Source organism: Ornithodoros turicata, chromosome 10, assembly GCF_037126465.1.
Source record: "Ornithodoros turicata isolate Travis chromosome 10, ASM3712646v1, whole genome shotgun sequence".
NCBI lineage: Eukaryota > Metazoa > Arthropoda > Arachnida > Ixodida > Argasidae > Ornithodoros > Ornithodoros turicata.
In genome coordinates, this window is record NC_088210.1 from 4,519,551 (window position 1) to 4,580,498 (window position 60,948).

Sequence of the window (60,948 nt, forward strand, 5' to 3'; positions counted from 1 at the left end):
GTCATTTCAAGACACCTGGAGGCATCTCAAGATGTCGGCAGTCATTTGAAGTCACCTGAAGACGTCTGTAATTATTTGAAGTCGACTGAAAACGCCTCAGGTTACCTGAAGGCACTTTAAATTACCTGAAGGCATCTACTGCCACACGAAGTCGCCTAAAATCGCCGAAAGTCACCTGAAGATATCAGGGGCCCCCTAAAGTGACTTGAAGTCACAGCTGGAGTCGTTTGAACGTGTCTGGAGTCACCTGAAACAGCCTGAAAACTTCTGGAGCTACCTGTGGTCACCTGAGGACGTCTTTGTTGACCTGAAGTCAATTAAAGTCACCTGGAAATATGAAGAGTCACCTAAAGAGATAGAACTCACCGGAAGAGGTCAGGTGCCACTTCCAGTCGCTTGTAGACGTCTCAGATCACCTGAAGTCACCCAAAGACATTTGGAGCCATCTGAAACCGTCAGCAGTCACCTGGAGTCACCTGAAGTTGTCTCGAGTCATCTGCAGCCACATGAAGACGTCTGAAGGGCGGAGCGTGACCGGAGGGCTGCGTGCGCGCTTACCCTTCACCCTGGGCTGACTTCTTTCACCATTTTCCTACTTGGGCCGACTTCCTTCCCACGACAGGTTGGCGGCGCTCGGGTGGAGGGCTGCTGTGGTGGGCGGAGCGTGGCCGGAGGGCTGCGTGCGCGTGTACCCTTCATCCTGGGTCGCCGACTTTCGTCATTTTTCAGCCTGAGTCGACTTGAATCGTAATTTTTCCAGCTACAACAGGTGTGCAGTAGGCTGTTTACATGCAAAGGATAGCCATACACAGAAGTACAAGTGAAAATATATTTATTAAAGTCGGGTGTCCGAGGTTTTCCCTCGGTTCTCAGCCACACTTTCCAACGGATATCGTCACTCTTCCTCTTGAAGTCGGCTCAGAACACATATACAAACCCCTCAATCTCCCGTCCCCTCTTGTCTTCTCTCCATCAGCCCATTTCTTCTCCAAGCTACAGTAGACATGCAGATATGTATCAGGGTGCTTAGTAAACAGAAAATGTTTGTTTCGGGTAAACAACTTTGATGTTTGACCGTCTATTTGCTCATTTACTTGAACAGTGTGATAACGGTGTTCCTGACCTTTGCTACGGTCTAGTGTAGGATAGTCGATAGAGTAAATTACAGTGTCTTACGGGCTTTGTAGTACTCGAAATAACTACTGACTACCCGAAATAACGCTACGGGGCATAAAACTAATTAAAGAAGCATGCACAGCTTCGGAACTATCACTTATTGCGCCCAAGCTAAGAGACGGCTGCAACCACGCGGCCACAAATTTGTATTCTCAGGTGTTGCAACTTTCAGTCCCCTGTGGCCGTAGTTCTGCCTTCCTAATATTAACTCGCACGACAGCCTCATAGCCTGAGTATGTGCATTGGCTTAAGCACATGTGCGGGAGAATAGTGAGTATGCGCACGTGCGTACGCACACGTCGTGCGTGCGACTCCCATGAAAGTGCGTAATAGCAAGTTCAAGGCTGCTGATGTTTTGCTTGTTTGTCTGCAGCAAGACTGCGTCAACCAGCAGCTCTGGGGCTTTTTGGAGAAAATCTCATATATGCCATCAGGGTGCGCCAAGGCGGATCTGCATCACGGCAGCCGTGTTATACTAACAGTAACAACATATTGTTGAATGCATCAATAAACAACACAAGGAAGACACGAAGTTGACGCTGTTCATTGTAGATGCCATTGTTTTCCTTGTCCGTCCTGAAATAAATATTCTGTCAGTTGTGAGTAAGCAGCCGTGGCGTCCACTTCGTGTCTTCCTTGTGTTGTTTATTGCTGCATTCAACAATATGTCAAGATACCAACTACCCCAACTTCGTACACTACCCCAACAGTAACAAATCTGATAATCATTCTAGCGATTCTTGCCTCTTAATGTGGTCCAGGCAAATATACTTACCAGTGATTGCTACTCTTTGTGTCCTGATCAACAATTCCTTGGCATTTTTTTTCTCTAAATTCCTCCATTCGTTTTCCACCTGGGTGGCTGATTTTTCTCGAAGCGCAACACAGGTGCTATGCGTACAGAACTCGGATTTCAGTAAATGTAATGGACCGTGATATGCAAACACAAGTGAGCACAACAGACCGCAGCCGAAAAGTGCGTTGCACTCTTATTGCACTCATTGCACTCTTATTCGGTAGCTCCTTGCACAGGTCTGTCAGGTGTTCCATTGCAGTTTGCGGCTAGTGGTATGTTATAGATCCTGACTGCTGTGAAGTAGACGGTCCTGCCACAAAAGTATACATTCCTGCGGTTTCTGCAATGCCACCTATTTAGCTGATCCACGCGCAGGCGGTGCAGCTACCTACAACTTTAACGAGCTCAGAATAGTAGAAGACGCAGATCATGTTGGAATTGGAAACGAAAGAAAAATATGGAGATGTTAGTCCCGACCCAGTCAGGACTGGCTACTCCAAAACGCGTTTGTTAGTGGAAAAATAGAGCCAGAAAAAATAGAAAATCGAACGAATGGGAAAGAGGTAGAGTTGATCATGCAGGAGAAAGCATAAAGGAAAGACAGTGGGAAAGGAAAGGGATTTGAGCCCCACGCGCTTTGACAGGGGTATTTTTTCACAGTGTGTGGCCATAGCAACCAATCACGGCGCCGCAAGTCAAACACGCTGTGCACGCAGCAGCGGGATTTGCGCCCCACGCGCTTTGACAGGGGTATTTTTTCACAGTGTGTGGCCATAGCAACCAATCACGGCGCAGCAAGTCAAACACGCTGTGCACGCAGCAGCGGGTTTGCGCCCCATGCGCTTTGACAGGCGTATTTTTCACAGTGCGTGGCCATAGCAACCAATCACGGCGCAGGAAGTCAAACCCGCTGTGCACGCAGCAGCGGGATTTGCGCCCCACGCGCTTTGACAGGGGCATTTTTTCACAGTGTGTGGCCATAGCAACCAATCACGGCGCAGCAAGTCAAACACGCTGAGCACGCAGCAGCGGGTTTGCGCCCGACACGCTTTGACAGGGGTATTTTTTCACAGTGTGTGGCCATAGCAACCACTCACGACGCAGCAAGTCAAACACGCTGTGCACGCAGCAGCGGGATTTGCGCCCGACACGCTTTGACAGGGGTATTTTTTTACAGCGTGTGGCCATAGCAACCAATCACGGCGCAGCAAGTCAAACACGCTGTGCACACAGCAGCGCGATTTGCTCCCCACGCGCTTTGACAGGTGTATTTTTTCACAGTGTGTGGCCATGGCAACCAATCACGGCGCGGCAAGTCAAACACGCTGTGCACGCAGCAGCGCGATTTGCTCCCCACGCGCTTTGACAGGGGTATTTTTTTACAGCGTGTGGCCATAGCAACCAATCACGGCGCAGCAAGTCAAACACGCTGTGCACACAGCAGCGCGATTTGCTCCCCACGCGCTTTGACAGGGGTATTTTTTCACAGTGTGTGGCCATGGCAACCAATCACGGCGCGGCAAGTCAAACACGCTGTGCACGCAGCAGCGGGATTTGCGCCCCATGCGCTTTGACAGGCGTATTTTTCACAGTGCGTGTCTGTAGCAACCAGTCACGGCGCAGCAAGTCAAACACGCTGTGCACGCAGCAGCGGGATTTGCGGCCCACCTGTTTTGACAGGGGTATTTTTTCACAGTGTGTGGCCATAGCAACCAATCACGGCGCAGGAAGTCTAACACGCTGTGCACGCGGTACGGAAAAGGAATGCGATACTCTGTACCTATTTAGTGACTCTAGCGCACCGTAGAGCGAAAATATTTTGGATGTTGACTCCTGGTGGACAGCTTGACAGACCAGACAGGGTTTCGAGCGAAGTTCAATGTCGCCTCATTACTCATTTAAGGTGTGTGTTTGACGGTGTGAAGGTGAAGCGTTCAAATGTTCTCAGGAACTCGCAAATTATAGGTGATTCTTTCTACGCATGATAATGATGATGTTTTGTGGTGGAAAAATAATTATGCCTATCATGATGTACCAAGCATTGGAAGAACAACTGGACATTTTCAAAATGTTGATGATGAAACTGGAATATTGAATGAACTGCGAATTGTTAAAAGTAACATGTCAGTGTAAAATCACAGATGCAATGCAATGACATGAGGATACTTTGTACTTCCTTTCTTAAATGGGCTTATTCGGGACCACGACCATCTTTATAATACACAATCATAACACTCGCCCGTTAGTCTATGGGACTTCCGTCCGTGGCTCGAGGAGCAGAAGTGACGTATTTACGTGCGGAGCGCCCGCCAGGGGCGCCACTTGCCGTACCCAGAACAGCGCCTGTTGTAGCTCAGCTGTGTGCAATATGAGTGGTCCTTGTGGTTAATTCTTCGTGCGTACATGTTTGCGTATTGTTCGCAGGTTCTCTGTGCATGTAGAGCTAAGAGTTGTGAAACTAAATATACTCAGAAATGGGCTGTGCTCGAAGCGTAAGGTGGCACGTAAAACTGTAAAGCTCACGCTATGTGCTGTACATCGTACATATAAACTTGGCAGCAGCACCTTCTGTGTTGGGCCAGTTACAATGCGTTTACGATTGTTAGATGCAAGAGCGTTCACAGCTTACGTTTCGCATGAGAGGCGTTCCGTGTTAACATACAGGGCAGCTACAGAGAATGGGTGAATGAGACCGTAAGAAGAAACTGTGTGTTCCTGGCAGAGAAATGACTGACGCCAGTTACGACGTCCAAAAGAATTTATTGTCGCAGCAAGCACTTCAGTTTCTAATCAGCACTTGCTTGTTTTGTTCTCCTACTTATTGGTCCCTTTTTATTTTTACTTTTTTTTTTTGCGGTCTGCCATTACAATGCTCTGCTAACCTTCATTATGCTGTTCGGATAGAAGCCACTTTGAGGACTTGTCTTGATGATGGCTTTTCTGCAACGCTATACCTTGTGGTGCCTGTTTCTTTGTGTTCCCTTTGCAATCGTAGAAGATGCAAGGTCGCGTCAGCTTCGTGATCACTAATGTTGTCAGTATACCGTCACCTCCTGGAGGCGATGTTGACTGGGAAATGTCAGGAGAAGATGGGACATCTTGCTTACAGGCTGAAGAAGGCAACCTCCTGTTACTCAGCTATAGATAAAACTACGCAGCTATTTGATAGCTATGGTACACACTGCCATCCGTAAACTACACCGCAATGAAATGAAACCATCGCAATGCAGTCACCTGTAGTGACTGCATTGTTTATTTCCATTTACAATTGGTTACGTGTAATGCGGTGAACTCCATCTTTGCCTATAGAGGTAATTCGCCATTGGCGTCACTGAATAGGGTACCTTATTTGGTGACACTATTCGACATGAAGGCATTTTGAGGCCATTTCCCACAGGTCTGCTTGGAAAACGACCAGCCCGTAGGGTTTTTATTTTTCTGTGAATCGTGCTTTCCACTCAAATTAGACAAGGAAACAGAAATGACACACAAATTGCCCTCATGAAAGGGTAACTTGATGTTGCGACACTGACAGCATGATCGGACGCAAACGAAAGCTGCCTCACGATTATGCCCAGGTGTTTTTGTTGGCCAGGTGCTTTGATGTCGTTGTCCGCGAGTTCCGCAGCGTGCCAGTGAACGTTTTGGAGACGCTGCATCTCATCGTTTTTGTGAATATGTCGTTTCACGGCTGTAGCTTTTTCTCCGTCTCATATTACTAACCTCTGTGAAGTGGGGTAGGGTCCTGTGGCTACCACGGGAAACATCCCATGTCATCATCACTTCTCCATCATTTATTGTTGTTGTTGTTTTCTCCGAACTTTGGATATTAACGGCGATATGATAAATAAATTACGAAAAACTCCGAATCCTCGGAACACAATAAACTCCAAAAAACATATTTGCAATGTGCAAAAAAGTAAATTCTGAAAACGCGGAACCCTAGATATATATTGCATGAGAGTGCGCGAAGTCAATGCATAGGTTCATCGACGCCGAATCTCTCCGCGAGAAGCAGTGTAGTATAGCGATGCGGTAAGTATCTTACCAACAAGCCCAAATGGATGTTTTAGTGATAAGAGAAGATAACAGCGGCTAGAGAGACTGCCGGTACCAATGCTTCAACTTTAAGACCAGAAGGTTGGAATCTGAAAGACCCGTGTCCAGTGTATCGCAGTAAATAAGCGCATTTAATGAGAAGAATTCAGTCCCCCTCCTTCTCATCGGTTGTATTTGAAAACATGCGTGTATCCCCGATAGAGAACAACTGAAGAAGCGCATGTAATGACAAGGATTCAGTCCCCTTCCTTCTCATGGTTTCTGTTCGAAAGCATGCGTGTATCTCCGATAGAGAACAACCGAAGAAGCGCATTTAATGACAAGAATTCAGTCCCCTTCCTTCTCATCGTTTCTGTTCAAAAACATGCGTGTATCCCCGATAAAGAACAACCGAAGAAGCGCATTTAACGACAAGAATTCAGTCCCCTTCCTTCTCATCGTTTCTGTTCGAAAACATGCGTGTATCCCCGATAAAGAACAACCGAAGAAGCGCATTTAATGACAAGAATTCAGTCCCCTTCCTTCTCATCGTTTCTGTTCGAAAACATGCTTGTATCCCCGATAGAGAACAACCGAAGAAGCGCATTTAATGACAAGAATTCAGACCCCTTCCTTCTCATCGTTTCTGTTCGAAAACATGCGTGTATCCCCGATAGAGAACAACCGAAGAAGCGCATTTAATGACAAGAATTCAGTCGCCTTCCTTCTCAGCGTTTCTGTTCGAAAACATGCGTGTATGGGTTCTTTGTTCGGTACATTGTGAATGCTTGATATAGTCATGGGAGAATGAATGTTGTAGCACTGTGTGTGCTCGATGCGGACGAAAGAGTGACGGGAGACAGGGCAATTTCGCAATGACCTAGATACCAGCTGACTAAGGACCCCCTAATCGCAGCCTTCTCAAGTCATTTGGGCTCAAAAGGAAAACAAATGCAACAGGTTATTACCCAGTTGCGATACCTTTTGTTAACTCCTTCCTGGTGATCCAGGGTCGACGCACCTCGGTATCGCAAATTTAAACTTCAGCGAATAATTGCCTGATCCTGGCTCCTCACAAATTCACAAATTATTGAGCTTGCAAATTTGACCGAAAACGTGTGAGATCACGAAAACAGTGCTAAATAGCGTTTTTAGAGTGTTTGGCGACGTTTAAAGTGGGAATAATCAAAATGTGCCGGAAATCGAAAAATCAAGCTGAAAACGTGTGAGATCACGAAAACAGTGCTAAATAGCGTTTTTAGAGTGTTTGGCGACGTTTAAAGTGGGAATAATCAAAATGTGCCGGAAATCGAAAAATCAAGCTGAAAACGTCTGAGATCACGAAAACAGTGCTAAATAGCGTTTTTAGAGTGTTTGGCGACGTTTAAAGTGGGAATAATCAAAATGTGCCGGAAATCGAAAAATCAAGCTGAAAACGTCTGAGATCACGAAAACAGTGCTAAATAGCGTTTTTAGAGTGTTTGGCGACGTTTAAAGTGGGAATAATCAAAATGTGCCGGAAATCGAAAAATCAAGCTGAAAACGTGTGAGATCACGAAAACAGTGCTAAATAGCGTTTTTAGAGTGTTTGGCGACGTTTAAAGTGGGAATAATCAAAATGTGCCGGAAATCGAAAAATCAAGCTGAAAACGTGTGAGATCACGAAAACAGTGCTAAATAGCGTTTTTAGAGTGTTTGGCGACGTTTAAAGTGGGAATAATCAAAATGTGCCGGAAATCGAAAAATCACGCTGAAAACGTGTGAGATCACGAAAACAGTGCTAAATAGCGTTTTTAGAGTGTTTGGCGACGTTTAAAGTGGGAATAATCAAAATGTGCCGGAAATCGAAAAATCACGCTGAAAACGTGTGAGATCACGAAAACAGTGCTAAATAGCGTTTTTAGAGTGTTTGGCGACGTTTAAAGTGGGAATAATCAAAATGTGCCGGAAATCGAAAAATCACGCTGAAAACGTGTGAGATCACGAAAACAGTGCTAAATGGCGTTTTTAGAGTGTTTGGCGACGTTTAAAGTGGGAATAATCAAAATGTGCCGGAAATCGAAAAATCAAGCTGTGTGTGTCAGACTAAATTCCCGGGTACCAGAACGTTCTAACAAATTAGGCCGCTGTTGCCTAATATATTTCTTCAACTGCCGGGGCACTTATGAAGTGACTTGTAAGCGAGGAAGCGGAGGATTTTTGTGTGTTTCTTCAAGTTTTTATGAAGTTCCGTCGAAAGTGGGATATTTCCACATAGAATGTTCAGACAGATTTCCGAAAGGATTCGAATGTCGTCGCAGCTGAGCTCTTTAAGTAACTCTGCGCTGTGCGTCGGTTTGCTGGTGGCCAATACTTTGAGGAGCGTGATATGTCTTCTAAGATCGGCCGTCATTTCGCGGGCGTAAACAGGAACTGCCGGTCGTGCGGTAAAATACCCGTTCGCAGGCTACGAGAAGGAGGTGTTTGCGAGTGAAGATCCACAACTAAATAACCGTGCGCCTTCTCCGTTGCCTGGTTATATGCGTTGAGAAAATAGGGGAGCCCCTGCTTCCCGAATACTTGACGTCCGAAGGTTTCGATCTGTTGTATGGACCGAGCGTTCCGGAACAATATGATATAACTGGCATTCAGCGATATTGTTCGAAAAGCGGCGTTGTGATAGAACAAGGCTTGTGTGATCAGGATCACGGACGCATTCTTATGGTGGCTACCAAGCACAAACAGCGACTCTACCTCCGATAGAACCCCTTTTCCATGATTTGATCGTCAATAACTATGAGAGTGGGATATCACTCATCCCAATCTGCGACTATCCTGTCCGTAACTCTACGCTGTCGAAATCCTTTTCCCAGCCGGCTGCATACTTTCGTACGTAGACTATCTTCTGCAGTGGAATGCTAAATAGCTTGGGGTGTCTCATTATATTCTGCGTGAGCACCGTCTTCCCACACATGGACGCGCCGGAGATGAGAATTCGAGCAGGGTGCTGGAACTGCATGCGCATCGTGGAATAACGTGTGATGCATCTTTATTTTCATCCATAGCTCCTAGCGTGACTGATGATCCTCTCCAGGACTCTTATTTCTTCCTGACATAGTTCCTGAAGCTCGCGCAGTGATTGCTCCCTGTAAGTCGACAGGTACTCATCCAAAATTTCGCGTACGATGTCTCGCAACTTGTTTGCAGTGAAACGGGAGTGTAATATGTGGCAGCACATCTCCACGAAGTTCTCTCGCTCATGTGATGCCTCAAAGTGGAACAGCGCGGAGTTGATGCGCCTGAGTCCCGCCATCTGGTGGCACGAGGTAAGTTTGGACCGACTTAGGAGCGACCAAATTCAGGTTAGCCAATCACTCTTCGGTAGCCTTAGTGTGGACCAATCACGGCCAGCCATCGGTAGGCTTAGAATGGACGGTGTGAGGTGGGTGAAGCCAGTAGATAGGTAAGTTTGAACATCTGAGATAAAGCCGCAGCGGGGCTGCCGTCGCGCTGGTGAAGGCGAGCCAATCGGAGCGCCTGAAGAGTAGGACCAATCAGCGGAGCCGGTTAATTAGCATAGCGGGGTCGGCGTGCACCAATCAGCGTGAAGTGGGCGGAGTCAAGTAATTAACATAAAAGGGACAGAGCTATGGTGAACCAATCAACGATCAGCGGGCTTAGCATGGTCCAATGAACGTGAAGTGAGCGGAGCCAACTAATTAGCATAAAGGGGTGGAGCTACGATCAACCAATCAACGATCAGTAGGCTCGATGTGCGCCAATCAACGTGAAGTGGGCGGAGCCAAGTCAACTAATTATCATAAAGGAGCAGAGCTACGATTGACCAATCAATGATCAGTGGGGCTTGGCGTGGACCAATCAACGTGAAGATGGCTTTGGATTTGGCTTGTGTTGGATTACAAGTGGATTGTGTTGATTTAGAACTGGATTCTGTTGGCTTAGAACTGGATTTTGGCTTAGAATTGGATTACAAAAAGTGGTCGTTACGTAACGGTTATTATGCCGTCTTAAACTATACTACTACCGTTTTACATTATATATCGTTTTTATATTAAACTGTACGACTGTGTACTGTGGACCCAGACCCAGGCTTGGCAGTGGAGTTTCGTTGTCCAAGCGGCGAGTAATTGGGGACGAGATAGGAGGAAAACTAATGTGTAACCTAGCGTTTGGGGAAGGGGTGGTTGGTGGAGGGCCGCCACTGATCAGAGTGCATGTCACGGAGGCTGTTTTGTCAAACGCTACCCCTCAAGGTGCAACATGGGAAACACGTTTGCCTGGGCACCATGATTAAAAGGGTTTCGCACGTTTCAAAGGGCTTTGCTGCCACCTTTTCCCAACTTTGCGGTCGGCTCTCTTACAATCCCAGTAGAAGGGCATAGTCATAGCATAGCCGTTGATATCTCTTTGGCACCATGATACAAATCGTTTCGGTCGCTTTGGACATATTTGATTTTATTTTTCGCATCATATTTATATTTCGCATCATATCAAGCGCAAAAGTTTATGAAATTTGCTATCTTACCCTGACGAGTACCGTTTTGGAAGCGATTTTGCCAAGTGCGACCTCTCCGGGTGCAACAGGGGAAACAGGTACGGGGCTCAAACTCCGCGATCTTAATTTCACATATCCATATTACAAAATCACCTTAAGACATCTTTGATATCATTTTTATATCAGATGATATTAAGCGCCGAAGTTGATGAAATTTGCTTTTGGCCTTCGCGAGTGCCAGCTTCTTGCAGATTTTACACTCGAAGGACGGCGGTAGATCTGCGTCCTCGCAGCTCTCAAATCCTGTCTCGTCCATGTAAACCCATCGACTACACTGGTCACACTGAATCATATCTTCCAATTCGGGTTCTTTCGCAATGGTTTCGGTGAGCAAATGGGATTCACTCACCTTAGAAGCTTTCGGGGAGCGCGCCTTCTTTTGCGTCCGTCAAGTGTGTGTCAAGTGTGCGTCAGTAATGTGTCAATTCTAGGCTAGGTGGCGCAAGCTACCGCCCGCTCCGAAGGGAAAAGCCACAGTATCCATCCAAAAATCGGGGAGACCGTTTCCGGCACCGATTCCAGGTACAGAGAGGAGGAGTATGCGAGGGCAGCAGAGAGGGAAGTGTGAGAGAGAACATGTACGCTGTCTTTTTTTTTTGTTGTTGGCATGACAACGAGAAACGAGAGTTGCGGTTTGCGCACGTGTACTCTCGGTTGCGTTTCGCTGCTTTGGCATGTCGGGGATTGATGAAGAGATATTGCTTAAGCGGCATTTAAAGGGCCTTAAGAAGGAGGGGTCACGCTGGTGTGGATACCTGCTGAGTGACGACTGCCTCAGCAAGCTGGAAAATGATCTCTGCAGCATAGGAGTATCTTTTCAAACTGAGAAAGCGCGGTACGCGCGTCCCGACAGGAGCACTGATTATGGTGAGCTTTATACCATTATTACAATATACAATCATTATTACAGTACATTGATTGTTATGTCTTCGTATATTACTCCTGACATTAGTCCAAATAGCAGATTCTTACAAAGAGGGGGGAGATGCTGGGCGAAAATATGTGTTTGTGTGCAGCTGTATGTTGTGCTGTATGTAGATGTACAGGGTGGGTGCAGATAAAGTAGAGCCAGATTGTTCTGGGGCTACTTTTTCTGCCCCCACCCTGTATATATTACAGCGAACAAGTGTAAGCTTTTTTTTTCTCTCACGCGTCCTTGCGAAAATTAACTTTCATTTGTACTATGCGGCATCCTAGGCAGACTTCTGTTCTAACATTGCCTCCTATCTGCTTAGTGCACACCCATCAGCAATCGCTATTTCTTTCAGGCGTTGGACGACCGTGTCAGAAAGCTGACTTTTCTTCTCGACACCGGCTAAGCATAGTTCGCCACGGATTTTAGCATAGATCCAGGGAGGTTTCTTGCGAGGCATTGCAGGGGGTGTGGGCACCACCTCTGTGAAGGTGCGGATGGTGGACGCGCGGATGGATGGTGTGATGGTGCGACGCTGCACTCTGGCGATGAGGGATTTACCAGTGACGGTCTTGTGGAGTCCTGTGGGCTGCTTGAGGAGTTGTTGAGTGACCAGCGGGAGAAGGGGCAGGGCTGGGGCCTCCACGTACACAGCCTCGTTTCGTGCAACGACTGGGATGCCGAGTGCATTCCTTAATCACTTTCTGTGGAGCTGCTGCAAGCCTTGTAGTGCGGAGGCGCTGGGGCGAGCGAGTGGGAGTCTGAAAAGTGTCTTGGCGACGGTCGTGGCCTGGTGAATGGCTAGCACTGTGCGTTGTGGGCATGCAGATGTAGGGCCTCCTAGTTGTCGAACAAGGTTCTGTGACGACATACATTTAGTTTTTTATGTCTTTTGTGAGTGGCGCCCACGACAGGCGGCTGTCGATCCCAAGGCCAAGGTATCGCTGCGTCTTCACCCTGGACAAGGGTATTCCATCTAGGGAAAGTGGGGAGAAATGAAACCAAACTTTCCCAGGCCCCAGAAGCATAAAGTATGTTTTGTCTTGAGAAAGTCGCAGCCCGCGGGCGCTGGCATGGTTTTGTTTCCGATGGCCACAAACATAAGTCGTCTGTGTAAACAGAAATGTTCAACTCCGGCATTGACCTCGGTAAGGATCTACACTCTTAAAACTGAATTTCGCCGCATAGCACGCTCTTAGCCAACCATCATCTCGAATGATATCGTTATCTGCCCTGATTTGTTGAAAATGGGAGGAGTACGCCTTTTCTGTGACAATTATGAACAGCATAAGTGTCACAAACAACCCGTTTTGAACAAATCAGGGCAGATAACGATATCATTCGAGATGATGGTTGGCTAAAAGCGTGCTATGCGGTGAAGTTCATTTTTAAGAGTGTAGGGAGACCAGAGAGGACAAGGTTAAGAAGAAGGGGCTGAGAACGACATCGAATGTTGGGCGTGAAACACGTTATGGGCAACACGTTAAACTGTATGGGTTCATATCAACGCCGCGGAGCGGCGACGGGTGGCTTCTGAGTTCCGGCTTTACTCTCGTTTCTTTGCGCGCGCGTTTATCTGTATAAAGGCAGCGCGCACCGCGCTCGCGTCATCACTACGTGAAGATGTTCAGCTACCACTCTTTACAAAATTGTTCCCGCACCCACGCTTCTTGGGAAGAAGTGGAGAAGGAATGTTTCAACGGCGAAAGTCCCCGCAACGAGCTCGTCATCACTGCTTTTCGCTACGTGATAGACATGGTAGGCTTTGGCAATATAGGAGAGATCTCGCCGGGGCCGCTGCAGGAGATGGTGCGTCGAATTTACGCCCGTTACAAGAACGTCTGCATAACGGTTCCGGACGGACCCCTGGGACTAATGAGCGAATTTGTGAGCTTGTCCAACGCAGAATTCAACTACATCGCTGCAGACATCGTGGACCTTCTCGCTCGTGCCATCGCTCATATTAAGCACGCTCTACGGAAGCAGCGACATTTGCAAGCAGTCTACATCGCCAACTTTGTCACTGATTTATTGAAATACCGCTTGGTTATTGACATGCAACGCATTAAACAGTCCGAATAACTTTGACGAGACTCTGTGTGCTCTTTCACTGAAACATCTTTATTGAATACATACAAAGGACTTGGTCGATAGATGCCTGCACCCTCCCTGACTTGCCTCAAGAGAAAGGATATGGGGTATCTTCATCGCAGCGTCGTCATTGCGCGGGTCACTGCACCAGCACGATGACGGAATGGTAATTCTTTTCGTACACCCATTCCGCTACCACACTGCCACGATGACCCGTACTTCTCCTGTCTGCGAGAGAGAGAGAGAGAGAGAGAGAGAAGCATGTCTCGACTAGAACTTTTATTCTCGATTACATGCGCGTGCAGCTCTTTGTTCCGCGGTTACTCGATGCCTGACGACGACGCTCTCGGGCTCTCTTCCGGGTTTTCCGTTGCTGCACAAAGAGAGAGCACTATCGTAATCCTATACGCGTCAAAACATAACAAAGCTTACCGTATTCGCAGCTCCCATAAGGGAAGGAGTGTACGGCATCCACGAGATAGCGCTTGTCGTCGTAGGGGACCAAGCTCTTCTTGAGTCTCGAAATGGTGTACATCGTTTGCTTTATACTCTGGATGGTGCACTGCTTCTGAGAGACCGCCTTTTCATTGAACAGAGAATCTCGGTACACTTCGTGCAATAAATGTTTCCTCACCACGCCCTTCTTAACTCCTTTCGCTCTCGCGATCTGTTTGTGTGACCCAGCCAAGAGAATGCTGTACATTTTCGCTCGGATGGCTACGACTTCCTGAATAACTCCACCCCCCGTCTCGTCTTTGAAGAACCCCATCTGGTTCGCGTGCTCGTCGTTGAAAAGTGGGTGGTCCGGCGGATAGGAAGATAGATCTAACTCACTCTCAATCTTCATCAGCTGCTCTTCCAGGCTTTCACACGTGAGAGAAAAAATTATGCTGTCCGTGTCGCTATAGATCAATTGCACTGGACATGTCAAGCGAGAAAAGAGCGACTCGTAGATGAAGCTGTACATTCGGACTTTGGATATTTCAAGAATGGCAAAGCCCACGTAAAGGGGGTGCGTGCATTTGATGCGGCGTTGCTTCATCTCGTATAAGATGCACTTATCACTCAGAATGTGAAAATGCTGACTGTCGACGGAGCTAGCTTTTCGGAGCGCGCTTTCTTTGTCGTAGGCTATAGCGTACCTTTTCATGCGTCTCACATTTTGTATCGACTTACCGAACGTGCTGTTCGACATGGTTTTGTACAGAAGTCGCTCAAATTTCGTGGTCGCGGCATTCCTCAACGCGACGTTTCTCTGCACGAAGGTTCGCAAAAAGTTGTCTTGGTGGAACGAGAGGATGTTGTGAACACGTTTTATTTTCATGCCCAACCTCACGTACAGAGCGAGCAATGCATAATGAACGACATAGCGTTCTTTGTCGTGGCACGTCAGCAAGAGTTTCTTGGTGGGAGGGGCGTTCAGCGACAACGCATCTTTCAGGTGGTGTTGGTAGGGGGACAGTTCGTTCTCGTCCACGTACCTGTGTTCGGGTGCCAGGGGAAAATCCCTGGTGAGCGCGTGCAGTTCTTCGGGATACGACAAGTCTACTACGTAGACGTAACCCACTTCCGAATCGTGAGGAATGTTGAGAAAATCGATCTCGCTCCACCTCGAAGGATCGACCCACTCAAAACCTCCTGTTGGGAGATGGAAAGTCATCGCGTACGGGTACAAACTGTTCACGTCGAGGTACTGGATAAAAGTCTTTTCTTGCTGGGGATCGTAATCGTCGCACCCCTCGTGATTAGCCCGACAGTATCTGTGGAAGCTGTTACAAATGCCTCCCCTGATTCCCTTCTCGATCGTTTCGTACATCTCTTGGTCGCTTATGAGCTCGAGTTTGACATTGGTGAGCTTCAGAGCGCTGCTCCACGCGTAACTGGCGAGGGACATGGCACGTAAGATATCCATCCCATCCGTCTCTAGCGCAATCTTCCTGAAATACAGTACGACGTCGCAGAGCTGACAGGCGTCGAGCGTGACGTAGAGACGCGTGTAATCTCCTAGGTTCTTGCATTGAACAATTCGAAAATCTCGAGGGCGTACTGATAGTCCTCGTCCGTGATCTCTTCATCGTTCAGGTCACTTTTGAAAGCTTCCTTTGGCGGTAGTGCGGGCAAATTGTACGCTTCGAAACTGCCGACGAAGGTGTACGGGTAAATTCCCTTCTTGAGAAGCCGTCGGAAACGGTCACCAAACATTTGACGGGTACAATGAAACGCACTCTCGCCACCGCTGGCGAGAAGGGTTTCCACCAGGTTCGACAAGGACAGGTTGAAAAACTGCGTGGTATCGCGGAAATGGAGATCTCCAATATTGAACCCTCTTATCTTTTCCGAGCTCGAAGCTAAGATCCACGGTTCGCCCAGATTTAGAACGTGCATGTGGCGGAGAAGGGAGCTCAAATCGTACTGCAGGTTGTGCACGCACACGACGAGTTCTTTGGTGTTACGACACGTAAGGTTACACGTATCACACAGCGTCGCGACAAAATTCGAGGAACCGGGGTCTACGAAACGGGTGTGGTCGTGATGCGACACCTTCCGCGTATGTCGGTTAAATTCGATTCCACAAAATTCGCAGTGCGTAGCGCTCGCGTGCCGAAAGTGGTCTTCCATACTCATGACCAACGGTGAGGGAAGACGGTTCAGCCTATCGATTTGTTCGCTAAATCGCTTGAGCGAGAGCAAGCATTTTTCTGCCGCGTTGGGTCCCAAATAGCCATCTACGTCCATTATTTTCCCATCGCAACTTCTCACTAGCACAATGCTATACGAGCTCATCCTGTGCACACTCGAGGCGTCCTTAACGAGCGCGTCCTTTTCCAGCATGCTTTCCGTGTCCAACACCGCGAAATAGGGATAGGGATGCATGTACTGTATCTTGGTGAAGGAAACGCTCTCCCCCGCTTTTGGCATTTCGAGAATTACTTCGTTTACGTCTCGACACAAACGTTCGTGCTGCTCCAACGCCCCTCTCGTCCTATAACCGCTCGTGCATTTCTCGCAATAAAAATAGTCACCTCGCCCCATGAAAGTGCTAAATTTTCGGATCCCATAGAAATGCTCCCTAACCTCGAGCAGGTGGACTTTGTCCTGATAGAGCGTGCAGGGAACCCGTCCGGTAGATATCGAACTCGTCTGCTCGTCGAACACGTAGATGTACACGGAGATTTTGTTTTTTCTCTCCCACAGGGCAATGTCTTCGTAAGTGACTGGGAAGCAGGGTGGCCAGTACGTTACGCGCGTCTCCGGATTCGAAGGATTCATGTATTTGTGGTATCTAACATGAAGGTTTGGTTTGCTCCTCAACGGATGCAAGAGTGCCAGCACGCTGTACTTGAAACACTCGTTTTCGTGATTCGGTGGAAGTTTGACGTTTGTGAGAGTCTTTGTTTTTTTCTTCAACATTTCGGGAAGCTCGATCGTGCACCCAATCCGCTTCGGTTTCAAACGCGTTAGTTTTAAGTCGACACATTGGACGTCGTTCGAGGTGAAGCCAGACCCTTCTCTCGCATAGTTTTCTACGCGTTGCGAGGATTCTGCGATAGCAGCATTTATCGCGCCTTCGATTTCTTGACGGTTATGAACCACTCTCATGTGAAGGTTCACGTGAAGGAGATGAGAAGTCAACCCGTCGGCTCCGTCCTTAACCATGAGCGCTTTCGAGCACAGACAAAATTTGAAAGGCATGGGATATGCTTCGAGGACGCGCGTGATTACTGGAGCTATGCTCGGTAGATAGAGTCGCAAATCGTCGACGTTGTCGTCGTGCGGGGAACAGAGAAGCGTGTACCTTGATTTTTCGATTTCCGGCACATTTTGATTATTCCCACTTTAAACGTCGCCAAACACTCTAAAAACGCTATTTAGCACTGTTTTCGTGCTCTCAGACGTTTTCAGCGTGATTTTTCGATTTCCGGCACATTTTGATTATTCCCACTTTAAACGTCGCCAAACACTCTAAAAACGCTATTTAGCACTGTTTTCGTGCTCTCAGACGTTTTCAGCGTGATTTTTCGATTTCCGGCACATTTTGATTATTCCCACTTTAAACGTCGCCAAACACTCTAAAAACGCTATTTAGCACTGTTTTCGTGCTCTCAGACGTTTTCAGCGTGATTTTTCGATTTCCGGCACATTTTGATTATTCCCACTTTAAACGTCGCCAAACACTCTAAAAACGCTATTTAGCACTGTTTTCGTGATCTCAGACGTTTTCAGCGTGATTTTTCGATTTCCGGCACATTTTGATTATTCCCACTTTAAACGTCGCCAAACACTCTAAAAACGCCATTTGGAACAGGGCAGCTGGCAGGGAGTACGGCGTCGACGAACGTTGAGCGTCTCTATTGATTTTATATGTGCATCACTGGTTTAGCGCACAAAGCAGTCGCGTCGTATTACCCGCGGCTTATCTGCGAGTGCGGCTTATCTGCAAAAACATTTTCAAAATGTATCTAAAACGAGTCCTGCGGCTTATCTGCGGTGCGGCTAATACGCGTGAAGATACGGTACTCTTGTCTCCACCTCCACCTCCTGTTTCTTTGCAAAACAGCGACAAAACAGCTCCAGAATAATTATTTGGGGAGGCAGAAAGCTGCCGGTTTGGAGAGCGAATAGGAAAATGAGGAGATGACTTTGTTCGCAAGGGAATGAATGGAAATCAGTGATAAGGAGGCTGCACTATAATGAGGTCACACCACTTTTAAAAATTGAAAGTTTGTTCCAACCATCTCATTTAAAAGATGTCTGACGATGACACCGGTAAGTTTTGCTTAGCTGCGTAGTTCTTTTTCTCATGAATGTTGTCTTTCTCAGTCTGTACATCGAGTCCGGTCTTCTTTTTTGAGAATGGTAAGGAGTTATAGTAAATATGAAAAGTGTTTAAAGTTGATTTCTTGTTTCAACCCCAGAGTCACTGCCACCGAGCTGTATGTGTTATCAAAATTTCATTGATTTGAAATAAATGTACGAGTTTTTCAGATGACTCGGTGGAAGCAAATGAGTCAGCATGCATGTACTAACATATGACTATGTTTGGTTATGATTAATCGCAAGTAGCTTTAGGCACTACACAGGAGCCGCCACGAACCCACCAATATGTGGCAAAAGTTATTGGCAGAAAAAAATCCCTTGACCGCATGTCTCTCCGGGTCCTACGTTTTTAACTATGAATTTCTACCATGGTTGGTGGACCACCCTGTACATCAGCAATAAAAGTGTCAACATCCACACACAACAGCTACCGCTGAAATTCGCGTTACACAACCGTAACCGTCCTGTATGTTCTTCTAAAACTTTTTTTATAGCTCCCTATATGACGTATAGTTTTTGATCACGGAGAAAATTTCCCATGCTGCATTTGTTGCCGTATACCCCCCTGGCCGAATTGTGCTCTACCTCCGACGTGTGCAGGTTTCTCCAAGCGTACTCGTTGGCATTGAAAGAAGACTTCAAACGACACCCGCCACATACCTTCTTCGAGGTTTAGAGATTAAGTATAGGACAATCGCTCCAAACCAATCTCAGGTGATATTTGATGATCTCTATATACTGCACGTTATTGGTAGGGGGGCGCGCTCGAAAAGACACAACACCCATGAATTGGTGTTGCTCCTTATCCTTACACCAAGCGTGAACCATAAGTGCTGCGTAATTCCACATTACGCTGACCTTGGAAGCGCGAGCTGCGCATGAAGTGGACCGTTAGAAAAATTGAAGTAAGTTACTTTGAGTAACTTTAGCTCCCTCCTGGCATCTACAGCTACCTCGAGGTAACCTTTAGGTGACTACAGATGTCTTCAGGTGCCCTCAGACATCTTCAGGTGACTTCAAAAGACTAGTGGTCTGCACGTGACCTCAGGTGACTCCAGGCGTCTTCAGGCGTCTTCAAGTGACTTTAGGTTACTAATGACGTCTTCAGGTAACTTGAAGTTACTGCCAACGCCATCATATGACACAAGATGTCTTCAGGTGACTTGACGTGACGTCATACGGCTGCAGGTCAGATCAGACATCTTCATGCGACCTCAATTGCCTTTAGACGTCCTCATGTCACTTCGAGTGACTTCAGGTGACTCCAGACGTGCTTAACGCCAAACGTGTTCAGGTTGACTCCAGCTCATTCCAAGTGGCTCCCAGTAAATTCTGGTGACTCTTGACATCCTCATGTTCCTTTAGTTAACTTCACATGACACCCGACGTCTTCAACTGACTCCAGATGCGTTCGGGTGTCTTCAAGTTACTGCAGTCGCCTTCAGGGGACCGCAGGCTTCAGATGTAGTCAAAACTTACAAACGCGACAGTCAGCGCAATATAGAACAAGTATTTGGCTATGGCAAAGAGCATTCGGGCAAATGGGAGTGTTTGATTGACACAGAGCAAGCGTAGAAAGAAATGCGTTCTTTCTCATATTCTAAAGTGCGCATCCGATAAGCCCTAGCGAATTATTCCCAAAACAGGTTCTGTACGAACACTGCTTGCGTTGGTTTCTAAATCTCTCGTCGTATTAGCTCACAAGAGCTGGAATAGCATGTCCAACCAGGAATCCCTAATCCTCAAGCTGTAGACTATGAGATTCCAGAAGCATGGGATATTTGGAATTGCCCGTTTCGACATCAGTGAGATATATCTTAGAAATAACTTGAACACTTCCACAAAATGTATTATTCTCTCGTCTGGGCTGCGAACCGCGGATCACTCGCACGGTAACGTCTATACTAGACCACTTCGTCCCGCCCACTTCTCTCGTATTCTTCTTTAGTGATTAGCGTTCATTATTTTAATATACTAGACCCCTTCGAAGAGTCATACATCTGCCCTACTGGAGCAATTTCGCGAGTGTTTTCGAAGGGAGCTACTACTTGGCGTTGACTCCAGGGCTCCCAAGCCAACGCATTTTGTGAAAGGTCGTGTAAACTTTTGCAGCTTAAAGACATGTATGTTGCATGAAGTGCGGTTCTCCTTGTGTCTGTATTCTTTGCAATGTGGCACCAAATCCTTTCCTGGCAGATCCGTTTTGAAACTCGAAACACCGTCGTCGTTTCTCTCAGAAAATTCCAAATTTGTTCCAGTTTGATCGGTGCTTGGGTAGCCTAGTGGTTTAAGGCACGCACGTCCTGAAGAGTACTGGGTCTGTAAGCCTCCTAACCTTGTGGTGGGTGAGGCTATGGGTGAATTTAAGTGGTCCGCGATTTGCCAGACCCCTTACTCTCTGAGCACTTACCCCTCTCCGACTAAGGAAATTTGGCGATGTGCACGTGGTACTACACAGTTAGTTGCCACTCCCAAGCGATGTTTTTGAACTCTGTTGCTAAGTGATGCCAGTAGTTTTGCAGCTGAAGAAGTACGAAACGACTGTTCAGGAGGCTATATTGAGATTTCGTCAAAACGAGGCCCTTCTAAGAACAAAAGGATTAGGGCAGAACAAGAAAATTTCCATTAATTTTTGTTGAAAAAAATTTCGTCTGGTACAGGATTTGAACCCTCGATCTCCAAAGAAGGTCAATTTTACATTTTTTTATTATCATATCAGCAGTTCAGTAAGCATGTACACCAGAGCATCCTGATACACTTTGACTCAAAGAGATTTAATGTAGAACCTCATAAGTGAAAAATTACAAGCGCGACAGCCAGCACAACAGAGAAAAATATTAGGCTGTGGCAATGAGCGTTGGGGCTATTGGGAGAATACAGGAGGAACGTGAATGAGGGCGAGGTAATTTTTGAATCACCCGTCCAGGATCCCGAGAAGCTTCATCAAGTGACTTCGAGCAGCTTTAGGTGACTCCTGACAACTTCAGGTGACTTCAGATGACACCAAACGTCTTCAGGTGACTTGAAATGACCTTGGCTCGCTCCGGACGTCTTTGAGCTGACCCCTGACGTGTTGCGGTGACTAGAGCCGACGTCAAGTGACTCCAGCTGACTTGAAGTAAGTTACTTTGAGCAATTTAGCTCACTCCTGGCATCGACAGATACCTCGAGGTAACCTTTAGGTGACTACAGATGTCTTCAGGTGCCCTCAGACATCTTCAGGTGACTTCAAAAACTTTAGGCGTCTGCACGTGACCTCAGGTGACTCCAGGCGTCTTCAGGCGTCTTCAAGTGACTTTAGGTTACTAATGACGTCTTCAGGTAACTTGAAATTACTGCCAACGCCATCATATGACACAAGATGTCTTCAGGTGACTTGACGTGACGTCATACTGCTGCAGGTCACATCAGACATCTTCATGCGACCTCAATTGCCTTTAGACATCCTCATGTCACTTCGAGTGACTTCAGGGGACTCCAGACGTGCTTGACCCCAAACGCGTTATCATATTCGGTATCAGCTACCATAATCTTCGCCTTGGTCAGCAACAGGTGACAATCAGATAACCAGATAGCTACAGCTCTGCCTCGCACGGATTGAAAAGTATTCGCGATAAAAAGTAGCGCGCTATAAAAAATATAGGCATGTACTACAAGTTCTATCTTGAGATGATGATGGCGTTCGCCAGGCGACACGCAGGCGACACCCGTGTTTCTGCTGGAGGCTCACAACAACCTACGGTCGGGTTTGCCGCTGCGCCGCAGCACAGCTGTCGTGTGCTTACATCTCGAATATTCCTGCAACGCAGGACACTCGCTGCTTGCTATTTCGTTTCCGCAACCGATAAACGTGAAGTTCACCTTCACGAAGTATTGTTGATCGAACACGCCAGAACTTCGCAAATAATACGCAACAACTATTGCCTTCACTCTGGACAACTCGGTTACGCCAGCCAGAAATATGTGAGCAGCGCTTAATACTCGTTCACCTTCAACACATCGAGAATCAACATTGCAGTTCAGAAATCTCAAAATCAAAACCAAGCGACAACCTGGATGTACGTCTGTCGTGTTGGAGTTTAGATGCGCCACCTATACAGGTAATGCAAAACGCGAATATCAGTGTCAAGTGCGCATGGTTCATCACCTCATCATCATTATAGGACACATCTCATCTTGCCCCATTGTGCCTTGGGGTAGTGGGCCGCGCCTTACGTGGCGAATTTCCCCATTCATTATCATTAACTTATTTGTTGTTGTTGTTGCGGACGGTGTGGTTATGTCGTGAACATGATCGAGTGCCGATCCAGATTGTGTGTAGCAGTGCGAGCGGTGTCACTCTTAAAAAAAAGGGCGTACTTTAACTCCTTTCCTTGCCACATATATGACACCCTTCTGGAGAGTACAATTACGCTCAAAAGGGTGTCTCCTCACTCCCTCGAGGGAGCAGCATAACACCTTCTCCCTGCCGGGGAATAATATTACTCTCCAGTAGGGAGAAAGGTGTTATGCTACTCCCTTGAGGGAGTGAGGAGACACCCTTTTGAGTGTAATTGCACTCTCCAAAAGGGTGTTATATATGTGGCAAAAAAGGAGTTAAAGTACACCCTTGTTTTAAGAGTGTAGTTAAATAAAAAGGCAATCGAGATCACTCTTCTCTACGCTGCTCAGGTTTGCTGCTTTAAATGTCAGATTAAAAGAAAAATCATCCTGCTGCTTGACCCACTCTGCCTCTTTCCAGTTTGTTTTTTTCTCTCTTTTTTTTTTCTGGCTCTATTTTTCCACATACAAACGCGTTTTGGAGTAGCCAGTCCTGACTGGGTCGGGACTAACATCTCCATATTTTTCTTTCATTTCCAATTCCAAGTCATTTAGGAGTGTACCCATAAAGTTATCATGTGATGCACCTAAATGCGTTTGGCTACGAGGTGTCCTTGGCTAAGAATTTCTTTACTGAACAGTTCTATACGTTGAGTGTCGCAATAGCGCGATATTCACTGGCATTAGCACTAGCACTGCGTTACCGCTATCTTGTCTACCATTATTACTAGTCCACCATTAGCACTAATTTTATTAGGGAGCGATGTTGCTCGGCCTCTTCGTCCAATACACGTAAACATCCAGATTCCTTATGGCAGCCGCATCCATAACGAGAATGATTACCCGAGGGGGAAAATTTTTGCAACATCACTTGCAAAAACCGTAACCCTAGTACGAGAACTCTTGTCCCCCTCCACTGTCGAACAACTGGAACGCTGATTTGTACGAACATACGAGGCGCTGTACTAAGTCTACTTGTTCCGTTTCAGTATTTTGACACCTTGCTCTGGCACCTCTGGGCCTGTCCCAGCATGTGAAGGTCTAGACAAAAGTTTACGGAACACGCGGTCGGCGTACTTTCCCTTCAGTTCCCCGGTTAAGAAGGGTGGGCGGATGCGTTGTTGACGAAACACAGCAGTAGTGGTATGTCTCGCTTGGATGTGTGGTTTCAAAGTGGAAGCTACCGCTGTGTGTCGCTACCAGTGCACTCTTCCCAGAGCGATATATTAAAAGGGAGTCTGGCCATTGGGAGGGGTCACAAAAAAAAAGGCTCGGCCTGTCAAATACAGTTTCGCTCCTCTGATTGGTTTGTTTTTTACCAACCAAAGGGCGTCGTCATGACACCATACTGCCACCCAAAATGGCGACGGAAACAAACACAGTGAAGCGGGGATTTCGTGACAAAACATTTTCACAGACTAACCTGTGTTTACGCTGCAAGTTACATCCTAATATAAGTTTCTCGGAAATCAGTTTCAACTTATGCTCATCCATCGATATCTAACTGAAAATAATACGTTTTGTCGCCGGTGTTAGGCCTAGTGAACACGGCGATCACAACGAAACCATAACAAAAACGGCGCTGTGCTGTACAATCTTATATTTAGTTGCTGGATTTCATGGATATAAACATTCTTGCCTCTTATATTCCAACTATTCATGTGGATTTGATTAAAAATCATACCGACAACAGAATGTGTCCCAGCTGCCGGCAGCGGTACAACGTCGGAAGCAGACGACAATTCCCGACGTGCCTTACGCTCCCTAGGTGGCGCTCATCAAATTTGCACCAGGTCCCCCAAGGTCGCCATTTTCCCATGTATTTGTTCCTATCCCGATGCGTGCAATGCCGGAGGCCGCCCTTAGATACCCCATTGTTACCAGACGTTGGCTTGCGTTTGATTGTAGCGCGCTAAAGATCCAGTTGAAGCACAATCCAAGCCAGCCCAAGTCACCGAAGGAGAAATGGACTAAAGTCCCTGGATCATTGAGAAGTAGCGACAGCTTTTGAGGCGCCGGCAGCCTGCGCTTATAGGCGAGAGCAGCTCACGTGTTGTTTTGCGCCACTTCCGTTGCCTCGCCTCGCTTCCGTCCGCCATGATATTCCCAACTGCCAGCGCTGTTTGAGTGCACGGGACTTGTAGTTGAGAGATCGAGCTTTATTCGTGTAGTTCTACAGAACTGAATAATCGCTTTCAATCGACTGTTCTACCGCATTGAAAATGACAGGTTGTTGCGCCTTCGGGTGCAGTAGCCGTCCTGAAACGGGACAGACAATGTTTTCTCTTCCGATGGGAAAAAGCAGCGGAGAAGTAGCTAGGCGGAAGGCCTGGCTACACAAGATTGCACGGCAAAACTTCAAGCCGACGAAAAGCACCAAGCTCTGTGAGGTGAGTTTCGTGTCATATTGTATGATGTAAAGGATAAGTAGAGCACATGATCGATCTTCCTCGTTAAAATCGCGTAGTTTATGACACTGGTCGCACGCTGCATACGAGTTACGTAAGTTTATCGCGTCCCAACCTGCTGCAATCTTGTTTTAGAAACACTTCACGGTAGATCAGTTCGAGCCGATGATCCTCCAGAGGTTCGGACAGAAGAAGCTGAAGTGTAGTGCCATACCAACAGTCTTCTGCCACCGACCAGAGAAAAAATCCACGAGAAAAAGCGTTCGTGAACGCCTGAACGTACGACGCGGGCAATGCACGTGGCAAGGCATGTGCATATAAATCGCGAATTTGAACAGCACACGGAATGCAGGTCTGGTTTCGACCGTTCAAATGTTACGGCAACGTTTCATGCACAAATGGAATGTTGCCGCAATGCTTCTATTTCAATGTTGGTGCAGCATTTAAGATGTTGCATTTTAGAAACACTACGATTATGTTTCTGAGGCAATGTTTCACGTGCTGGAGTGAGGGAACATTACAGTTAGATTGCTTAGCTATCTCCTCGGCGCGCAGAGTCGCATTGTGACACAGAACAAAACTACGAGGGGTGTTCAAGTCAAACCGGGACTTTCTGTCTCCTGAGTGTACAAATGGCTCGCGCTACTTCTTTTTCGTAATTTTCACACGCGACAGGCCTCCGCGTTCACCACGTGGTGGTCCAAAGTTTCTCCAGAACAAGACATGTGCTGGACAAGATGGCCGACAACGAGATGAGCGCGCACATCGAACAGCGAATAGTCATAAAGTTTCTCGTGAATGAAGGCGTAAAGTCATCTGAAATTCACAGAAGACTTCAGGCTCAGTATGGCCACGATACACTTAGCCACAGCAAAGCGTTTGAGTGGTGCAAACGGTTCCGAGACGGTCGTACATCAGTGCAGGACGATCCCGCCCGGGGCGGCTCAGAGCCTAGTGTCAGAGTTCCTGAGAACATTTGAACTTTCGCATGACACTATAGCGCATGAAAAGTACATAGTGATTTGGAGGTTTCTGGTTGTAAGTTTGGGTTGCGATGTTGAATCGGGGTGAAACTTACCACGATGAAACTTACCAAACGGAGTTCCGCGCGGACACAGGAATTTTCCACCTGCATTGAGTAATTGGTGAGTATACTGCGCGCGGACAGAGGTAAACCTTCATAAGTAGCTCCCTGTATATACTTAAAAAGTGCTGGAGGTATCAAGGCTGGTGCAAGGATTTTACGACTACTACTATCTACTCTATAGTATCTTGTTTCGTTGTTTTTAGGGGTATTGGACGTTTGTGTTTGTACGTTTATGTGCTAACCTATGCCGTGTTGCCGTGCGTTCACTCGAGCGACATTCCCCAGAAGACTTTAGCGTAATTAAGATACAAAAGACGCCATAGCTTTCTGCTTGTACGTAAGCACGAGCAACGTCATGTCTGTTATTAGCACTGTAAAAAACCGGGGGGAATGCCCTACGGTTCTGCCACAAGATATTTCATTTTCTCATTTTCCTGTGCTGATGATGACGCCCGAATAGGTGTCGAAACGTTCACGCTTTTCTTCTTCTTTTTACAACTTGTTATGCAAGCCAGTGTTACTCCATACTATTAAAGAAACAAGATATTTCATAGAAAAGACGCCCACGTTGTCGTCTGCTAAATGCGCAATACGCCACTCACGATATTCCGGCACCGTGTGAATGCTGAACATCACACGCGGCGAAACTTCTACCCCACGAGCAGCTTTTTTTTCTTTTTTTTTTGGGGGGGGGGACGTCACTCGTGTGAATACACGTCCATCTCCGGAGCCTATGTTGGGTCTAGATTCTGCGTAATAGAGACACCTATAGGTTGTGTTCGTTTATTCGACTCGCGCGATCCGTGAGTCGTGACGTGTGAGAGTCACCGTACGCCATTGACTCCAGCGACTCGCGTTCAGAGTTGCTGGGAGTCGACTCTCGGGCACCTCTAGTGTTGAATCCTCGAATTTTAGAACCCGAGTCACTGTCACAAGGCCGCAAGAGCTGCGCCGCGGCACTTTCGCCCATCAAGGGGAGACTCTCTCGATACTCGAACTCGAGTTGCTCGAGTCCAATAAATGAACGAATGAAACTGTGTATACGTATATCTGGTTTAAAATTTTTGTCCTGATGACGCATGCATCCGACTTTTTACACCCTCGAGCAGAGAATTGAATTGAATTTGAAAAAAAAAAAAAATGGAGATTTCGGCTTCAACTTCAACTTTTTCTTTATTGAAAGTCAGGTCGAATCGAGGCTTCATCCGCCTACGTTAAGCTCCAAGAGAAGCTGTTGGCCTATGGGCTAAAACTCCATAATAGCTCCACAGCATCGTGAGGCAATTATTAAGTTTGCGAAGCAGCGTTACATTTCGAGGCTGGCAGGGAAGCTTGACAAACTTAGCAATGTAGCCTACATATAACTGTGTTGCATATGTAACTAGAGTGCCTCCCACATAAACGGCAGATTTGTATGTCATTTTTGTCACTCCGCGAGAAGTGGTCGCTTTCTCCCTTCCCCGTAAATGCGAGGGGGAAAACTAATTACTCTTGTTCTCTCCCGCATTTAAGGGCAAGGGAGAAAGCGCACTTCTTGCAGATGCGACAAAAATGACCACGAAATGTGTTGTTTTTGCGGGGCCATTTGCTCGCGCTATACACTGAGTCTGCCTGCTCTTATTTCACAAATTCTTGTCGTCTACCGGCCTGCTTGATCCCCTTTAACCTCATCGTACTACATCACGTGTGACCAACTGCGTGAACAGCTAAGATCGACAGTTACGACGCCCCCTTATGACGCCATCCGCTCAAACGTTGCCTGCGTGCGTACTGCTGACGATGGCCCAATAAGGCCGAAGCAGCTGTCCAGTACTGGCATGGCGACGTTTGAGCACTTACAAACATATGCTATGCGTGGAGCCAAAGAGCTCCGGCTATATTTTCCCTAATATATATATATATGTATATATATATATTCTCTGCGTGCAGCCATAGAAGCCATGTTAATCTGTAAGTTTGAATTTCAAACACGTCTAGTATCATTTATTTGTTTCTTTAATGGCTTTTTTTTCCTGCATTACAATTCACTGGCTTGCACTGTGGCATTGAGAAGTGCTCAGTCACCCTCCCAGGTGTATATCGCTCGCTGAGTGACCCCTGGTTTGCCAATTCGGAACGATGCGCAGCTACCCAGGGCCGACGAGCCGCAAACACGGCGAAACACGTGTCCTCTGGTGCTGCCGCATCGTTCCATGAGTATCTGTTTCTCTGCGTGCAGCCATAGAAGCCATGTTAATCTGTAAGTTTGAATTTCAAACACGTCTAGTATCATTTATTTGTTTCTTTAATGGCTTTTTTTCCTGCATTACAATTCACTGGCTTTGTGCACCGTTTACCGCGAACCCGGAGTGTCAAGTTACGTCATAACTTGACACTCGACAAGTACTGGATGTGTTACGCATTTCACGCTGGTGAAATACTGTTTTGTTCATATTCACATGGGTTAAATATGCATGCAATGTGGACTGCTACGTTCCGAGGCGTGAAGGAGACATGGAGTGAACCGAGGGAAAACAAATGAATTTGTTTCCCAGAAAAAAACTCACATAAACATGGCTCCGCGCATTCCCCCTTAACTCGCCACTCCAGGTATAACGAGGAGAAGAAGCATGATGCCACGTCACCTATGACGTTATAGGGGCAACTCGTTCTGGTTCGCTGGTCAGTGGGTGTCAGCGCCCTGTCCCTTTGCCGCCGTAAACCAGTTTTGCCAGTTCTCCCGGAGAATTGGAGATAGAAGGAGTGGCCGAATCATTACCGAGCCAGGAGCAGCGCTTTTTCAGAACCCCGAACAGCCGAGTAGCAGACGACAGCTGAGTAGCAGACAGCATTTCTCTGGACCAATCAGCAAGCGTGGCCCCTGTAGCGTCGAAAGCAGATTATTCTTACTGCCGCCTATGACTCGTCTTTGAACGGATTGTATTTCAGAAACATGGTGGGTGTCACACTTGGCCATGCTTTGTGTCATATAGCTACCGAAAGCAGATTATTCTTACTGCCGCCTATCACTCGTTTTTGAACGGATTGTATTTCAGAAACATGGTGGGTGTCACACTTGGCCGTGCTTTGTGTCATATAGCTACCGAAAGCAGATTATTCTTACTGCCGCCTATCACTCGTCTTTGAACGGATTGTATTTCAGAAACATGGTGGGTGTCACACTTGGCCGTGCTTTGTGTCATATAGCTACCAGAAGAACAAAACATGAAACAGGAAATCATTAGAAATAACCCGCGCACTTCCGTTGCCGGCTCGCCCTCAAGGCTACTGAGCACCGACAAGGGCTACTCTACATATTCGACGAAGCTCTAGGTCTTTCTCTTCGTTTTTGGTAAAACTCACTCGTCAGTTGTCGCCGCGTGGTGGCATACGAATTGCTGCGGTGCACTGTTGGTTTCTACTAAGATGAACGAAGACGAAAGACAAAGTAAAGGCAAAATTTATCCATGTCATACTGTAAAGGATTTGCAGTGAAGCATTACAAATTCTACTCCCAAACTACCATGTAGGGGCCTCACACCAAACAGCATAACAAAAAAAAAAGAAGAAAACGCTCAAAATGTATAACGAATCATGAGCAGAAGAACAAAACATGAAAGAGGAAATCATTAGAAATAACCCGCGCACTTCCGTTGCCCGCTCGCCCTCAAGGCTACTGAGCACCGACAACGGCGAGACTCTACATATTCGACGAAGCCCTAGGTCTTTCTCTTCGGTTTTGGTAAAACGCACTCTTGAGTTGTCGCCGCGTGGTGGCATACGAATTGCTGCGGTGCACTGTTGGTTTCTACTAAGATGAACGAAGACGAAGCACAAAGTAAAGGCAAAAGTTATCCATGTCATACTGTAAAGGATTTGCAGTGAAGCATTACAAATTCCACTCCCAAACTAATATGTGAGGGCCTCACACCAAACAGCATAACAAAAAAAGAAGAAAACTCTCAAAACGAATAACAAATCATGTGCAGAAGAACAAAACATGAAACAGGAAATCATTAGAAATAACCCGCGCACTTCCGTTGCCCGCTCGCCCTCAAGGCTACTGAGCACCGACAACGGCGAGACTCTACATATTCGACGAAGCCGTAGGTCTTTCTCTTCGTTTTTGGTAAAACGCACTCGTCAGTTGTCACCGCGTGGTGGCATACGAATCGCTGCGGTGCACTGTTGGTTTCTAAAAAGATGAACGAAGACGACACACAAAGTAAAGGCAAAATTTATCCATGTCATACTGTAAAGGATTTGCAGTGAAGCATGACAAATTCCACTGCAAAACTACCATGTATGGGCCTCACATCAGACAGCATTACAAAAAAAAAAGAAGAAAACGCTGAAAACGAATAACGAATCATGAGCAGAAGAACAAAACATGAAACAGGAAATCATTAGAAATAACCCGCGCACTTCCGTTGCACGCTCGCCCTCAAGGCTACTGAGCACCGACAACGGCGAGACTCTACATATTAGACGAAGCTCTAGGTCTTTCTCTTCGTTTTTGGTAAAACGCACTCGTCAGTTGTCGCCGCGTGGTGGCATACGAATTGCTGCGGTGCACTGTTGGTTTCTACTAAGATGAACGAAGACGAAACACAAAGTAAAGGCAAAATTTATCCATGTCATACTGTAAAGGATTTGCAGTGAAGCATTACAAATTCCACTCCCAAACTACCATGTGGGGGCCTCACACTAAACAGCGTAACAAAAAAAAGAAGAAAACGCTCAAAACGAATAACAAATCATGTGCAGAAGAACAAAACATGAAACAGGAAATCATTAGAAATAACCCGCGCACTTCCGTTGCCCGCTCGCCCACAAGGCTACTGAGCACCTACAACGGCGAGACTCTACATATTCGACGAAGCCGTAGGTCTTTCACTTCGTTATTGGTAAAGCGCACTCTTCAGTTGTCGCCGCGTGGTGGCATACGAATCGCTGCGGTGCACTGTTGCTTTCTACTAAGATGAACGAAGACGAAACACAAAGTAAAGGCAAAAGTTCTCCATGTCATACTGTAAAGGATTTGCAGGGAAGCATTACAAATTCCACTCCCAAACTACCATGTGAGGGCCTCACACCAAACAGCATAACAAAAAAGAAGAAAATGCTCAAAACGAATAACAAATCATGTGCAGAAGAACAAAACATGAAACAGGAAATCATTAGAAATAACCCGCGCACTTCCGTTGCCCGCTCGCCCTCAAGGCTACTGAGCACCGACAACGGCGAGACTCTACATATTCGACGAAGCCCTAGGTCTTTCTCATCGTTTTTGGTAAAACGCACTCGTCAGTTGTCGCCGCGTGGTGGCATACGAATTGCTGCAGTGCACTGTTGGTTTCGAATAAAATGAACGAAGACGAAACACAAACTAAAGACAAAATTTATCCATGTCATACTGTAAAGGATTTGCAGTGAAGCATTACAAATTCCACTCCCAAACTACCATGTAGGGGCCTCACACCAAACAGCATAACAAAAAAAAGAAGAAAACGCTCAAAACGAATAACCAACCATGAGCAGAAGGACAAAACAAGAAACAGGAAATCGTTAGGAATAACCCGCGCACTTCCGTTGCCCGCTCGCCCTCAAGGCTACTGAGCACCGACAACGGCGAGACTACATATTCGACGAAGCTCTAGGTCTTTCTCTTCGTTTTTGGTAAAACGCACTCGTGAGTTGTCGCCGCGTGGTGGCATGCGAATTGCTGCGGTGCAATGTTGGTTTCTACTAAGATGAACGAAGACGAAACACAAAGTAAAGACAAAATTTATCCATGTCATACTGTCAAGGATTTGCAGTGAAGCATTACAAATTCCACTCCCAAACTACCATGTAGGGGCCTCACACCAAACAGCATAACAAAAAAAAGAAGAAAACGCTCAAAACGAATAACAAATCATGTGCAGAAGAACAAAACATGAAACAGGAAATCATTAGAAATAACCCGCGCACTTCCGTTGCCCGCTCGCCCTCAAGTCTACTGGGCACCGACAACGGCGAGACTCTACATATTCGACGAAGCCCTAGGTCTTTCTCTTCGTTTTTGGTAAAACGCACTCGTCAGTTGTCGCCGCGTGGTGGCATACGAATTGCTGCGGTGCACTCTTGGTTTCTACTAAGATGAACGAAGACGAAACACAAAGTAAAGACAAAATTTATCCATGTGATACTGTAAAGAATTTGCAGTGAAGCATTACAAATTCCACTCCCAAACTACCATGTAGGGGCCTCACACCAAACAGCATAACAAAAAAAAAAGAAGAAAACGCTCAAAACGAATAACCAACCATGAGCAGAAGAACAAAACACGAAACAGGAAATCATTAGAAATAACTAGCGCACTTCCGTTGCCCGCTCGCCCTCAAGGCTACTGAGCACCGACAACGGCAAGACTCGACATATTCGACGAAGCCTTAGGTCTTTCTCTTCGTTTTTGGTAAAACGCACTCGTCAGTTGTCGCCGCGCGGTGGCATACGAATTGCTGCGGTGCACTGTTGGTTTCTACTAAGATGAACGAAGACAAAACGCAAAGTAAAGAAAAAAATTTATCCATGTCATACTGTAAAGGATTTGCAGTGAAGCATTACAAATTCCACTCCCAAACTACCATGTGGGGGCCTCACACCAAACAGCATAACAAAAAAAAAGAAAACGCTCAAAACGAATAACGAATCATGAGCAGAAGAACAAAACATGAAACAGGAAATCATTAGAAATAACCCGCGCATTTCCGTTGCTCGCTCGCCCTCTAGGCTACTGAGCACCGACAACGGCGAGACTCTACATATTCGACGAAGCTCTAGGTCTTTCTCTTCCTTTTTGGTAAAACGCACTCGTAAGTTGTCGCCGCGTGGTGGCATACGAAATGCTGCGGTGCACTGTTGGTTTCTACTAAGATGAACGAAGACGAAACACAAAGTAAAGACAAAATTTATCCATGTCATACTGTAAAGGATTTGCAGTGAAGCATTACAAATTCCACTCCCGAACTACCATGTAGGGGCCTCACACCAAACAGCATAACAAAAAAAAGAAAACGCTCAAAACGAATAACGAATCATGAGCACAAGAACAAAACATGAAACAGAAAATCATCAGAAATAACCCGCGCACTTCCGTTGCCCGCTCGCCCACAAGGCTACTGAGCACCGACAACGGCGAGACTCTACATATTCGACGAAGCCCTAGGTCTTTCTCTTCGTGTTTGGTAAAACGGGGCCCCATCGCGAACCAGCGAGGCAACGAAGAAACGCCATGTAACTGTTAATCTTTGTGGTGAGCGTCTTAATGTGGCGAGACCAAGAAAGGTCACGGTCGGAGTACCATGCCAAGATACTTGCAGTACGGGACAAATGGCAGGGGTGAGGCTTCAATGACGAGTGGGAACCGCTTCAATGATCGACGAGTGAACGCTATGGCCATTGTCTTGCTGGGTGTAACAGAGAAGCCGCGCTCGGCGAGGTACGCGACGATGATATCTAAACCTCCCCGCAGTCGATGCTGAATGGTGTTGCGGTGAGCGGCAGATGTCCATAAGCAGATGTCGTCGGCATATAGCGTGAGACGCGTGAGCTGAGCACACTTCCATGTGGAACACCGCGGCAAACAGGGTGGGGGTCACTGCCCCCTCAGTCGTCTGAACAAACAAGAAGCGGTCACTCAGGAAGTCCTGGATCCAAAGAAGGGGAGTGCCTCCGACACCAATTTCTTGCAGGGTCGCGACGATGGCACTATGGAAAATGGTGTCGTACGTTTCCTTTACGTCCAGGAAGACCGCGCCTGTCATGCGATCTTCAGCTCTTGCCTGCTGCGTCTCGGTCACTAGGGCGATAACATTATCTATTGCCGACCGACCCTGCCGAAAGCCTTGCATTACTTCGGGAAAGAATCGCACGGTCTCGAGGTGGAGAAAAACCATGCGTTCCAACGTCTTGCCCACGCAGCTAGTAAGGGCAATCGGACGGAAGGAGTCAATGTTGCGGGGCGATTGGCCAGGCTTGAGAAGCGGAACCACCATAGGCGGTCTTCCAGACTTGAGGGTCGTCGCCCCTTTGCCAGCTGGCGTTGAACATCCGCAAGAGGCAAGCACGACATGAATCCGTAAGGTTCCAGAGTGCTTTGGTCCGGCCCGGGGATGTGTGTTGAGGGGAGTCCCGCAGCGCAGAGTCCATCTCCACAAGCGAGAAGGAGAGATACAAAGCCGGCTCCGCGGACGACGCCAAAGCGGGTTGCACGTTTGTGAGTTCTATGCCCAGCACCGCGATCGAATGCAGCTCTCTACACCGCGAATACAACCGCGAAAAGATGACACTCATTATGCCCGCTATAACGGGTCGCTTTTTTTTTTCATAATGTTGTTGACGACGCCGTACTCGGCGAATACGGTGAAAAGGTAAAACAAAATGCAAAAGCGTCGAAATCCGCAGACAGGTAATGCATTAGGCACATGATAGCTGCTGCAAGTTGCATCATCGTATTCTGCAGTGATGGCCAGTAGTTAACTACATGTAGTTAAACTACTAGTTAAACTACCTGATTGTAGTTAAAAAGTAGTTATGAACTACTTGCAGAAATGTAGTGTGCAACTACTAGTTAAACTACTACTTCGATGCAGCTCCCGCGCTGTGCGACTGGAGTGCTGCATAAACGCATCCAGTTCAGACTGTACGGTCGGCATACGGTGAAGGCAGTTCTAGCAGTGCTGAACTGTTCCGCACCAAACCTACGCGGACGAGACCTCATGTTTACTTTAAACAGGCTCGGAGTTCTTGTTCTGCGGAACACATCTGGGAGAGAAGGGAAGCGGCTACATTGCAACCTCCGCACGGAAGGTAGTGCCTGGATGAATTCGCCGAGTTGTTCCAGCCAGGACTGGGTTTGTTAATGGGTCCTCCAGCACGCTTTCCTCTGAAAGAAGGAGCAGTTCCCCAATTTTGCAAGTCACGTACAATTCCCTTTACGCTACGGGATAACGTCACCGAGGAGCTGGACGCTTAGTTCGTGTGGGAGTACTTGCTCCAGTGGCTTTCTCTGAATGGGCTACGCCGTTGGTGCCCGTTGTCAAGCGGAATGGAAGCATTCGTGTGTGTGCAGACTTTAAGGTTACCTTGAATGCCGCTTGTCATACAGATCTCTATCCTCTTCCGTGGATCGAAGACATCTTGGCTACCCTAGGAGGAGGAGAGGAGGTGTTCAGCACTACAGACTTGAAGCACGCATACAATCAAATGCCGCTGGATGATGCATCCAAGATGCTGACGTAGTCAACGCCCACAAAGGTCTTCCTCGGTTAGGACAAGCCTTCCTCGAGGTTAAAGAATCTCTTCGGAAGGCAGACCTGTTGGTTCACTACGACCCACAGCTACCGGTTCGTCTTAAATGCGAAGCATCCATTCTCGTCGCCACTGAAGTAACTCCGGAGACATACAGTGAAGTCTGAGGCGAACTCGTGTGTTTAATTGCAAAGACTGAAAAAAAAGAGAGAGAGAGAGAGAGAACAGGAACAAGGCACGCGCAGCCATATTTGCAAACTGTGCACGAGCTTCCCCTGGCAGTTACGATATATCCGTTACTGCAAAACTGAAAGTGTGTGGAAACCACAAGGCGAATTAACCGCCTGTCACAAAAGATTCGTGTGGTGAAGAACGGTAGTCCGTTGACGTCCTCGTCTAGGGAGCACCTTGAGAGCTTGTTCGCACAGCGCATGGTTTAGCTACGTTCTTCTGCTTCTGTCAGTCGGCTCGAGCGCCTACAATCTCAGTCCGTCTCAGATCCTGAGGTTAATCGCTACCTGCACAGTGCCGAAATCAGAAAAGATAAAACTTCCATAACTTCCTGTTACCTATCAGAAGGCCCTGTTTCGAGTGACCCAGCCATTGTGTTCAACCAATTTCAACCACACTTTTCTAAACTCTTTTGTCGGACAGGGTCAGCCTCCCTGGCGGAAGATTATTTCCTTGAAAATCTCCCTTCTCTGCCGCAGCAGGAATTTGAGTCCTTGAAATCCCCGATAAACGAGGATGAGCTAGATAAGGCGCTAAAACGTATGGAAAGTTCGTCAGCTGCAGGAACAGATTGCTTATATTGTGAGTTTTATGTTGTATTTTGGCCAGACGCCCCCCCCTCGAACGTTACGGTCTTGCTTGAAGCGTGAACTCATGTGTAAATAGACAATGTTTTTTTTTAGGAGGGAGGAAGTGTTGGGTTCTTTTTATTTCTGTTGTTGACCTGTTTGTTTATCAGCATGTGACAGTACGGACCGAGAATGATCGGTGTCACACCGCCCCTTTTTTTGGAAATAGATGCAAGCGGCGCGCTTGCGCGGTTAGGATAACAACGGAATAAGCTGCCACTCTCCCCGATGATTCCCTGTATGTCTTCTTCTATCTCGGCAACTGGTCGACAGTTTGCGTCGTGGACAAGTCTGCCTATGGACGTTGTGTATTGCGAGATGGGCGCGTAATGTCATCAAGCAGGAGAACTACCTGTGGGGTTGCCCCCTTTGCACAGACACAACTCTACTGATACACACGCGCACGAAACCAGATAGCAACACTCTCATAGTGTACTTTGTATTGCAAACTCTAGGGTGGGGCAAGCGCGATGCTTTGTCACAACCTGCTCAAAAATAGTATTGCCCTCGGCCTAAGAACGAAGAGCAGGCTCTCATTGGTACGTCTCCCTCCCCGGCGAACATAAAGAACGTGAATATGAAGGGAACAGTGGAGCTTCCCTTCGGAGAGAAAACATGATACTGTATATAATATATTGTGAGATGATGCATGTCGTCAAGTAGGTCACTATATAATATAATATATCGTTGTAGCTAAGTGTATTATAACATATGAATGTATGTAATACCTTGTGTATTGTGAAGCAGGAGAGCCACCAGTAACGGATAACTCGAAGGCCGCGCCGTGACGATGGCTGATGGCCTCTTTCGTAGGTCCGAGGTTTTTACACCGATCCTGTTCTTTGTCCCCACTCCCGGAGCCCCGACGACTGAAAACCCTTTCGTGATGTATGACCTCGGCCGGCAGGATTCTCAAGGTAAGAAATGTGATTATGTCTCATTTTGTAACGATTAATGCGTATGAGATGCTCCCACGGTCTTTGGAAAGCCTGCCAGAGCAAAAAGCATAGGCTGTGATGCGATACGATATTCACATCAGTGCGCGTTTGCAGACGAGCATGGCCGATTGGCAGCGAAGTGTAAAGTGCCAAATTGAAAGGGCAAGATTAAGGCTCCGTCTCTCTGCAGAGCTCTAAGTATTATTACTAACATTCCCCTGAGATTACCAGTAAGTTTTTAAGACCACGTCGTAGTGTGTTTGGCCCCTCGCACTGCTTGCGACATAATTGCCTGTAATTTGGGTTCCGTAGTTCCGCAGCGTTCTGCGTACAGTGCTTGAGTAATAAACTGGTACGGTAGAGCTTGCTGTGCCTGGTTATTACTTAGCTACCATAGTTATTCGCGGCATTTGTGGTATTCGCGGAAGCCGCGAAACAGATCACAGACAGCTATGTTGGAAGGAATACATTTTCCGATGGGTCAGCTAAAGCGAGGGGGAGTGTTTGGATCTGTTGCTCAATTACCTGAATACAGAGCGGCGGCAGTGAAAATAAGGACTACGAAACGAAATTACGTGTCACGAAAGAGGACAAAAATTGTGGGAGGCACTTAAGTGTCAATGCGAAAGCATTAGCGTTGACTAATTAATTATCTTAATTATTTGACTAATTGGTGTTGACTAATGATGACGTCATTGTGGTCACGGGATTATTGTTGACTAATTAATGGTCAGTAGTTCTATATGGTTCAGTATGGTTAATTAATGGTGGTAGTTCACTAATTAGTCACGACTAATTAGTGAACTAATTAACCCTCATTAATTAGTCAACAATAATCCCGTGACCACAATGACGTCATGTGTAATTAATTGACAAATTAATGATAGTTAATTAGATTACTAATCAGTGGCAGTTAATTAGTTGAGTAACTAGTGTTTACTAATTGGCGTTAGCTAATTAGTTGACTAATTATTAATGGTTAAATAGGTGGATATTTTCTGGTGACAACCTGCTAACTCTACTCGTGAGGGAAGAAATGATTTCGCACTAAAACAATAAAGACGGGCACAGTGCACACCGCCACCACGCAGTGGAGTCGCGTCACTTCGTTGACATGATCGTTATTGCCTCACGCACTATCTGGAATATGTTGTGATTTTACGTTATTTTTAGATGTCAAACAACAAGGACGCGCGAGACGTGGTTCGTGGTATATGCAAATCTTGTGACTACTTGGAATTTTATCGAAACGACAGCGGCACCCCTCTCATGCCCGGATGGTGCGCTTACTGCGGGCATTCGCCAACGGAGCATGCCGCGCTTGGTGAGAGCTTCCGCCCATGCACTATTTCTGCTTTGTGACGTATTTTGAACAAGTTAACAGTCTCTGTCGCTCGTTGTTTTTACTTCTTTTCATGGGCAGACCTACTTGGTGAAGGTAATCCAAATGCAAGCGGTTTGCAGCCATCTTTCAGGGACTTGGCACAAATCGGGGGCGGAGCTGGCCCTGAATCAGGTGAGTTGTGTTTTGTAGCCAAGGGGGCCGGGGTTGGCGCTTGTCCTCCATTGTGCCCGACTACATACCGTAGTTAGAGCATTTAGAAGGCGAAATCCTCGTCTCACATGTAAATCGCGACTCCCTCCCGATTTTCTCCCTCCTGTGTTGGCTACTTAACCCATTTTCAGACCGCCTAACAACGGATTGTAACACCCAGGTGTAGCATCAGCAGACGATCCCAGGACTGAGTACACCCTGCAGGCCACCATGACTTGCTTGGCACGGTTGGACACCAACGCTGGCCGAAGGCAAACCTTAGTGCGCACTCAAGTTTCACTTGCAGGAGCAAGACAGCACCATGTTCCCGGAACCTCAGGTCTAGGTTCGCAGAACCCTGTTGAGAACCACTGCCTTAAGAGAACAGACAAGATTCATTGTGCGGTTCAGAGTGGGTGATCAAGCAAGCGACGTCGACAGGGAAAAAAGAATGAGAACTCAACTTATTCGTGACATGATGTAAAGGCAGCAGAGCAAACTGTTTTTACATTACTCACATCTCCCTTACTAAATACGCAACAGTTAATGCCCTTGCTTTAATGCACTGGATTTCAATAAATGAGTGAGTATGAAGTGTTGTTGATGGTCTATCATATGACTATTACGGTCTGCTAATGATTCCTTTCACTATAAAGCCACTTGTCATTATACAAGCCATTTGTCAGTGATTATAAGTTTCAACTTGGCATAGCGTATCACAAACTGAGAATAATTTCACTAGAGTAAATTGTACTTTCTCTTTTTTTTAGTTTCTATTTGCTGATCCATTATTTTACCCACAATTTTTAATTGCAGCAATATTATGGTTCTGGTGGATAGGTTGTGATGTACAGCTACAACTCGCATTTTGGATTTGGAAACTGCGATGAGAATTAATCTGTCAGTTGCTTTAATGAGGTGCACTACCGACCTGTATCCCACACACTATTGTTGTACACAACTGTGGATACCCTACAGTCGATGTCACCATGCAACCCCAAGGTTTCACCCATGTGATAAGAACCCATACAGTTACGGCATTGTGGTGGGAATATGAAAAGTGTGCGGCATGTAAAATTGATGACAGAGTGCGGACTGTTTGCAGAGAAAGAGGCAGTTTTGGAATTGTTGCATGATCCCCATATGTGTGTCATTACTTGGTCATTACAAACTTAGTTTCAGGAGAGAATAATGGTTTCAAAAGGACGTGCGACGTGGCCGATGTCAATGTCGCATGGACAACGGAGCTTTGCCACCGCGTTAGGGCCATTATAGGCGTTTTTCAATGCTTAATCTGAGTTTAGGCATCTACGCCAAAATAGGCAATCACTCCGGAATAGGCATATATAGGCACTATCAAATCGATACTGGAGGTTCCCCAGCACGCTGTTCTTCGCACCTGTTTCGAAAATGCACTACTTGAACCACACAAAAATATAGGCATTTGCCTAGGGATCTGTGCTCTAGTGGTGAAGAAGAACGACAAACATTATATCCTGGCCTAACATTCACGGAGATATGCAGGTGTGTGCAGACACGCAGGTTATGGCACTGTTTCAGAATATTGTTTTAGCATATTCAGCAGAGGTGCTAGAAACTCCTTGGTAGAGAGCTTCAACGACGGCGGCGAACGACAGCTATTGACCGCTGCGTGTGACTTTTAATCACAGTGCAACGCAGTAAGTTGCTTCTATAGGATTTCATGGTTAACCATAGTGACTGGAGCAGTCAGTTTCTGCCCGGTTTCATCAACACCTATTAATTTTCAACAGAGATAAAGGTTTCCTTAACCCTGAATTGAAATGTGAAATCAAAGCCGTATTTTAACAGATCAAACAACAAACTGAGTAGCGTTGGAAGTTTAAATTAACGCTTAAGCTAAGTTCAAATTAACCAGTAACATAATGCAGTGACTATGGTAGACACGAGCTACACTTAATAGCCCATCAATCAATGTTTAAATATCTAAAGAATCGATATTAAAATATTTAAAGAAATGAAGGTCCAGTATTGTATCTCTGCTGCATCTTTGTTCCGCATACAAAATTATCCATATGGATGATCACATCAGACGTACACGAAATCTCTCAAGCTCAAAAGAACCGACTTTCGAGGTTAATTATTCATATGCAGTGTGTTTTGTACATGCTGAGAGAACCCACCTAGTGACATCATTTGAATAGCTTTGATACAAAACATAGCATGCCCTTGAGATGGCCACATGAAGTGGTTTTAATGGAGAAAATCTTGTTGTTAAGCGGCTGGAGGTCCTTCAAAAGTACAAATGGATTTATTCTCATTGGGAAGTTTTAGAAGAGGGGCGCAACGCGAGAGTTTCTCAAACCCAAAACGTGTGACTCCACCAAGCGGAAGGACTCTGAGTGCGCGTTTGCATACTCCCCCCAACAGACGGTTTCTCCTTTGTGTCTGCTTGGGTTCCAAAACTGTTCCTGTAATAGAAACAGCGGCAAGCCGGTCTCGTCACCACCTGTAATAAAAGTGATCTTCAGTCAAGTCCGATTTTTAAAGTTGGGAGCGAAATCTGTCGTTCCTGGCAGTGTGTTGTGCAATTGCGTCGACATCTGACCCCCCGAAGCAATCCAATGTTATCCTATGGAAACGCTGAGACTGTTCAAATGAATCCACTCGATTCCTAAAGGACACAAAAAAGTAAATCTGCGAGCAAATTTCGGGGTTCGTTTTATATCGTCTGACTTTGTGGTGACTTCAATCCCCATTTTTGCTTCTTACAAAATGTGATGAATGTTTCAGTGACAATAACTTGCTTTAGTGAAGCACAGTTAATCGTTAAATTCAAGTTAAGGGACCGTTGATCTCGTTTCAAATGTTAATCAGCGTTGGTGAAACTGGGCCTTAGTCTAGTCTGTCTAGTCGGTCAGTCAGTAGTAGTAGTAGTAGTAGTAGTTTAGTCCGTGTGAAACGTAAGAGGGAGCCAGTCTGTGTGGCTGGTCTTCCGCTCCGATGGATTTTTCTTCTGCCAATAACTTTTGCCACATATTGGTAACATTTTTATTTCATTTCAATTGACAGAAAGTTAATTTCTTGAATTGAACTCCGAAATTTCCCAAGGCAACCTAACGTTTTGTTTGCGGGAATGGGTTCCCCGTGGTCATTTTACTCAGTATAGCACATAATCCCACTCGTAATGCAATGGCGATTGTCGAAATAAATTCGCCGAAAATCCGTGGAAATGAGCCCTGGGCTCCGCCTCTTTTTTTGACGGCTCGTAGTTTGAGCGCAAAGCTGCGAAGAAAGGGGGTTACAGTGACACGCCACACGAGGGGGGAAAGGGTTACAAGCCTTACCCACGGAACAAACACGCGCGGTGAGTGCGGAAATCAGAGCTATCTTATCAAAAATGAGGTCACCCGACGACTTGTAACCACTTCTTCAGTTGTTCTCCATGCAGATACACGCATGTTTCCAAGGAGAAACGAAGAGGAGGGTGCAGAAGAACGAGTTCACGGACGCGAGAGTGGCTACGAAATGGCTGGGTTACCCCATTTCTTTGCAAGAAGCACGGGAATTATTGTGGTTAAATGCACTTCTTCAGTAGTTCTCCATGCAGATACACGCATGTTTCCAAGGAGAAACAAAGAGGAGGGTAGGGAAGAACGAGTTCACGGACGCGAGAGTGGCTACGAAATGGCTGGGTTACCCCATTTCTTTGCAAGAAGCACGGGAATTATTGTGGTTAAATGCACTTCTTCAGTTGTTCTCCATGCAGATACACGCATGTTTCCAAGGAGAAACGATGAGGAGGGTGGGGAAGAACGTAGTTCACGGAGGCGAGAGTGGCTACGAAATGGCTGGGTTACCCCATTTATTTGCAAGAAGCACGGGAATTATTGTGGTTAAATGCACTTCTTCAGTTGTTCTCCATGCAGATACACGCATGTTTCCAAGGAGAAACGATGAGGAGGGTGGGGAAGAACGTAGTTCACGGACGCGAGAGTGGCTACGAAATGGCTGGGTTACCCCATTTCTTTGCAAGAAGCACGGGAATTATTGTGGTTAAATGCACTTCTTCAGTTGTTCTCCATGCAGATACACGCATGTTTCCAAGGAGAAACGATGAGGAGGGTGGGGAAGAACGAGTTCACGGACGCGAGAGTGGCTACGAAATGGCTGGGTTACCCCTTTTCTTTGCAAGAAGCACGGGAAATATTGTGGTTAAATGCACTTCTTCAGTAGTTCTCCATGCAGATACACGCATGTTTCCAAGGAGAAACAAAGAGGAGGGTCTTTTTCATGCTGGTATCCAGCGTCCAGCTATCTCCGTATCTCCTGGGCCCGTATCTCCGTACAGTGTGGGTTGTGTTTCAAGAGCATATCCTCGCATTTACAACATGTCACAAGTCGTATACTCTTACAAATGAACTTCACCGCATAGCACGCTCTGCGCCAACCATTGCCACGAATGATAGGGTTATATCACTTCTGATTCGAAGAGAGAGGGAGGTGTACGCCTTTTTGTGTCAATTTAGATGTATGATAACTAACACAAAAAGGTGTACGCCTTTCTCTCTCCTCGAGTCAGAAGCGATAACCCGATCATTTGTGGAAATGGTCGGTGCAGTAAAGTTTTTAGAGTGCGAATGACGACGCTCTCTTCATCGATTTGATGAAAACGGCGGGCGTACGCCATTTTTGTGGGAATTATGAGCTGCATAATGCCACAGAAATGGCGTACCCCCCCCCCCCCCCATTTCAGCAAATCAGGGACAGAACGAAGTCACTCGGGATGATGGTTGGCTAGGAGAGTACTATGTGGTAAAGTTCATTTTTAGGAGTGTATGTTGAACGATGTATGTCACACAGAATTTCACAGCACAACACTCCCTCAACCCAACCTTCATTTGGAATGATATCGTTCTCTTATCTGCTTCCTGCATTTGTTAAAAATGGAGGTTTGAAGGCCCAATCATTGCACAGAACGACACCGTTATCAATGAGAGTGCGGTAAGATTGTGACAGCTAACATAACTGCATAAGTGTCACAAAAAGGAGCACGCCCCCGGTTTCCAGCAAGTCAGGCGCGAGAGAGAACGATTTCATTCGGGGCGATGGTTTCCTATACACTCTTAAAGATGAACTTCACCGCATAGCACGCTCCTAGTTAACCATCATCTCGAATGATATCGTTATCTGTCCCGATTTGTTGAAAACGGGAGGCGTACGCCTTTTTTGTGTCAATTATGAAGTATTATTTATAACTTATTCTTGCTGAATTCAAATCCCGAAGTATTTAAATTATCCATTTTCCCCAGAACAATACACGACTGGAACAGTCTACGAAAAGTATAGTGTTCTCTGCGAAAATGCATAAGTGTCACAAAAGAGGCGTACGCCTCCCGTTTTCAACAAATCAGGGCAGATAACGATATCATTCGAGATGATAGTTGGCTATAGGAGCGTGCTATGCGGTGAAGTAGCCGTCGAATAGCCACACGTGGTTTGAATATGCCGGTTTTACAGCCACAGCAAGGTGCACATGACGAAAGAAGATGATCTGCAGACGGATAATTCGGCAAATTCGCTCATGATGGTCACAATGGCCTTCGTTCGTCATCCCATCATGAAGAATGATGGGATGTGTTGATGCTGGATGATGGGTTTTGAAGTTGATGTCGGATGATGGGCGGTGACGTTGATGTCGAAAGATGGGCTATATATATATAAGTGATGTGATGGTCTGTGAGTAAGGCTCATAACGGTATATGACGCTACATGCTCCTGAGCGCGTCGTTGGCTCCAGATTAAACAAAGATATCCTTGAAATATATATTGATATGCTATCATACGCTAATAACAATATAATACACCATACATTGTTAATGCGTGCTGTTGAGGACATACCCTTGTAAAAAAACAACAGAGAAAATCCATGCGAACGAAAGAACGAAGAGGCATGATGATGTTGGAAAAGAAAATATAAGGGAGAGAAAGAAAATGCTGTTGTCCCGCGCACAGAACGTTTTTCGTTTGTTTTTAGGAGGAGCGCATGCTTGGTTCACGTGGCCTGCCGCGTGCCACGAGAAAAGCCGTTGTCTCGCTTGGCCCATAGAACATCATTAACGGACGATCAACAATGGCGTCCTTCTTCGACGTAAGGGGCATTTTCTCTTGTTCACGGCGTGTTCGCTAGGTCGCTTTAGCCACTGCTTACGGGCAGTAAAAAATGTGTCGCCTACTGTTGCACTGGCGAGCTATTATGACTCCTTATTGTGTGGCCATGTGGAACAAAAGGGTCTCGTGTGGCTTTCAATAGTGACGTCTTCTGTTCCAGCGCACGGGCAAGGAAGTCGTTCGCTTTCTTTTTTTTTTTTTTTTTTTCTGCTCGTATATAGGGCCATTTCCTCGTACATACACCGACTCAAGTGTTGCAAAAGGAGAAAGACAAAAGGTCTTTTTTTTTTAAGGCAATATGTGCGGTTTGACTTCCGTGTTTGTCGGGTTTTTTTTTCTTCTTCTTTCTGAATGAGGAAGCGGGTTTGAGGCATATAGTGCGAATATCGGGTAACCGTCACTACAAGATCTTGTCAACGCTGTATGTGTCGCTATATAAATTTTTGGCCGCGAAGGATTGCGTCTCCAATTCGAATTTTTCGTGTACACTCTTAAAAATGAACTTCACCCCATAGCACGCTCCTAACCAATCATCCCCTCGAATGATATGGTTATCTGCCCTGATTCGTTGAAAACGGGAGGTGTATGCCTTTTTTGTGACACTTATGCTGTTCATAATTGTCACAAAAAAGGCGTACGCCTCCGTGTGGAACTCTCTTTCATGCAATGACTCGTCACGGATTGAATCTGTCCAGAAGAAATTTCTACACATTGTACATAGCGTACTTGTAAGACAAAAGCCCGCACTTTAGAATGCATGTGTATACTGAGATAATGTCATTTCTCAACCTCCAACCACTCTCAACGCGACGCCGTTTTCGTGATATTATGCTCTGGTATAAGATCTTACACAGTTTTCTCGATACAACATCTCGAAGATGTGGGTTCGAGTCCTACAGCTGGATATCCTTTTCAGTGACTTTCATCTTTCACCATCTTTATTACATGAGCTTCATATCGCCGTACCTGTCAATGTAACCCGACACACGAATATATTGTACTTATCCCACCATACGCCTGCAAATCCGATCGTACGTATTCAACAAATGACAAACGCAATTTACCCCTCTGTTGATATCTTTACCTCCCATTCAAACGTTTTTAAAACTCTCCTCTTGCGTTCACTCAGTAACACATGAAGTTGTACAGTTTTTTTCCCCCTTTTAGTGCTATGTACTGTATATCTCTAAGTCTGTACTGTATGTATCAGTGTGAATATCTTCCTGTTACGTTCCTCTTCCTGAATATGTTATGTTACGTTTCGCGTAATCTGTATATGTATGTATATACAGGGTGTTTCAGTTAAATCCCCGGGCTAAATAATTCGCGAACCGGTGCACCAATCGAATAACTTTCTTTTTTACAAGTATCTGTCCAATACCGCCTACAAGATGCGCACCGCGTGAATGAGCGGGAGGCGCTCATTATTTAAATAAAAATGCAAATGAGTTTCGTAAAAAAGCGTAACTTCTAAAGCAGGGCGCTGTCGGTATTAAAATGGGCACTACCCCTTTTGGGACCTTCAGTGGACACCTTTCAGAGAAAAATCTGCCACCGAAGCGGGTCATTTGTTGCAGTAATTAATTGGTTTCGGTTTACGAATTTTTGTCGCGGCTGGTCGCGGCGAAGCGCAAAAAGACGCTCTTTCACTCCCTTATCCATCAATGAATTACGTCCTTACACCAATGAATTACACCAATGAATTACGTCCTTTTGCGCTTCGCCGCGACCAGCCGCGACAAAAATACGTAAACCGAAACCAATTAATTACTGCAACAAATGACCCGCTTCGGTGGCAGATTTTTCTCTGAAAGGTGTCCACTGAAGGTCCCAAAAGGGGTAGTACCCATTTTAATACCGACAGCGCCCTGCTTTAGAAGTTACGCTTTTTTACGAAACTCATTTGCATTTTTATTTAAATAATGAGCGCCTCCCGCTCATTCACGCGGTGCGCATCTTGTAGGCGGTATTGGACAGATACTTGTAAAAAAGAAAGTTATTCGATTGGTGCACCGGTTCGCGAATTATTTAGCCTGGGGATTTAACTGAAACACCCTGTATATATATATACTATATGTGTATATATTTGTAAATACTGCATTGTCTGCGTGCGCCAACACCAAGGCTTCGGCTGTTCTTGGGCACATTAATAAATGGATTATTATTATTACTGGTACCTCCTCCACTACGAGCGCCTATGAAATGTGCATACATTCAGTGAATCTGTTTCATAGTTGAACACTTGTCATATACATAATTTAATTTCATTGATCATCATTCGTTTTTCGAAGACCTGGTTTATGCTGAATTTGAGAACAGCCTAGGGTTGAAGCATGCAAAAGACGTGTCCTTTCTCAAAAGAAATGTGCTGTTCTGCCTTTATCAATATCTCACAGACTGCCGAAGCTGACATCTGACATAAAAATAAGAAGTCCTGATAACATAAACATGTAGTATCCTTCGTAACGCCGCTTCTGAGTAATAAATTTGACTCAAATTGTCATATCAAACGTATAACTCAGTTTACTGAGTAGTGATATCGGTGGACGATGACGATTCTCTATGACGCACTAAAGTTCCCCTTCCTCTCCCGCCATTTGCTGGGAGCTACTGTGTCGCTTCTCGCATTATTATTATTTGGAGCGACTCATAATGGGAGATGGGACAGCTCTGTTGCCGCTGGAATTTTATGTTTGGTATATCACATCCTGCCCAGAAGAACAGTCTCTGTTCGAAACATCGGCGACTCTCGTCCTGAGGCAATTCCCTTCACACTTCCCTACCGGTTCGCAGGATTTCTACCAGTCTACCTGCGATTTTAGGGTTTCTCAAAGAGTAGAAGCACTGTTTCCACACACAAAAAAAAGAGGGACAATTCTAGCACTCGCAAGTGAATAACAGAAGTACTTAAAGAGATTGAAACATTTATTTTACTGAAAACGATGCTTTCGGACGGAGTCCGTCCTTCATCAGGTGCGATACATTGAACACCTGTTATATATATATATATATATATATATATATATACAAACGTACATCAGAGAAGGGAGGCAAAGAAAAAATCACCACCTTCTTGTTGTCCCCTTTCTCTGATGTGCATTAGTATAAATATCTCTACCAAGTTTGATACAAGTGTTCAATGTATCGCACCCGATGAAGGACGGACTCCGTTCGAAAGCTTGTTTTTTCAGTAAAATAAATGTTTCGAATCTTTACTGTTACTTATACTTATCTGTTTCCACATACTTAGAATCCTGGTGATTTTATGTATCACGTGCGCACTGCAATCTTTCTTTGCGTACCAAAGCCGGTGGACGAATTTTTCGGTCAAAAATGTGCATCTAGTCTAATTTTCACGTTTTTTTTTACTGCGGCTTTACATTTTAAATTTTTTAACTGCGGCTTACATTGCACGGGCGGGGTTGGGTTTTTGTGCTTAAGGTGCAACGTGGGTGCTATTCGACAAAAACTGTTTAGGAAGAAGTTCTAGAATTTTATATTGCAAATCCGTAAACTTGCATAAACTTTGCAAATTTCGTGCACGCCACGAGCGTCGAGCCCGTCTAGTGAGATGGTCACAATTGCTTACATACAGTAAAATGAACTCTCCCCTGCCAAATAAGACGATTTCTAACATGATCCGTGCCTTACGTGGACCGTAACGCCTGCTTAAAACGACATAGGTTTTCGCAAGAGCACTGCATCTTTGAGGGGCTCGGCACCCCATCAATTTCAATTTCCTTAGAAAAGACCAACGTTCTGTTGGTTTCGGAGCCATAAGGAACCACCAAAAAACCTCACATAAAATTCATGAGGGTTCGAGCGGCATCTCTGGATCACCTGGCGTGGAATGGCCCAGCAGGTCTTTAACATTGTATCGCTTAACAAGACGGGAGACACTAGAACGGTATGGCGCATGCCCTACTGTTTCTCACTTCTGTTGTTTGCACATGGAGTCGAGAGGGGCATTGGCAAATGTAGCGTCATTCTATGTCGTCTGACCCTTTTGGTGGGCAAACTTCTTTTTTTTTTTGCATTATAGGTTTATTTTACACCTTCTCCTTCTTCCGCTGCGCAGAAGCCTACTTGGGGAGCGTAGTCCTTTCACTTTGATCGCTTGAATACGGCAACACATGAACGTGAACCCATACGAACCTTGATACCTTGAGTGAAAGATACACGGGAAATTTTGTATAGTTGAACTAGTTGCAAAACAGACACAAAGCGAACCAATGCTGTGACGACAAAAGAACAACTTACCAGTAACGTAGAGAGCTATAACAAGAGAGACAAGGACCTTCATAATGACAGTGGCAACTCGTTGGCAAAGCTTAAGCGGGAATGAGCATCTGCATCCTATTAAGTACTAGGCACCTCGCCGAAACTAGAGTGCACCGTGGCGTTTTGGAATGACGTAGTGGTTTCTGATTCCGGGAAATGTCTATTAGCGGCTTCTGCAGCACACACAATAGAATCTAGCTTCGATTTCTTCTCCACGGACGCAACGCAAGAAAGCTAAAGAGTGAATTCTGAAAAACAATTACGATGACGCCTTTCGAGATGATGTACATTTCGCATCAGTTGTCGGAAAAAGCAGCGTTGGCATCTGGCTCGTGCAATGACCATAAGGGATCGCCAATTCTTCTACTCAGAATAACTGATTGTTTACCTTTGTCTTCCCCTCCCGTATTTGAAACCGTCCGTCGTGAAGTCCGTCGGAACTCTCGCTTCTCTTTGTTCCAAGAAGAACTTCAGGTACAGCCATCGTGAGGATAGGTGGGATAATAGATGTCTATGTGATGCCTAACCTTAGACATCTCAGATAGCTATAGAATGTCTGAGGCTAGACGTAATATCTATTAACCGTCCCTAGCAAGGCAGTAGACGTGCTAATGTAAAGCTAATAGCTGTCCCACCTTAGACATGATTTACACATGAGACAATCGATGTTCTGAGGCAGGAATCGCTACAACCCTGGACCTGTAATTCAGAAGATGTGGGTTTGAGTCCTACAGCTGGCTAACCTTTTCAGTGACTTCCACTTTTCATCATCATTTACACCTTTTCTAGACAAGATGCCTAAACTTATTCGTGGCTCTTAGACATGCATTAGCACTGAAGTTTAGACTTAGATCTGTTTTATACCTCCATTTCGGAACCAGGTCTAGGATTAGACCTTCGTTATGCATCAGGTTTGCTACCCTTATCCGTAGTTTAGACCAGGGAAGGATAACGGACGTATTTTGGTTACCGTTTCCATTTTCATTACTGCTATATTTTCGTTTCCGTTATCCGTTTCTGATGCCGGCCTTTCAATTTCGTTTCCGTTTAGTTTCCGTTACTGTTTCCGGTAATGGAACGGTTGTTACGGAGCTGCGGGAGGACAGCCCGTCCGGCTCTACCAGCACCCTGTTTTGCCCAAGTGCTGCTTCGGTGTATTTCAAGTTGGTGGGATACTCACATCTTGTCTTGCAAGATAAAGTATATATATATATATATGTGTGTGTGTGTGTGTGTGTGTGTGACGAAGGAACAGAGCGATCAGTGAATTGGAGAACATTGGAGGATATGTTTATTGCGCGCGCTGCACCTCCTGTTTCATACGTCACCCCCCCCCCCCCAAGGTAAAAGCCAGTGTAAAGGTTAAACCTGTATCTACGTAAACATTTTTATTTTCGCCTCCATCGTCGGCAGTCTGAACGACCAGTTGAATAACTCTTTGTGCTCGTGCGCGACAGCTGCTTTTCTTGGGACTCCGCCACTCGTGACCCATTTGGTCAGCTCGCTTTTCTGGCCCTATAGAGGCAATCCCTTGAGCCGAAAGCACTGTGGACACTACGACATGTCCAAGATGGCGGACGGGATTAACAGATTTAGCCCAAGTGGGGCGGAGGATTTCACGTGTCCAACCTAGTTAATGTAACCAGTTAGACGGTTGGTTTCGCTTTCTTTTCAACGTTTTGATTGGCGCTACCATGTTGGTGGGCAGCGGCCAATTTTGGTCTTTATAAGCGGACACCCGCTAATTTGCGACAGCTCGAGCGGGGACTTTCACCACCGGAAGGTCTGGGACCTTGTCACCTTCACGTCCCCCGAGTTCTTAATCAGTAAGCCTTTGCCTTGATATGTATATGCCTTGTATATATTTGTATTAAATATTGTTACTGTTGAGTTATCCCTCTCGTCGGATGTCTCCTGCAAGCGGCTACCGTACTCGCAACACATCACCGAACCTCTCTACGGAAAGTAGAAACTTTACTGCGAGTGGGGGAATGGTAGAGGCGTAGTTTACTAACATGGAAACAACAACTTTATTTTCGGCCTTGGAGAGTGGGGATACTAACATGGACGATGTTGGTAAGCCGCCCAAGAGGTAAGATGGAGCGGTCGATTTCATAATTAACAGGTGAAATCTTGCGAAGTATGGTGTAGGGTCCTTCCATGGCAGGAGCGAGCTTCCCACGGTTGGGGTGCCACAGGGTCTCATAGAGTACGGCGTCTCCCGGGCAGAAATCAGCAGGAAGAAACTTTCGGTCGTAGATTGCTTTGTTTTTCTGATGGTAGGCAAGAGAATTGCGCACCGCTTGCCTACGGGCTTCGGCGAGGGACGGGATGTTGTCAGAGATGTGAAGATCGTACGAAGGGACGCCGTGCATTATGACGGAGAAAAACGGGTGACTTCGTGCGGGGTGCGGTTGTATTCGGCGACTACTTGCATAAGGAGCTGGTGCCAAGGGATCCTGGGTTGTTCCTGAATTTTGCACTTGAGTCGGTTGACGATAGTTTGATTCCTGCGCTCATTGAGGCCATTGCACTGGGGGTGACCGGTCGAAGGGAATAATTGATGGACGTTCCTATTTTTCAGGAACCGCTTGAAGGTGTTGGTGAGAAACCCTGGGCCTCGATCGGAAAGAAATCGGCGAGGCGTGGCAGTCACAAAAACTTCTCGAGGACAAGAGATGTACGCGTCGGCGGTCTCATGCTTCTGCGCAAATGCCCATGCGTATCGAAGTATCGTGTGGCATGGTCAACGACCAAGTGAATAAACCGTTAGAACCGTATCCAGCGAATCCCCCGATGGTATTCATTGCAATGAGGTCGAAGGGTTCCTCAAATGGTGGCAGAGATTCCAAGAGTCCAAATTTCTTCAGTTTCGACTTTTTGCATCGCTAACAGATATCACAGTGACGAATGAAGTTGGAAACATCGTTGGTGATGTCAGGCCAGTAGTACTGGGGAGATATAAGACCGAGAGTTTTTCGCACGCCAATATGCCCAAAGTCGTGGTGAGCTTCATGGAGAAGCGCGTCGCGAAGCGAAGGTGCGACGTAGATTTTGCGTAGGCCGCGTTTTCGTACTATGGGGACACCGTTTTGCAAGGTATACGCACCGTCAGGTAGGTCACAGGAGGCGTTTTGGAGCGCCAGAGTGGAGAGTAGGCTGATCACTGGTGATCGGGATAAGGCGTCGGCCTCGACGTTGGCCGAACCCGGCTGATGTTTGAAGGTGATGTCGTACATGGACAGCTTAAGAGACCACCGAAAAAGACGCCCTGTAGGACGCTTGATGGTCTTCAACCACTGGAGCGCCGCGTGGTCTGTGAACACTGTGAAGTGGCTGCCGTGCAAGTAGCAGTGCCACTTGTCAACAGCGTCAACGATGGCCAAGCATTCCAGTTCCGTAGCAGTGTAATTCGTTTCGTGTTTCAAGAGTTTGCGACAATGGTAGGCTATTGGATGGTCATTTCGGTCATCGCCGACTTGCTTCAGTACCGCACTAACGCCGGTGAGAGAGACATCACAGAAAAGTGTACAAGGTTTGGATGGGTCAAATATGTGAAGCACCGGGGCTTCCGTGAGGCGGGCCTGCAGAGCTGCAAATGCTGCATGGCATTCAGGTGACCAGTGCCACTGGGTGTCCTTCTTGAGGAGTTCCGTGAGGGGAAGACATGTGTCGCTGAAATGAGCGATGTACTGTTTGTAGATATTGACAGTACCCAGAAAACGTTGCAAATCCTTGACGCACTGTGGAGCTAGGAATTTGCGTACGGCATCGAGGTTGGATTGCTTAGGTGATATTGTGCCATTGCAAATTGTGTGGCCGAGGTAATCGATACGAGTGCGCGCAAACTGGCACTTCTCAAGTTTTAGTTTGACGTGTTCAGCTTGCAGTGCTGCTAACAGACTGTCAAGGCGCGTGAGGTGTTCTTCGTGAGGTGTTCCTGGACGACTATGTCGTCAAAATAGTTGACAACGTTGCGAAGGTTATGTGTGACAATGATGTTCCTGATGGCTCGCTGGAAGGTTGCCGGAGCATTCTTCCGACCGAATGGCATGACAAGCCATTCATAGTGACCCGTGGGTGTGACAAACGCGATCTTATGAATGTCGTCTGGGCTCATAGGAACATGCCAATATCCGGAGGTAATGTCCAATGCGCTGTAGTAGCGTGAGGGCCCAAGAGAGTCAAGCACATCGTCAATACGGGGTATGGGCTGGTAGTCAGGCACTGTTACGGCGTTGAGTTTCCGGTAATCAATACACATTCGAGTACGGCCTTCACCTTTCTTCTCCGCTAGTATGACGGGAGCTGCATACGGAGGCAAGGATGGTCGTATAAAGCATTGGTTAAGGAGTGACTCTACCTGTGTGTCGATTTGCGCTGTGTCTGTCTGCGAGGTTCGGTACGGTGATCTGTGAATCTGGATTTCGCTCGTGAGCGTGATGGAGTGCTGCTCAGTGCCTATGGACCCAATGTCAGTTTGAGACTTGGAGAAGACCGAATCGTATTTCCGGAGAAGCGCATCAAGTAGATGTTGTTGCGCTATCGGCAAGGAGTCGTCTTTGATTCAACCATCACTGGAGCGTAATGCAGCTTGAAGGGGTGCTTCGTGCTTTTAGCGTTCGGGTTCAAAGGTCAAGGGAAAGGTTGAAGTCTTAAGCGTAGTCGAGGCCAAGAAGGAATTGCGCCGTCATACCACGGAGGACATGAACTTCCACTTCCCGTGCGGTATCGCCAATTTTTAAATGAATGCGGACGCAACCCAAGGTTTGTGTGGGAGATGTAACCTGTTGTACTGCGATGCTGAAATTCCTGAGGAGTTGAAGTTTGAGTCTCTTGTAAATGTGTTCACTGATGCAAGAAATTGTGGCTACCGTATCCAGAATGCAGTAACAGGGTTCCCATTAATGAATGCGTTGAAATGAATTACTGAAACCTTGGATCGCTGTCCCCGTTTCTCTGGTCAGGGCCGAGGGCAGAGACTGACGGTCGGTTAGGGCAGGCGTTGTGCCAGTGAAACTGCTGGGAGAACCTGAGGGACGCGCAGTGCCTGCATTCGGTCTTAGGAATGTTGGGATGCGTTTGCAGGGTGCCAGCCGCTGGGACGTACTTTCGGGGTTGCGATTGACTGTAAGTGCTTCGCGACTTCTGACGATTTTAAGCAATATCGATTGTCTGGGCGTCTCGAAACCAATCCGTGGAAGATTTAATGTCCAATCCTGCGATGGCAAGCTCATAGTCTGGTAGAAGACCGTCTGTCAGACCATTAACGACGTGAGCGGCCGTGAGTCCTGCGGAGTCGCCGAGCCTTCGCTTTTCTTCATAATATGACTCAATCGACTGGTCCCTGCGCTGTCGATAATGAATAAACGCGCGGAAAGGGTCGGCAGCCGATGTTGCGAAGCGGTGACTCATGAGGGATTTGATGTCCTCCCACGTCTCGTTGGTGTCAAAAATTTCGTTTACATATCACCGGAAAGCTTCGCCTTCCACATATTCGCTGAAATTCTGCACCTTTTCGTTGTCAGTCCAGTTGCAGGAATCAGCCTTCGACTCGAACAGACGGAGCCATTTCTGAATGGTTAGGCTGCCGGCCTCCCCGTCATATTTGGGAATCACAAGCGGTTGGTGTTTCGGTGGCATGCTGCAGGTGGCTTGGCTTCAGGTTTTATCCTGTCGGCTCATGTGACGAAGGAACAGAGCGATCAGTGAATCGGAGAACGAACACATGTTTATTGCGCGCGTTGCACCTCCTCTTTCATACGTCACATATATACTTAGGAAAATGTTTTCAGTCTTCAGTCACTCGGGGTCCCGCAACTCAAGATGGACGTAACTTTCATCCAATGTCGCATTCATAGGCAGACGCTCTCAACAGTAAATAATACTGCCATGGCCACAGTGAAAAGAAAAAAAGTACAAAATAAGTAACTAAAAATCGTAGGCTGGCATCCTCCTGCTATGGTGGAGTATAGTCACGTGTCGATGTCATGGAGTTATGAGGACTGGGGAAAGGTAAGTGAGGGATGCACCCTCGAGATCCATTTTGCGCTTTCTTTCCATGCTCTTGTGTAGTATTTATAGCATTACAGGGAATGAAGTCATCAAAATACAAAAACAGAAAATAAAAGTCACTCAATGTCATCGCGCAACAGGAATAGCCATTACGCGAATTCAATACCGGACCGCCATTCGTTAATAAATTCGTTTCCGTTATGGTTACCATCTTCAATTTTGGTAATATACCGTTTCTGTTACCATTACTGTTACCCTTCCCTGGTTTAGACGACTTGTCTATCGTACCCTCTGTGCATATTAATGCAAAAATGCGAATTTTGTGCGTGTGTATAACCCTTTGAAGCTACTTCAGTCTGAGATCACGCTTTTTGTAATGCATTTACTTCAACCAAAAACTGTACACAACGTATGCAAACCTAGCCACAGGGATGAACCCTTCAGCCCTTATGAAAAAGTGTATTGCTACTATATAGAATGTCTGTTGACAGTTGTCAATAGCCGTACGAAGGAATTCAATAAAATGTTTATAAGCGCTGTATGAACCTCCTGTAGAGAGTCTTTTGGGAATTGGCCACTGGTTTCTTATTAAGCCCTTATTGCGGTGACGCTATCAACAAATGGTTGGAGATCCCCTATAAGCCGCCAACACGAAGCCTTCATAGAATCAGTAAGAAGTTTAAAGATCCGGTACGAGCATAGAAAGTAGAAAGTCGGTAGGGAATTGGCCCCTGACTTCTTACTGGGTATTTATTGAGACAGGGCCTATGAATTTCATATTGAGCCTCCGTCGCAAAGCGATTATTGTGTTCCTATTGAACCTGTATTGTGATCAGGGTGTCGAAAAGGAAAAAGTATGGGTCCGGTTCTGGTTTGGGTTCGCATTGCTTGGATTGCGTTCCAATTCAGTTCCGGTTCGGCCACGCCACAAATCGACCCACAAACCCATCACGTAAACAAGAGGTACACAAAGGATTAATAATTGAAAAAGAATCTATCAAAACGAGAAACATGCACGCACTTAACACTCAATGGCAGAGAAACACTCTAAACCGCGCATCTGCCAACGTGTAAACAACTGACACATGCAGGAAAATAATTGAAAAATAATACATCAAACGATAAACATGCACGGATGAATAGCAGAAAAACACTTTGATGCACATGATTAATTTAATACAGCACAGAGCTAACGCTGAATAGCAGAGAAACACTCTAAAGGGCGCATCTGCCAACGTGTAAACAACAGACAGGAAAATATTATTGAAACAAGATCAACAGCTAATAGAGAGCCGAGAAACATGCACGGATGAATAGCAGAGAAACACTCTAAACATATAACATGCATATATACTTACATGCATATATAACACTCTAACATGCATATAGCTTTCGTGTAAACAACAAGCGGGAAAATAATTGAAAAAGAATCTATCAAAACGAGAAACATGCACGAATGAATAGCAAAGAAAACACTTTGAACGGAACATCATCCACACGTAAACAATAGACAGGAAAATATTATTGAAATACAATCAACAGTTAATAGAGAACCAAAACCCATCACATAAACAAGAGAAACATGCACGGATGAATAGCAGAGAAACGATTTGAACGATGCGTCTGCCAACATGTAAACAACACACAGGAAAATAATAGCGAAACAAACTATCAAACATTAATAAATTGAAATGGAAATAATATATCTTATGAACTATCATAAAATCAACCTTGCGACCTAACAATATAGAATTTTCATCCTACTCGGGCACTATAAACATTACCTTGACAGAGGTATCCAAACACGCAGCACAGCTAAGCTTTACACAGTACAACCAGACTGGAGCTCAGCGGGGTCACTGTCTCCCTCTATACAGCCCAAAGCGAAGAATCCGCACATCCTTGTGAATCTACGGGTGGGGAAACCCTCTCTCTTTCTCTCTTTTTCACATTCTTTCCTCCAAAAGGAAATAATCTTAAGACCGGTGTACAGAGACGAATTTTTTTTTATTGATTGCAAATAGACATTGGAATTATTCGGTTCTCAAGAACACAATCAGAATTCTATCAACAAACAATAGCACGCAAAATATCTAAGAATAGACTCTTATGTCAGTGCAAATCGGTTTTAGAGAAACATTATATAAGCAAATGAGAAATATTATCGGCGCAAACAATACTCAACCAAAACGAGAAACGATGCATTTTAATGTATTTCAGATTTGACACAACTATTATGCATACATTATTCTCAACTGACAAAATATAAATCGAGTGGATATCTGAAGCAAAATGATAAAGTCAAATTTATTCAATGATAGAAACAATACTCATTCGAAAACGGGAATCAAATTTAATTACATCGTTTTATGGCAACTTTACAATAGTAATTTCTACATGCAGAAGCCACAAACAACTCATCTGAAATGCAAATTAATGTAAAAGTTTGCTACAGTGAAAATCAACGCACACAACTTAAAAATACATTCCCAACTAGTAGAATATTTTTATTAATATCAGTCGAGGGATCATCTGAAACAAAGTCAAAAGCAGTAATTAATTTAGGCAAACATTTTTCGTAACCACGCAGCGCAAATATACATCACAGAAACATGTCTTTTTCATTCAGGACCCACTAGTGGAAACGAAGTGAGAGAGGGAAGCTGAGTTCCCGTACACTTTCGTTAAGATTACGCCCGCAGGGAGTAGGGGAATCCAACAATGGTCGTGGTATACAATGTATAATTGAAAGCTATAAACTGACTCCTGCAAGTCAAGTTAGGGAAGGAGGGTCTCTAGCGCTGTCTTGTACGTAGAATCATTGAAAGCACACGTTTTTTCCTCACACATCACATCTTTCTTGTAAATTGACTCTCATAATTCTAACGTCAGGTGGATATTAATAACATTCTAAACGCGATAACATAATTTTTAATAAATAAAATTAGCACCGATATGATTTAATTTGGTGTCGAGGCACACTACAGAACAGAACAGACAATTGCTACACATTGAAGAGATGGACGGATTTTGTACTTGTTACCATAGGCCATGGGATGACCTGATAAAAAGCTGCTGCGAAAAGAAGGAGCCTCGGAACGATTCAATTATCGCTGCATTTCGATACGTCCTAGACATGGTCGTATTCGGAGATATGGTGCAAATTATGAAATTCAAGATGCGAGAACTTGTATGCCGAATCTACAATAGTTATAAAAACATCAGCAAAATCAAATCATCAAAAACGTCAACATCGGAAGGACCACTAGGATTTATGGTGGAGTTTTTGAGGTTTGCTAACGAAGAATTGAAATACATTAGACCAAACGTAATTGTAATCATTGCAATGGGAATTGCATTAATTAAGAAAGCAATCAGATCAAATTATCATATCCTAGCAGTCTATATCGCACGATTCGTTACGGATTTGTTGAAATTACACCTAACGATTGAAATGAAAAGTACATAAAAATCTTATCACGTGATATATTCCACTAGAGCTTCTACACATTTATTTTCTTCTATCAAATCGCGCAATGATGTCGAATGAACAGAAGTTCAACATTGTCGTGCAAGGTCTGATGTATCATCACTTATCGAAACTCAACAAACATATCAATTGCGGTGGACCACCGGACAATTTCCATCTAATACTCTCGTGTACGCCATTCAAGAATCTTCATACAAAGAAAGGAAACATCAGTAAGAGACTGTGCAAGTTCATCGCTATAAAGTGCAAGTTGTTGAAGCAATACAAACACGGCGACAACATATCACCTGCGTTAATCAACGCTGGATTCAAGCGCCCAATAATCAGAATAAACTACTTGATGTCTTCGGAATGCATCAATCAAGACAACAAACGAAAACTTCAGAGTTTGGAGTAGAACTGTAATTTGTCGAAGTAAACAAGTGTATAATTGAAATAATAATTGTATTCTTTGTCGTCATTGTAATGTATTCTACACATCGCAACGAAAACAGCTTATGATTAGATTGAAGATTGCTAAGGAGACGTTTATTCCACACTATGTACAAGGATCTTCGCATGGAATCAGCGCTGGCAATCAAAGGGATTTTACACAACCACACTCTATACCACACCGACACCCGAAGGAAAGAATTGTAGAAGAATCGCTAATATAAATTTAGAGGCATGTTACATCAATATTTGTTTACAAAAGAGGATCACTAATATTTTGCGAAAGCTTATTTCATGAATTAAATTCCACAGTGTATATATTTTCTCAAACGATTGGACAGTTGACAATACGATATTGAAAAAGGAATCTATTATCAAATGACGCGAGGCAAGTGATGGACAAGCATGATGCGCTAGCGGAGTCTACAATTCTAATCATCATAACATGCGGCACACAGTTCCAATAAGATTTTCGGAGAATCGAATCACACAACTGTCATCAGAAATGTTTAACCACTATACAACGAAGATGAGCACTACCCATAAGATATGTAATTATAATAAATAAATATTCCTTTTGGAAACTTAACCAAAGCAGCACACATAGACGTAGCTCCACTTACTGATAGTCTCCACTGCTCCGGAATGTGATCTGATAAATTTTATCAATTAATATACAAACAAATATCTTGTATAGAATGTGTGACTATATAGACAGCTTTTTAATCTATATTTTAAAAAATTGTAAGAAAGAGTGTACAGTTTCGACTTTGAAAATTTAAACAAGAACCTTTGGTGTTGGAGTTTGCGTTTTGATTCACTATGAGCTAAAATCTTCTAAAATTAATGTATGTCCTTCCCATTTGAAGTGCCTCATATGCCGTGGCATAGTGAGTAGACTCATAGTTTATCAGTATGGCTAATGAAAAAACCTCGGGTACATTCTGTGAATTGGAGCTACGTTGATGTGTGCTGCTTTGGTTAAGTTTGCAAAAGGACTATTTACTTATTATAATTACATATCTTTTGGATAGTGCTCATCTTCATTGTATAGTGGTTAAACATTTCTGATGACAGTTGTGTGATTCGATTCTCCCAAAATCTTATTGGAACTGTGTGCCGCATGTTATGATGATTAGAATTGTAGACTCCGCTAGCGCATCATGCTTGTCCATCACTTGCATCGCATCATTTGATAATAGATTCCTTTCAATATAGTATTGTCAACTGTCCAATCGTTTTTTGAAAATATATACACTGTGCAATTTAATTCATAAAAGCTTTCGCGAAATATTAGTGATCCTCTTTTGTAAACAAAGATTGATGTAGCATGCCTCTAAATTTTTATTAGCGATTCTTCTACAATTCTTTCCTTCGGGTGTCCGTGTTGTATAGAGTGTGGTCGTGTAAAATCTCTTTGATTGCCAGCGCTGATTCCATGCGAAGATCCTTGTACATAGTGTGGAATAAACGTCTCCTTAGCAATCTTCAATCTAATCATAAGGTGTTTTCGTTGCGATGTGTAGAATACATTACAATGACGACAAAGAATACAATTATTATTTTAATTATACACTTGTTTACTTCGATAAATTACAGTTCTATTCCAAACTCTGAAGTTTTCGTTTGTTGTCTTGATTGATGAATTCCGAAGACATCAAGTAGTTTATTCTGATTATTGGGCGCTTGAATCCAGCGTTGATTAACGCAGGTGATATGTTGTCGCCGTGTTTGTATTGCTTCAACAACTTGCACTTTGTAGCGATGAACTTG

The 60,948-nt window shown here is 45.5% G+C and overlaps 1 protein-coding gene across 1 annotated transcript; it reads right to left on the reverse strand.

Annotated features, from left to right (window-relative positions):
- Positions 1-13,796: 13,796 nt before the first annotated feature.
- LOC135370530 (uncharacterized) lies at positions 13,797-51,613 on the reverse strand. Its single transcript, XM_064604310.1, has 5 exons — positions 51,302-51,613; positions 35,310-35,373; positions 33,786-34,261; positions 14,002-15,580; positions 13,797-13,942 (listed from the first exon to the last, which is right to left on the reverse strand). The coding sequence occupies exons 1-5, from the start codon at positions 51,611-51,613 to the stop codon at positions 13,890-13,892; spliced, it is 2,484 nt and encodes an 827-aa protein (XP_064460380.1). The 3' UTR covers positions 13,797-13,889.
- Positions 51,614-60,948: the final 9,335 nt, after the last annotated feature.

Bases quoted from the DNA above. Each gene is read 5' to 3' on its own strand.
- LOC135370530 (XM_064604310.1), bottom strand. From the start codon at position 51,613: ATGCACGGCGTCCCTTCGTACGATCTTCACATCTCTGACAACATCCCG. The intron at 35,374-51,301 runs GTTAGTATCCCC...TCCTCCTCCTAG, and splicing joins GGCTTACCAACATCGTCCAT to GGTAGCCAAGATGTCTTCGA. The intron at 34,262-35,309 runs GTAACCTTAAAG...GTTCAACGCCAG, and splicing joins TATGACAAGCGGCATTCAAG to CTGGCAAAGGGGCGACGACC.